The sequence below is a fragment of the Theropithecus gelada genome, chromosome 5, assembly GCF_003255815.1.
Source record: "Theropithecus gelada isolate Dixy chromosome 5, Tgel_1.0, whole genome shotgun sequence".
NCBI classification, from domain to species: Eukaryota; Metazoa; Chordata; class Mammalia; order Primates; family Cercopithecidae; genus Theropithecus; species Theropithecus gelada.
The window spans coordinates 13,380,530-13,452,618 of record NC_037672.1 but is presented as its reverse complement, the minus strand read 5'-3'; positions in this window follow the sequence as shown (position 1 = coordinate 13,452,618).

Sequence of the window (72,089 nt, the reverse complement as noted above, 5' to 3'; positions counted from 1 at the left end):
ACTATCAAGAGCAAGGAAGGATAAAGGCACCCTCAGACATTGTTGATAGGGTTATACATTTGTATAAATTTTCTGTATACAACTTTATAATGTATATAAAAATATAAAATAGGCATACCCTCTGACCTAACAATTACACTTCAAAAAATTCATTTAATCAACAAGTATGTCTTCAGATGGTATTATGTGCCAGATACTATAGTTATACACTGGGTATAAAAAGATGAACAATATCTTTAAGACTCCCGCTTTTTCATGTGGAATTTCCATTTTTATGAAAATGTATCTTAAGTAGATGATTGGACAAATATAAAAATATTGATACAAGTCTATTTTTTCATACACTTGATTCAAAATTGGAACTCAAATCTCATCAATATGAATTAGATAAATTAAATATTGTACATCTCAGAAAAGCACACAATGAAATTATTTAAAAGGTGGTTTGTAGGCCTATGTGAATTAAAATAGAAACTGTTCATAGTATATTGCAAATGGAGAGTACAGATTATATGACTGCACAGCATAGTCTATCATTTTAAATGAATAATCCCTAAATATTATAGGGTAATCTCTGGAAGGTAGAATTGTGGACAATTCATTTTTTTTTCTTTTTACTTATGTGCATTTTCTGTAATAAAAATAATCACGTGTTAAATATCAAAGTGAAAATGTAATTCCCCTAAAATTACTGTCATATAATAAGTCACCCATGTTTTTCTTGTAATATAATGTCATCCTTTTAGAAATATGCCAGATAGTCAGCTGACAGTCTGTGATGGATGTGGTTGTAAAAGAGAAAAGAAGTATAGTACTCCCCTACCAGATCTGAGATCCACTAGATGAGAGGTAGGGAGCCCCAGGAACAACTGATGGCTGAGTTAGATATGGTGCTAGCATCAGTAGGCTCGGATCGGAATAAGGCAATATCTCAAGGCAGATAAGAAAACCTATACCCCAAAGTGGTAGAGACTTCTGGTTCTTCTGGTTCTTTGAAAGGCAATGTCAAATATCAGCATCCCAGATGCCTGGAATGTTCTATATTTTCCAGGCTGAAATGGACTTTGGAAAGAGATTAGCTCAATATTTTGCTTTTATCAAGGAGCCTGAGGCTTTGTGGAGAGGGGTAAGGTGAAAGAGGATGGGAATAAGAACTACAGTGAATTGATATAACAGACTTCATGTGAATTACTATACTTCATGTTCCCCTGGAAATGGTGATGTCATTATTATTTTCAAGCTACACATGAAAGAAAACTCAGAACAGTTAGGAGGGTTGTTTGAGGTCACAAGTTAGCAAGGAACAGAGGCAGGGTGTGATCACTAGCTGATCTGTCTCCAAAACTGGTGCTCTGTAATCCACTCCACACCACCTGTGTCATCAGAGGCAGAGCTGGAAGGAGATGACAATTCTGACCCCAATAAGGGCTTCTCTGAAAACTGAGTGACTTTACCATGGGAACTCCAGACCTATGCAGCTGGCTCGGCTTTCTCTCAGACTTTCTCTATTGATTAAAATTTCCCATCAGGCCAGCCATGGTGGCTTACACCTGTAATCCCAGCACTTTGGGAGGCCCCAAGGTGGGTGGATTACTTGGGCTCAAGAGTTTGAGACCAGCCTGGGGAATATAGCAAAACCCTGTCTCTACAAAACATTAAAAAATTAGCTAGCAATGGTGGCATGCGCCTGTGTTTGCAGCTATTTGGGAGGCTGAGGTGGAAGAATCACTTGGGCCAGGGAGCTGGAGGTTGCAATGAGCCGAGATCATGCCACTGCACTCTGGCCTGGGTGACAGAGCCAGACCCTGTCTCAAACAAAAACAAAAATAAATGAATAAACTTAAATTACCCCTCATCTCAGGTGCCAGGAGAATGTGTTCTCAGTACTAAATTGGAGGGTCCTACTCTTCTTGAAACAATGGATTCCTTAGGGGTGCATATCCTCAAGGATACTACAGATGGTTTGCTGGGGAAAGATGCTTGTCCTCAACACCATCCCCTCCTCTTCTCTCTGAAAGGCCTGACTTAGACAGGCTGGCCTGAGCTCAGCCAGAGTCAGAGTGCCAATAGTGTCAGGATCAGGTTCTTATGAACAGAGATATGTGCTATTTTTTATAGAAGCAGTGCCACCTCCCAATAGGAAGTGAATTGATCTTCTGGAATCTAAGATTATGAAAAGAGTAGGTTGAAAAACTCAAGAGAAGGGCTAAAAAAGAAAACTGGATAAAAAAAGAAAAAACCATGAGATATGTTTAGGATATATTCATTCATATTCTCAATAAGATTTGAGGAAATTTCAAATCATTAAAGAAACAAGATGTTTATGAAATAAAGATTTAAGGCCAGAAAATTTTAGACAATTGAAAGAATTTAGAATTAAGGAAAAAAAGTGATGGAGACAGTGGATAGAACTGGATTCTGCAAGAAAAGTAAATACATCAGTATTTGAGAAGTTGGTTCAAATATACTTCCATTGTTCAAGAAAAAATAACAGAAAAATAACAAAGAGAACATAATTGATACATAGAATAAGATGAGAAATGACAGAAATAATAAAATAAGGTTGAATAATTAATATTTAAATCAGAGAGGCTCACCAATCAAGTGAATGCCATGAGGTTCATGACTATCATTCTTAGATGTAGCTTTGTGACATTCACAATAACAAGGAATAATAAAAAAAGAATCTGTAATTCAGGCAGGCAAATAAAAAGGGGCCAGACCTATAGTGACAAAATCTATTATGCTGTTGCTCGACTTGTCCTTCAGAGTACCATGCCACGTGGCAAAAGGCCATCATGTTCTCACAATGGTTTGAGCATTACACCATCTTTATAAACTACTCTAGTGCTTTCCAGTAAAGTTAGAATAAATTACAAACTTGTCGCATCTTTTCAACGCGACAAATTCAAAGGCAAAATTTCCAAGCATTTTCGTAGTTGATTCCAACTTCTAAGAAATAGATAGGTTATATGGTATGTAAATTATTCCAAAATCAGAGCTTTTTATGAGGCAAACATAGCCCTGATAACTTATAAAAGAGGACAGAGAGAAAAAAACAAAAAATCCAGTCTAATCTTAATTTGAACATAGAGGTTCAATTAAACAAATTACAAAAATTTCCATTAGAGTATTTTCAGGAATAATGCCTATTATTTACTTGAGGAATATGTTCAATCAAAAAAATTGACAATTTTGTATAACTCTTGGTACATAATAATAATAGCTAATACTGAGCATTTGCTGTGTGCCAGGTAGTATTCTAAATATTATTAAACCCTCATAACACTCTTTTGAGATAGGTAGTATTACCTCTATTATATGAAAAATTGAGACACAGAAAGGTGAATAAAGTTGGTCAAGGTCATGCAGCTAGTTGGGTTAGAGCCAGGATTTGAACACAGGAAGCCTGAACCTAAAATCTGAGTTTTTTACCCCTATGCTGCAGAGCAGGTACATGGTATTTGTCTACCTACATTTTAGTATTTCTGCTCAGGTTGTCTTACTTGCCAAACTACCCTGAAGTGTTTTTTTATTTAATAAAATACATTACTATGACTCACAGATTTCTGTGGTTTGATTGGACAGGGTCTTGTTGGGGGTCTCTCGTGATGAGGTTGCAGTGAGATTGTTGCTGAGGCTGGTGATATCTGGAGGAGTGACAGAACAGAATGCCTGGTGGTTTCTTTATATGGTCAGTCATATGCATGACTGACTAGTGCTTTGATATTTTTGGCCCATGCAAAACTGGGGGCTCCCAGAGGATGATGGTACACAGGTAGTCACACTTCTTGTATGGTAACTAGCTTCCCAGAAAGCATCTAGACTGATCTATGACATCCAGAACTGACACAGCAACATTCCCACCACATTCTCTTGGACAAGCAGTCTGAGATGCCACCTAGATTCAAGAGGACTCTAGCTGAGGGAGTACAAAGGCATAGTACAGGAAAGCATGTGTGACCTGCAACACTATGATTTTTGTTTACAAGGAACTGTGTTCATCTGATGCAAAATCAAAGTACAGTGTTCTGAGTACATTTAAGGTAGGATAAGATAAGCTATGATGTTTGGAAGGTTAGGTGTATTAAATGCATTTTTCTACTTAGCTATGTTTTCAACTCATGATGGGTTTCTCAGGATGTAACCCCAGTGTAAGTCAAGGAGCATCTGTACTATAGAATGATACTTGGTGAAAAGAAAGAATTCTTCTTCTACTTTTGCCCTAATCCATCTAGTTTGCCCCAGCTCACTCCAATCAGCAACCACTTTTATTTCTTTATTATGTGTCTTTCTAGAACCTTGATAGAAATACAAGCAAAATCAAATTTATATATTCTTATTATCCCTGGATTTTACACAAAAGGTGGCATTCTGCAAACACTATTTAGAATCTTATATTTTGAATAACTTCCTATATTAATATGGACAAAGAATGAAAAGGTGATGGAAGGCAGGAAAAGAAGAAGGAACAGCAGAAAAAGAAGAGAAAAATGAAGGAGGGTGTACTTGTCCGTTTTCATATTGCTTTGAAGAAATACCTGAGATTGGATAATTTGTAAAGAAAAGGAAGTTTAATGGACTTACAGTTCCATATGGCTGGGGAGGCCTCGAAATCATGGTGGAAGGAGGAGGAACAAAAGCACATCTTACATGGCAGCAGACAAGAGAGCATGTAAGGAGGAACTGCCCTGTATAAAACCATGGACGCTTGTGAGACGTATTTACTATCATGAGAACAGCAAGGGAAAACCCACCCCCATGATTCAATTACCTCCCACCAGGTCCCTCCCAGACACTGGGGATTATAGGAGCTACAATTCAAGATTAGATTTGGGTGGGGATACAGCCAAACCATATCAGAGGGATAGGGAGCAAGAATAGAATAGATATTTTAGATACCATATGGAAACAAAAATATGAAAAGTATATGCTAAATAATTGATAGTGGCTTTTTCTCTGTGGTGGAATTAATGCCATCTTTTTTTTTTCTCTCTCTTTGCTTGTTAGTGGTTTCTAAATTTTCTATAATGGGCATGTATTACATCTGCGATAAAAATGTTATTAGTACAAAAACCATATAGCTCAATTTTTATGCTGGCTGGTATTTTTTTTTTTTTCACTATTGTTGTTCACTTTTCTTTTTCTAAGAAATTGAGCTCCAGCCATGTGTAGATGGGAAAGGAAGACCCGGAGGCTTGCTATAGGGATTTTCCAACACAATTGTATTTAGCTAAACCAATGTCCCTTACCAATCCCCTTTTCTTTCTCTCCCTTGTGCTTTTGTCAGGCTGCTGCCCTGCAACTTAAGCTCTATGAAATCCACCATCTTACATTTTACCATGAATGTGATCATTGAGTCATGTACCTTCCATAAGCAAAGCAAGGCCCTGTGCTACATGTAGAGGATGAGGGAGTCACGGATGATGATGGGCACATATACACCTACCTGGGCTGTATTGTGATAAGTGTCCTATTAGCACCATGAAGAGCTGGTTCAGGATCACAGCAAGACCCATAAATTTTGCCTGAAGGATTCAGGGCACGGTTTACATAGTGTGTGCTATTAAGTGGGATCATAGAACAATCCATTTTTGAGAACGGTGGGATGAGGTAGTCTTGATAGGGAGAACAGCACTGAAGACGGTGTGGGAGCTGCCCAGAAGCCTGGACAAATGGTGGCAAGTGATGCTAGAAATACAGACCAGGATTCAAGAACACAGAAGGTCTGGTATCCAAACCAAGCAGTTGGAAGTTTTCCCTGCGGGCACTAGAGTGACTTCCAAGGGAGAGGGGCATGCCTATGTGACAGGCACCAGCTCTGTCTGTTTCCCAAATTGCACAATCCCTTAATATGTGCCCTTTAAACAGATTATTTTATAATTCAAAGTAATAAATACGTATTGAAAAAATTTTTATGAAATTTGCACTGTCAGCAAACTTAAAGGGAGACATGTTTCCTGTGAGGTTTAGATGGGAGTGAAAGCCCAGGAGTTTTGCCTGGATTTGCAGCCCTTATGGTCCACAGGAGAGAGCTCTTGTGCATTATAGACTCCTCTAGGAGCAACTGAGGAATCTAACACACATCCTTCAATAAATAAATACATACATAAGGAAAATCACACCAAACTCTAATACTTGGTGTTTCCGCTCCCCGACAGTTAATTTTCAGCTATTTTTTCCTGGAGGCCAGCAGGGAAGGTGAGGAGGTTTGCAACAGGGTGGGGGCCCCAGCCAATCTGGACCCATCCTGAAGGGCTTTCCTGTCAGAGATATGTGTTTAATGACTAAAAGTACCATGATGCTGGGCAAGTACTATTGTGTTATTTACTGAGTGTACCAGTCCAGTGCTTGGACCATATTGCATGCTCAAAGCAAGTTAACTGACATATATTAGGGGGAAGAAAGACTAAGATGTGCATCCCTGAAGGACTAATCCAGGAGAGATGACACAAGCCACCATGGGTCCTGACACAGCTTCTTTCCCCTGGGGTACCCATGGGTGTCTCGGGCATAGAGGATGCCAGCTGATGGGAGAGCTGAGCACTGCACTGTGAGAACTGGGTTAGCCTTTAGGTAGAGAAGCCCAAACTGTCAGGTTCCTTCTTTCCTCTTCTTGTCAGGAGCTAATTTTGTTTGAAAGCCAAGAGGGAAAGAGAGGAAGCTGTCAACAGTGTGGGGGTCTCAGCTAACCTGGGTCCATCCTCAAGGGCATGCCTGTCAGAGACATGTGTTTAATCCCTACTCCAGGACCCCCTGAGGAGCTCATTGAATGGGGAGAGAGGGATAGTGGGAACTGTTAGAGCTCCCATAGTTAAAATCTCCCCTAATCTGATTGCCCAGGTTCAGTCAATGCCTCAGCAACAAGTTGCTGCCCCAACAAGAAGGCTTCCACAATTCTTCAGCTGGACTTGCGCCCTCCTTGTTCTGAATCAGCAAAATACTTTTTCAGGATCTTGGAGGCAGCATGGCAGTACAGAGAACACTGGCTTGGCACCCAGATGATCCTGGTTTCCATGCTATGCTCTTGCTCCGTGACCTTGGAAAAGTGTTTATTTATTTGAGGCCGTGTTGCTTTTCTTATTAGAGAGAAGATATTATCTAGCATTGGACTGTTTTGAAAGCTAGCAGAAACTAAATGTAAATGACTGCTTTGTTATTGCATTTAAGGTCTTGTAAATATTATTAGAAGTCAGCCAGGTTTAAATTCAAACCCTATCTCTACCAATTAATCTATGGGTGAGACATCAGGCAAGCTTGGGATACGTGGGTGCCCTCTTTCTGGAAAATGACACTTATCTGGTAAATTGCTTGTAGGGGAATTAATGAACACGCAGACGACATACCTAGTGCAGTTCCAGGCGGCTTTGGCAGATGCTTATGTGTGGCTGCTTTTCTTCTTATCTCGCTGTGGTATTGTTGTCTTGGCTTCCTCCCACTCCTTAGACTGTGAGGTTCTTGAAAGCTGGAAGCATGCCTACTTCTTAACACCTTCAATGTGTTTATTTATTGAATAAATAACATATGAAGATTTGCTGAATAATTAGGAGTATTGAGGACTGAGAGGAATAAATCCATTAGTGACTTCTTATAATATGCATAAAATCCATTAGTGACTTCTTATAATGCAGTTGACATGTTGGAACGCTTGCTTACCCCTTCCCCGCCACCTTACCCTTTTCTTCCTATCCTACCACAATGCAGTCACCTGATCTCATGCTGCCCAGAAGCAACCAACCTCCTCTGAGACTCAGGCATTTGTACTATTTTCCATGTCTGAAATACTATTCCCATGGATGGCCTTATGGCTGTTTCCTTATTGTCCTTTGAAAGATCCTGTTTTGTGGAATGATCACTTCTTCAGGGCGAGTTTCCCAGGCCATGCTCTCTCAGACATTTTCTCTGATTTTCTCATTATTCTTTTCTCTCATATCATTTGCCAACATTTAAGTTATATTAAAGCAAATTTTGGGGTTTTGCTGCCCATATCCCCTCTTACTTTTTGGGGAAAGAGAAGCGCAATTTAGTTTTTGAGAGCCCATAAGCTTTAAGTGAAGCTGACTTCAGCCCAGGGCTCCAGGGCAGGATCATATGACTGAGACTAAAACCAACATTGCATCCTCCCCTCTGCTCATGGTAACTGCTTCCAGGATGGGCCTCTGACTTCAAATCAGGACAGTGTAGCATAATGAAACTCAATTCTGGGCCATAAAAAAAAGTTGCTGGAGATGTAGCTTTCTCTTTCCTGTCGACATAAATCAGGAAAAATGTGGGGACTGAAGCTGAAGTAGCCATCATGTAGTGAAGAAAGAGAAAGGAAAATGTGTGTGTGTGTGTGTGTGTGTGTGTGTGTGTGTGTCCTTTCTTTATGATTATCATTTGAGAACCTTGATCAATCTCTGTCTGAATTGGACTGACCGACAGTCTCTTCAGTTATAGCCAATACATTTCTTTTCCCTATCCATGTTGAGTTGGGCTTTCTGTTATAATACAAACATTATTAAGATAGATACCATTGTTTAGTCTTCCAACTAGACTTAAAGCTTTATGAATGAAAGAATTATGTCTAATTTTTAATCATACCACTAGTGTCTAGCATAGTATTAGTCATAGAACAAGCCCTTAATAAATATGTGTCGAATGCACAAATGTGGTATAATGTCAAACTCTAAGGAGAGGTTTGGTCTTCTACAGATGTAGTCCCAGTTATCAGACATTTTGGAGTATTGGAAAGACCTGGACCAGGCTTGGTCACGTTTCAGAATGGTGAGAAATGCAGAACATTCAGAATGCCAGCATTAGCGTGCAGGTGTTTTTTTATTATAAATATGTAGAGGCTGGGCCTGGTGGCTCACACCTGTAATCCCAGCACTTTGGGAGGCCAAGGCGGGTGGATCACAATGTCAGGAGATGGAGACCATCCTAGCTAACATGGTGAAACCCTGTCTCTACTAAAAATACAAAAAATTAGCCGGACGTGGTGGTGGGCACCTGTAGTCCCAGCTACTCGGGAGGCTGAGGCAGGAGAATCACCTGAACCCGGGAGGCGGAGGTTGCAGTGAGCCAAGATCATGCCACTGCACTCCAGCCTGGGTGACAGAGCAAGACTCCGTCTCAAAAAAAAAAAAAAAAAAAAAAAGGAAAGGGAAAAAGAGAGAAAGATTTTTTGTGCCAGGGTAGAGCTAAATGAAGACTGTGTGGTGAGGCAGCTCCTGAGCTCCAACAGTGAGACAGGCATGTCCAACTTCACCAGAAGTCCAGCCTTTTTCTGCTGCTAAAATTACCTTGAGGATGCCGATAATGAGTTAGAGAATCAGAATTTTCAAGTTAAAATGAATCCTAGGAATTATTTTTATCTAATTTTCAAGATGCAAAACTTATGCTCAAATAGTATAAGCATTTATTAGGACTCTCAACATGGTGATGAGAGAAGAATTAAGAGTAGAATGGACATCCAGCCCACCCACTGCACCTTAGTCTTTAACATGATTTTTTATTTCCTTTCTTTTGCCTGCCTTCCTTCCTTCCTTCCTTCCTTCCTTCCTTCCTTCCTTCCTTCCTNGCCTGCCTTCCTTCCTTCCTTCCTTCCTTCCTTCCTTCCTTCCTTCCTTCCTTCCTTTTTCCCTCCCTCCCTCCCTTCTTTTCTCTTCGCCTCCCTCCCTTCTTTCCTTTCTTTCTTCCTCTCTTTTATTTCAAATACCTTCATAGATGACATTTGTTTCCCTGTCAACTACATATGTAACACTGGGACTACATTTATGCTGTCAAATATGATATGATATTTCCTTTTTCTGCCTTGTTACATGCATCTTACAAACTATTGGAGGGTGGAAAAAAGACAAAGGACAATTATAACAACATGCAATCACTATCAAAGATTGTTGAAACCAATTTGCAGGCCACCATGTTCAGTCTCATGATTGAGGTGGATGAAAAATGGTGATTGGTAGTCGGAGAGAAGGTTATGGAAGACTTAGAAGAGGTAAAACATAAACTGAGTCATGAATTTTGCCTCAGGCAGAGATTACTAAAATAATAAGCCTAGAGTTAAAGTGACTTTACATAATTACACATGGCAGGAGCGTGGTTTATCAGATAGATGATAGTGAGAGAGGATGCTGACAAGGTATGTGGGGGTTGAGTGGAAAGCACCTTGCTGGCCTTTTAGGGAGCCCTGACATCACGGGCATGGAAGGCCTTCGGGAGATTATGAGTCAGAAAGAAACGTGGCCAGATAGGCATTATGGAGTGACTGTTCTGGCTGCTCAGATTTGTGAGCAGACAGGGCTGCTGACAGTGCAGGGGATGAGATAGCTGGCTGTATAAGTAATCCAAGGGGGCCTGGAGCTGGTGAGACTAGGGAGGAGGGAACAGCACAGGCTACTATGATAAGACAGCTTGACACTCTGATGCTTCACTGCCCTCACTCATCTCTCCTTCCCTCACCTTTAAAGATTTCTGATGTTCTGAAGTGAAATCTGGCAGATGGCATTTTAAGAAAAGATGACTTTAAGCCCCAGGTTCCAATGTGATTTGTATGTATACATATTATACACACACACACACACACACACACACACATATATATATATATATATTTTTTTTTTACCAGAAGGAGATAAGGATTCAGTACCTTCTTAGGTAATTAATGATTCAACATGTTGCCTTTGCAAAATGAAATTGACATGGCTGGAAGCCTCATTTGCAGCCATAAGAATTCAAAGGACACAAGAAGGCTGATTTGTGATTGTTGCTTTTCCTCAATAAAAATTAAACCGATTACAAAGAGCTGACAATGAGACACTGGCTTGTGGAAGTAATGTTTCTGACATTTTTGCTGAGTGTTTACCACAAATATTCAAATTTATCATTTTTGACACTCTGGAAAAATGATAAAGTATTATTTTTCTACTGCAATGTTTGTTTATATGCACATTTATATTATACATAATTGATGGAAAATTAAAAGAATTCTGAGTTCCCTGTCATATTCATTTTTAAATTAAGGTCTCTGATGGGAGATCTTGGAATGAAACCCAAAGAGCTTTTACTTTGAATGTAGAAAATATTTATTGTGTGGTAATGTCTTTTTTCTGAAGAGAAATTGTACCCATTATTTAAATCCTGGAAACCTTTGGTACATTCAATCTTTAGAGAAGAATTATTGCCAAAACAATACTAGATAATATTTATATGGCCCTTAGAGGTTTGTAGATATGATCTTATTTTAATATTTCAATAATCATATTGATAGCACTACTGTCTCATTACACAGATAGAAAGAGAAATCTATTTGTTGTTTGATCTCAGACAAATTATTGACATCTGTGAGGTTCAGTTTCCTCATCTGTAGTTGGAGCTGATTGTTCTTGTTTCGTAGGACTATGGTAAAGATTACCAAAGAAAGCACTTAGTACAGCCAGGTGTTGCTAGTGCTGGTTGATTTAATTATCACTACCACTCTGTTTTTACCAGCTTTTAATTCTGACTTTCTTATGTCTGTTTTAATAACCCTAGAGTCATCCTAAATCTCATGACTCCCTTGATATATAAGTTCTTATTTCACAACATGTTCTTCCTGTATCCTATTTTTTTTCTACCACTGGCCTTGTATACATTTTTATGAAGTTTCTGTAAGCATGCTTGTTCAGTTTCCACTCTACCGTCCTTTCCATTTAGTCCAGCTACCACAGCGAAACTACGTGGATCTTCCAAAAAACTAGCTTTGGTTATATTACTTTTCTGATGACTTTTCAATTTCTACAGTTAGGAAAATATCTTTCCTGTCACTCAAAAAGTCTTATATCTAGTTAATCCAGTTATCCTCTAATTTCTCCCTACATGTTTCTTATGAGTGATAATACAAGAAAATAATTCATGTATATAATATTTTATAAATTACAGAATTCTGTAATACCCATTTGACATTTGTTGCAAAAACATTAACTCGCTCTGCCATAGCTATTGAAGGAAAGTTTCACTGTATTACGCTGGTTCCGTTGTGACTCTGTCCAATGGAGAAATGCATTTTATCTCAGATTCTTGGGAAAAAATAACTTTTTAAATAGGGTACATTCCTGATAAAATAGTTAAAATTAAAAATGTGTATGCTGACCATACCAAGTGCTATTAAAGATGTAGAGACATTGGATCTTTCAGACTTTGCTGATGAGAATGCAAAGTGGTATCGCTATCCTGGAACAAAGTTTGGCAGTGTTTTATAAAGTTAAAAAATGCATTTTATATGATCTACCAACTCAACTCCTGGGATTAACCATACAGAAATGAAAACATTTTGCATATAAACATTGTTACAAACGTCCAGCTTCATTCATAAAAATTAAAAACCGCAGCTTCGTTTGTGCTAGCCCCGAACTTGGAAAAACCTAAATGCCCTTCAAGGGATGAATGGCTGAACAAACACATACATTCATACAATGGAATACTACTAAGCAGTGAAAAGGGAAACAATCATTGATATATGAAACAGCTTGGGTTATTCTCAAGGGCAGTAAACTCAGAAGTAGAATACCAGTCTCAAAAGGTTGCTTGTTATATGACTTAACATTCTCAAAATGACAAAATTATAGAGATGGAGAACAGATGGGAGGTTTTCAAATGTTGGAGGAATATGTAACTATCAAGAGGTGATATTCATTGTGCTGGCAGTTACATGAATCTATACGGGGAGTAAAATGTCAGAACCATACACACACAAATGAGTTTACATGAAAACTGGTGAATTCTGAATATGATCTGTAGTTTTGTTATTAGTATAGTGCCAATGGTTTCCATGGTAAAGATGCTTTCATTGGAGAAAACCAAATGAAGTGGACATAGGAACTCTCTGCACTATTCTTGCAACTTCTGTGTTCATCTAAAATTATTTCAGAATAAAAACAGTTTCTAAAACTTGAGGAGCTAGCTAAAATACTTCCGATGCCATAACAAAGACCAAACAATTAATTATGTCAAGAATTCAGGCACAACTCTCTGAGCAGCACAGCAGTGAGCAGTAGCACTGTCTTCATTTTCATTAACAGATAGGTCAACAACCAGCGTGTTAGAAGGAAGCAAAGCTTTTTTAAAGAAGAAATTAACTGATAGAGGCTTAGTATTTAAAACATATATTTTGAGCAAACACATATGTTTAGCCTAATAGCTTTCTAAAACAGGAAGTAGTTGTTTTCACACCTATAGTGTGGGACAAAGTCAACATGATCTAGGATAGAAACAAAGCTGAACAAAGCCGGAAACATGGCAAGCCTAAGTTCTAATACAAATGTAACTTTTGAGCTGACTTAGAGGTCATTTTCTGTAAACTGCTTCCAAACTTGTAAAATATTAGAAAGGGACACACACGTGTGCATGCACACACACACACACACACACACACACTAGAATCTTACACAAAACAAGTTGGTTCAATAGACTAAGTAAACCCTAGCCTGTACTGGGGTGATAAATACCATAGCTAGATGATTTCCAAAGCTTTTTTATAGAGGAGAACTCAGAGGCCACCAGGATACACTGAACAGTCTCTAGAATTTGTATATAGGTTGGTACCAAAACCTACGTAGTAGAGATTTCTAATTTCAAAGTGTGAGTTTAACCTTACTCAGTAGATCCTTTGACATTCACTCATTAATTTATTCATCCATTTGCTGAACAAATATTAATTGCTTCTTTTTATGTGCCGTGGCCTATGCCAGCAGCTGGGGATACAGCAGTGAACAAGACAGCGAGATCTTAGGAAGCCACTAAAGTAGAGGGAAGCATTTCTCCATAATTACAACAATAATTAAAATTGTGACAACTGCCTTACAAGGAATGTGCATGATAATATGAAAATATATAACAGGAAAGGCGGTCAATTCTAGAGTTAATTATAGCTTCCTATGACCAGGCTTTTCCACCCTAAAATTCAGTTTTCCCCTATAACTGGTTGTTGTAAAAAGACAGCAGTGCTTCCATGGAATAGACATGGTGTACCAGAAGTGTCTCAATGCCAGTTACGATCCAAAAAAGCAGAGGTTCATAAGTGGGTGGAAGTGTCAGAGGCTATATGCTAGTGATAGGGAATGAGGGTATGAAATTTCCTTCAGAAATAAAGAAAGATAAGTTTCTGGTTCCTGTAAGGTCTTTTGCGGGTAGCAAGCCTAATGCTTTAGCTGGTCAGAGGCAACACTGTATTCTCTGATGAGGAGAGACAATTGAGAAACCAGCAGAGCTGGTACTTGAAAGCACAGCACACATCAGTGAACAGAGCAGAGAGGAAAGACATTTATTCTCAGGAGTATGATATTTGAGCAGGGAACCAGTGACTAGTAGGAGAAATTATCTACCTAAAGCTGAACTTGAAGCCTATGGGTTAATACCAGCTAGTAAATATGATTTTTCCATCCCTGAGGACTCCTCCAGCCTCCCACCTAGCTTTTTCTACTTCTACCCAGTGGGACACATATAGGTAGTTCTTAATCCAGATTTGAGGCAGGAAAGGCTTAAGCTGTGTGGGCTCTTTTGGTCAGCTTTTGAGGGTCTGGTTGATAAGTAGCTGCTTCATTATAGAACACAAAGATAAGCTGGTCCTTCCAGTGTGATATCCTGTCTGCCAAGGATTAAGAACAAGTTCCTCAAGGGACAGCATTGGCCACATGCTATGTGCCACTTAAAAATGCCCTTCCCAATCAATCCTGAACACCATACATGGAGGGACATATGTTTTGCCTTTACTCAGCATGCCTACTCAGGACCCCAAGAGCAATATTCGTTAGGATGGCACCAAAAACATTTCAATGATCTCTTTGTCAAAGTTCTCATTACATTTTCTCTGCAAAGGCCATGGGTGTCCAGATGTCGCCGTGAGTTTTGAAATTTGAGAATAGCCAATATAAGCATGCAGGTTAGAGTGCCCCACCCCCATCATGAACTTTCTCATACACAATTAAACTAAAATTTAATATGATACATGAAAAGGCAGAACACAAGATGAAAGTGCCAAAAGTTTTAGAGAAAGAGTTTATTGCCAGATGGGGTGAACAGGGAGCGCTTCAAAGAGGGGCTGGCACATGAATGAAGCATTAAAGAATGCAGCATAGAGGCCATGGAGTTGCGTCACTCAGAGCTCCCTGCAAGAGGACCTGCTACCGAAAGCACAATGGATTGACAGCCTCCAGCTGCCAAACCTTATCCTCAGATCCACTGCAGCAGTCACCTGAGGCCATGTTTACTTACCTACGCTGTTCCCAGTCACTATTCAAGCATAGTGGGGCTACTATCTTTGGGACTCCTCTAATGAGCCACTCCTGCTCATGGACTCCCCACAGACCTGGCTGAGACTTTCTCAGAGTTGCTCTGTGGTCCAAGCCTCTTCATACCCCATTTTCTTTCTTCCTTGTTTCTTTTCAAAGGTGAAGACCCTACATCATAGTCTGAATCCTCTTCTAACTTATTCCTGCTCACCTTCCCCTTTCTCCTTTACAGGTGATCCTGTGAAGAGATTTATTTCCCCAATAAATATTTTGTACATCTAGTCCTGTCTTCTTGTCTGCTTCATGGAGGGCTTGATACAGAAGGGTTTCTCAGTGACTGATAGGTGGATGAATTAATCAACATGATCACAGCTCTGCTTAATTTGATGAAAATATTCGCACTCAAGGTATTAGTCATGTGAGTGGACTCCATTTGTTCCTTAATAATTGATGCTGAAGGCCAGGTGTGGTGGCTCACGCCTGTAATCCTAGCACTTTGGGAAGCCGAGGCAGGTGGATCACGAGGTCAGGGGTTCGAGACCAGCCTGGCCAACATGGTGAAACCCTGTCTTTACTAAAAATACAAAAATTAGCCAGGCGTGGTGGCGGGCACCTGTAATCCCAGCTACTCAGGAGGCTGAGGCAGGAGAATTGCTTGAACCTGGGAGGCGGAGGTTTCAGTGAGCTGAGATAGCACCACTGCACTCCAGCCTGGGTGAGAGAGTGAGACTCCATCTCAAAAAAAGCAATATATATATATATGCTGAAAAACATCTAGAAATTGCAAAGGAACAAGAAAAGCAGTGCAGTGAAATCACCCTATGATCTGTCTGAGCTATGGTCCTTGAGACTTTTGTCTGGTTTAGGTTTAGATTTACCTCAGACTCCAAAGGCCAAGTCCTACCTAAGGAGTAGAGTCACCTTCCTTTCTCTATGGAGAGTTACTGTGATTAGAATTCTTCAGAGTTTTCCTCCCAGGTTGGGTTCTGTCATAGCCACTGAACCTCACAAGACATTATTTTGGCCCATCATGAAGACATCAATTCATTCCTTCATCTCTCCATTTAATACATTTTACTTGAGGATTTGTAGAAAGGACAGTCTACTTAAGTAAAATTAAAAGAGTAGGCATTGGGGCCCAAATGCCTGTATTCAGATTTTGGCTATACTACTTATATCAATAGGATTTAAAAATTTCATGACTTAGCTTCCCCAACTGTAAAGAGAAATCATAAAATACCTCTTCTATAGAACTATTGTGGGGATTTCAAACATAATGTATATAAATGTTTAGAACAGAGTATGCTACAGTAAAAAAGTATTCACAACTATTATTACTAGTAATTCTATTTGCCTGTGCTAGAATTTGGATAATTGATGTTTAAAAAAATAGATATAGCATGTTTTCTAGAAGCTTGAATTTTATTGGAAGAGACAACAAAAACAATGACTACATATAAATTACTTTTCCATGGTATTGAGTGCTAAGAAGGGGAAAGGGCCTGCTGAACTAGTATTTTGGATGGTCAGGGAAAGATCCTCTGGTGAAAGCATTCCAGGAGGAGATGGCAGAATGTGCACAGGTCCTGTGGTTGGAAGGAAATGACAGTGTTGAACAAACAAAAATGAATAAGATATTCTTGACAAAAAGATGCATCCTAGGACTCTGTGCTCATATGCACACGCTAGGCATGCTCTAAGTGGCTTCTTGGGGTCACTCACAGTTTGGCCCAGTTGCCTCCTGGGTTTCACATTTTCGGAGCCCACCTGGCCTTTTCCATGCTGCAGCCCCATGTTCTACCCCTCATTACACCTGGGTATTTCTCTGGTAATTGCCCTGACTGTTCCCTGTTTATGAGCCAACTGCTATTTCACACTAATCATTGTGCTTATCCAGACCATTACTCTGAGAAGCATCCAACTAGGAAGATAAGGGTATAAACCCTGGAGCCAACTCCCAGAGCCAGTCCCCACCATCACTTGACCTTGGGCTAGTTATTGCCTTGATCTTTCGATTACTCATCTGTAAACAGGGGATTAAAAATGTTTCCTGGGCTGGTCTCAGTGGCTCATGCCTGTAATCCCAGCACTTTGGGAGGCTGAGGTGGTGGATCACCTGAGGTCAGGAGTTCGAGACTAGCCTGACCAACATGGTAAAACCCTGCCTCTACTAAAAATACAAAATTAACTGGGTGTGGTGGCTCACGAATGTAGTCCCAGTTACTTAGGAGGCTGAGGCAGGAGAATCGCTTGAACCCAGGAGGTAGAGGTTGCAATGAGCCGAGATCATGCCACTGCACTCTGGCCTGGGCAACAAGAGCGAAACTCCTTCTCAAAAAAAAAAAAAAAAAAAACAAGTTTTCTAACTTATGAGGCTATAGTAAGGATTCAATGGATTCACATAAATAAAATTAGAACTACACTCAACAGTATGTAAATGCTAGCTATTGTTATTACCATCAACATCATCATCACCGTTATACACTGGCTCCTGGTATCTCTTTGGGACCGTGTCATTTGGTGTTTCACTGTGTCTTGCTGAATCTCTCCTTCCTCTCTACCCATGGAAAGTCCCCCCCTGTTTTCTCCAGCCTGTGTGGTGGGCTGAAGGCCAGCTCTCCTAATAAGGAGAGGGGAATTCAGAGCAGCATTGGAAATGCGTACATGTTCACATCCGAGCACACAACCGCCACCATTGTGAGCCCTCAGCACCATCTGAAATAGTGCATTTTTCATCACTCTGTGACATGTAGAAAAGGCTCAATCTCTGGTTATGTTGATATTCTTCACTGTGTTCCATCATAAATGATAGTTTTAGGGAAAACAACTGACATTTTAAATAATCATGATCTTCAGCAAAATGGCATCTAATTTTAATGCTTTCAACTGCTGCTCCTTTTCAAGGCGCAAAGCAGCCAGACTTCCTTTTCATTTTTCCCTTCATTCAAGAGATTGCTAATGTGATGACACCCAAACCATCCGCTGCCTCCCACATATGCTTTGACAGCTGGGGTGCTCTCAGCTTTCTCCATAGTCATTGTCCTCTCTCCATTTGCCTCTCTCGCAGATGAGATTGAAATGGTAGCATTTCACTGGAGTTGAGACTGGGCTTGGGGGTGGGCACGGGGTTCTGCAGATTGACGGATAATAATTATCACATTTGCTTCCCAGCATGTGGTATCTAAGTAATAGTCTCCATATTTATCCAGTGTTAATCAGGAAAGAGTTCAGTCAGTTGAAGAGGGGTATTTGTCTTTTTCAAACAAGGCTCTGCCTAGAGAACTCATCCTCTGACAAGGGTCTTCAGTTGTAATATAAGGTTAGACTCTTGCTTCAGCTTGGTATGCAAGCGACAGTTATCAACCAAAGACCCTGGGTCTTCATGTATTCAATGGGCAGAGTGATGGGCTGCAGCGAGGCATCCTTGAGAGGAGGGGACAACGGAGGGACTCTTTCATGAAGGTAATAATCAGAGAATGATGGATTTGGAAAAAAAAAAAACAGAGTATGATTAACCACAGTTTGAGAGTTCAGTTAGAGGACTAAAAAAATACACAAGCACATTGTCTTGTTTTTTTGTTTGTTTGCAGCAAGGGAAGAAGGACCATGGTTTCTTGGTGCTCTAATGAACTTTAGAGCTGATGTAATCTGCCTTCACATGTCTCTTCTATGACAGAAAGACACCAAGCTCTTCCCAACCATCCTAGAGTCATTTGGTTAGTTAGGCGTAGTTCAAAATTTGCAAGGAGGAAGAAATCAAGACATGAAGTAGATTTTTAAACAGCTGATGTATTCATCACCAGTGTTCAGATTTTTGATGTCTTTGAGTTGCAAAGGTGGAAGAGACCTTCAAATATACGTACATGATTCACTCTCTATTCTTCCACCTCCCCAAGAAGGGCAGCCCAGTCTCTCCCTGGATGTCTTCCATGAAGTATGGTCATCCAAGTTTCAGGAAGAGTCAGAAACTGGAATGCTAAGTGACAAGACTGGAGAGAAGAGAGAGCCCTCCTGGATGATGCTTCTAGTAGTGGTAAACATCATAGTCAGACACATCCTAATGATATGGGGGCAGAGGAAAGCAATCAAATATTGAACCATTGCTTATTCCAGACCAGGCGAGCTTCAAGGGCTTTACATGAGTCATCTAATTTAAGCCTTTTCACAACTCTATGGGATGGGTGACAATATTTTCCTTAGTTTCAAAATGAGGTTTAACACATTAGGAAAATCTCTCTGGATTGTGCAGTGTTCAAATGATAGAACTAGAATGGTCTGATAACAGCTTTGTGCTTAGCCATAATGCCGCACGGCCTTACACACACCTTTTCATATGCTGGGATCACAAGTTCTATGAGAAAATGCAGGAGAGAGAGAGAAGACTAGGACACATGTTTCTTCAGGGAAAAATTCATAATAAAAAGGGTGGCATGTGCTCAGGCAGAAATTAAAGCTCAACCCAGATAGAAGTTAAAAGTGAACAAACACAGCCAGTTAATTTTGATTCTCCAGTTTCTGTGAGTCTTCTGAGAAGGTTTATCAAATGGCCCACTGCCTCCCTTGTTTGTTTATTTTATTTTGTTGGTAAGCTCACTGGGCAGAAACTAGTGTCTTCTCTATGATACACCCATAAAGTGTTCCTATTTCTCCACATCTCCACATCTCCACATCTCCAGCATCTGTTATTTCCTGACTTTTTAATGATCACCATTCTAACTGGCATGAGATGGTATCTCATTGTGGTTTTGCTTTGCATTTCTCTAATGACCAGTGATGATGAGCTTTTTCTTTTCTTTTTTTTTTTTTTTGGTGGGGGGTTGTGGGTTTCTTTTTTTCTTTTACTTTAAGTTCTGGGGTACATGTGTAGAATGTGAAGGTTTGTTACGTAGGTATACATGTGCCATGGTGGTTTGCTGCACCCATCAACCCATCATCTACATTAGTATTTCTCTGAATGCTATCCCTCCCCTAGCCCTCTCACCCCCACGACAGGCCCTGGTGTGTGATGTTCTCCTCCCTGCGTCCATGTGTTCTCATTATTCAACTCCCACTTATGAGTAAGCATATGTGGTGTTTGGTTTTCTGTTCTTGTGTTAGTTTGCTGAGAATGATGGTTTCCAGCTTCATCCATGTCCCTACAAAGGACATGAACTCATCTTTTTTATGGTTTCATAGTTTTCTGTGGTGTATGTGTGCCACATTTTCTTTATCCAGTCTATCATTGATGGGCATTTGTGTTGGTTCCAAGTTTTTGCTATTGTGAACAGTGCTGCAGTAAACATACATGTGCATGTGTCTTTATAGTAGAATGATTTATAATCCTTTGGGTATATACCCAGTAATGGGATAGCTGGGTCAAATGGTATTTCTAGTTCTAGATCATTGAGGAATTGCCACACTGTCTTCCACAATGGTTTAACTGATTTACACTCTCACCAACAGTGTAAAAGCATTCCTGTTTTCCACATCCTCTCTAGCACATGTTGTTTCCTGACTTTTTAATGATCACCATTCTAACTGGTGTAAGATGGTATCTCATTGTGGTTTTGATTTGCATTTCTCTAATGACTAGTGAGGATGAGCATTTTTTCATATGTTTGTTAGCTGCATAATGTCTTCTTTTGAGAAGTGCCTGTTCATATCCTTCGCCCACTTTTTGATGGAGTTGATTTTTTCTTGTAAATTTGTTTAAGTTCTTTGTAGATTCTGGATATTAGCCCTTTGTCAGATGGATAGATTGCAGAAATTTTCTCCCATTCTGTAGGTTGCCTGTTCACTCTGTTGATAGTTTGTTTTGCTGTGCAGAAGCTCTTTAGTTTTATTACTGTTTTCATATGTTTTGGGCCGTATAGGAGCAGGTCTTGTCTGCAGCTCCTAGCAAGATCAATGCAGAAGGCGGATGATTTCTGCATTCTCAACTGAGGTGTCTGGCTCATCTCATTGAGACAAAACAGAAAGGAACATTCTAAGCAAAAAGAATGAGTACAAATACTCCAAGTGGGGAAGAAAAAAAATAAACTTTCAAGGAACAACAAAGATACTATGACGGTCAGAGGAGGATGTCTGAATAAGCAGTAGAGCTGACATCCCAATCCGTGCAGTGTGGTTTCCTGCTCCCACATAAACCACTTTGTTATATTGACCCAGTCCTGATGAGTGCTGCAGAGACTCCCACATAAGGCTAGGACACAGAACTGCTCATTGATTTTGCATTCTGCAGATTTAACAGAGTAATATCCTTGGCATGTGGTTGGCAGAAACCAGATAGGAAAGACTGGAAAAATAAATTGGAGACTGGGAAGCACAGGCAGCAGGTGTTAACAACTTTTGCAAATTTTTTTCCCTTTCTTTTTTTTCACCTCTTAGAAACCTGGAGGAGAATATGAGGTCAAAGGAGGGTTAGTGAAAGGAGACAAAAACCATGTGTGAATGCTGATAGGATTGATCCAGGAGAAAGTAAGAGTCATGGTACATGAGAAAGAAATTGATTATGTCCAGCAACATTAGTGTAATATTTGATTCTTAGCCTTAGGCTAAATGGGATTTATGGACATCTAGGAACTGTGGATGGGTGTTCCATCCCATTTATCTTGTTTTCATACTGTGCCCATTTCTCACTTAGATGAAGCCAAACATCATCAATACATAACATACACATTGCTTTTATTTGCAGTGGTTTTGTTTTTTCCCCAAAGCTTAGTGATTGGTTCTATTTTATGATAATTAAATGATATAATTAGCCAATTAACTTATTATCTCAATCTCTCCACGAATATATTTGACCATCTTCAATATGCCAGTTTTAATACTAAATCAAATGATAATATAAGCACATAGCACATGTTCCTATGAAGTTCTCATTCTTGTGAAATGAGATTCAATCTTCTTTATATAGCAAACTTCACAGTATTTTGCCTAGTGGTGTTTCTAAATGCATGTAAGTCATTTTAAATTTCTTTATGGTAAGCTTTGAAAGAGGCTAATATGTCAACCCTGATCAATGACTCAGAGTTTTAAACATTTTTAGACTATTTTTATATCTACTTTCTCTATTTTGACCTCATCTTTTCTTAAATGCTTATGTATATACAGTTGATAATATATAATATATCATTAATATATAGTAGATATGTTATATCTGGAAGGACTTCATCCAGAATATGTAATGAACGTTTATAAACCAGTAACAAGACTAATTCCTCAATTTTAAAATGGACAAATTTTTTACTTACACTTCAATAAGAAGATATATAAATGACCAGTAAAAATTTGAAAAAAAAATGCTTAAGATCATTAGTCATCAGAGACATACAAATTATAAACTTAAATAGAGTGTACATTCTCCAGAAGAGCTCAAATTAGCAACACTGACAAAAAAAACACTGGTGACGATGTATAGCAGGTGGGATTTTTATATGGTCCTGAAGGTTTGGGGGAGGTTTGTAGATTACTATAACCAATTTGGAACACTTTTTGGCATTCGAACATCCATCTACTTAAAGATCCAGAAATTTCTAAACCTAGTTATTTACCTAAATAAAATAAAAGTTCTTTTCACACAAAGATTTTTAAAGAATGTTTATAGCAGCTTTACTTATGCCAGGCGCAATTAAAATGCCTGTCAGTAATTCAATAACTAAACAAACTGTTGTATGTATATACAAAGGAAAACTATTCCTTAACAAAATGGAGCAAACTTACTGATGCCTACATTATGGATGAATCTCAAAAATATTATGCTGAGAAAGAAGCCAGACATGGAAGAGTACAAACTGTGTAATTATATTATATGAAGGCAAAATTAGTTTGTGGTGACAGAAATTTGAATAGTAACTAAAGGGCATGGGGACTAACTCGAACAGCAACAAAATTTCTTTTTTCTTTTTAGAGACAAAGTCTCACTCTGTCACACAGGCTGCAGTGCAGTGGTGCTATTATAGCTCACTGCAATGGCAAACTTCTGGGCTCAAGCAATCCTTCCACCTCAGTCGTGAGGAATACAGGAAAGCCTCATTTCCCGAGATAGAAATAACCACTACTAATACCTCAGCATGTTTGTGTGTGTGTGTGTGTGTGTGTGTGTTTGTAAAGAGAATATTTTATTACCAACATTCTCTCATGTCATTAAAATTTTGAAAATTATTGCATAATATTGTATCTTAAGGCAATTTTGATGAATTTCAGGAACTTCCTCATTTTTATCATTGGGATTGGTAATGCCCACTCTTCTGATCAGTTGTGAGAATGCAGGAAGACATTGTTTACTCAATAAACATTTATGAGATGTTTTCTATGTTTCAGGAATTCTAGTAGGTGCTATGTGTAAGAGATGAATAAAATAGGATTTCTGCATTCCAGATGAATAAACTATGAATGGTAGATGATGTGTGGGCAGAGAATAGATGTGAAGTTGGTACCAGCTTCCAAGAAGGCTCCTGAGAAACACCTACTTTGGTGGTGACCCTAGCAAATGAGACCATTTGTGGTATCCTCCTTCTAATCCTCTAATTTTTTCACTTCCACTGACCTCACTTTCCAGCAAATACTAGGGTGTGTGGGCCTCTAAATCTCTGTGCTGAAAACTTTCCTAATGAGTAATGTATTAATCTTCTCAGTCTGCTCTAATAAAGTACTCCAGACTTGCCTTAAACAACACACACATACACACACTCTCTCACACACACACACACACACACACTTGTAGTTGTTGCTCCTTTTTAAAATTTTATTTTACTTTAAGTTCTGGGATACATGTGCAGAATGTGCAGGTTTATTATATAGGTATACGTGTGCCATGGTGGTTTGCTGCAGTTACTGACCAGTTCTCTAAGTTACCTCCTCTCACCCCACACCCCCAAATAGCCCCTGGTGTGTGTTGTTCCCCTCCCTGTGTCCATGTAGTCTCATTATTTAACTCCCACTTATGAATGAGAATGATTTATATCCCTTTGGGTATATACCCAGTAATGGGATTGCTGGGTCAAATGATATTTCTGGCTCTAGATCCTTGAGGAATTGCCATACTGTCTTCCACAATGGTTGAACTAATTTACATTCCCACCAACAGTGTAAAAGCGTTCCTATTTCTCCCCAGCCTCACCAGCATCTAATGTTTCTTGACTTTTTAATAATCACCATTCTGACTGGCATGAGATGGTATCTCATTGTGGTTTTGATTTGCATTTCTCTAATGATCAGTGATGTTGAGCTTTTTATCATATGTTTGTTGGCCGCATAAATGTCTTCTTTTGAGAAGTGTCTGTTTATATCTTTTGTTCACTTTTTGATGGGGTTGTTTTTTCCTTGTAAATTTGTTTAAATTTCTTGTAAATTCTGAATATTAGACCTTTTTCAAATGGGTAGATTGCAAAAAGTTTCTCCAATTCTGTAGGTTGCCTGTTCACTCTGATGATAGTTTCTTTTTCTGTGCAGAAGCTCTTTAGTTTAATTAGATCCTGTCATTTTGGCTTTGTTACAATTGCTTTTGGCATTTTTGTCATGAATTCTTTGCCCATGCCTATGTTCTGAATGGTATTTTCTAGGTTTTCTTCTAGGGTTTTTATGGTTTGGGGTTTTACATTTATGTTTTTAAGACATCTTTAGTTATTTTTTGTATAAGGTGTAAGGAGGGATCTAGTTTCAGTTTTCTGCATATGGCTAGACAGTTTTCCCAGCACCACTTATTGAATAGGAGATCCTTTCCTTATTGCTTGTTTTTGTCAAGTTTGTCAAAGATCAGACGGTTGTAGATGTGTCATGTCATTTCTGAGGTCTCTCTTCAGTTCAATTGGTCTACATATCTGTTTTGGTACCAGTACCATGCCCTTTTGGTTACTGTAGCCTTGTAGTATAGTTTGAAGTCAGATAGTGTGATCCCTCCAGCTTTGTTCTTTTTGCTTACAATTGTCTTGGCTATATGGGGTCTTCTTTGATTCCACATGAAGTTTAAAGCAGTATTTTCTAATTCTGTGAAAAATATCAATGATAGTTTGATGGGAATAGCATTGAATCTATAAATTACTTTGGGCAGTATGACTATTTTTAGGATATTGATTTTTCCTATTCGTGAGGATGTAATGTTTTTCCATTTGTGTCTTCTCTTGTTTCCTTGAGCAGTAGTTTGTAGTTCTCCTTAAAGAGGTCCTTCACATCCCTTGTTAGCTGTATTCCTAGGTATTTTATTCTCTTTGTAGCAATTGTGAATGGGAGTTCATTCATGATTTGACTCTCTCCTTGTCTATTGTTGGTGTAAAGGAGTGCTTGTGATTTCTGCACATTGACTTTGTATCCTGAGACTTTGCTAAAGTTGCTTAGCAGCTTAAGGAGTTTTGGGGCAAAGATGATGTGGGTTTCTAAATATAAAATCACATCGTCTGCAAACAGAGACAATTTGACTTCCTCTCTTCCAATATGAATACTCTTTATTTCTTTCTCTTGCCTGATCGCCCTGGTCAGAACTTCTAGGACTATGTTGAGTAAGAGGTAAGAGTGGGCATCCTTGCCTTGTGCTGGTTTTCAGAGAGAATGCTTCCAGCTTTTGCCCATTCAATATGATATTGGCTGTGAGTTTGTCATAAATAACTTTTATTATTTTGAGATATGTTCCACCAATATCCAGTTTATTGAGAGTTTTTAACATGAAGGGATGTTGACTTTTATCAAAGACCTTTTCTGCATCTATTGAGATAATCATGTGGTTTTTGTCTTTGGCTCTGTTTATATGATGGATTACATATATTGATTTGTGTATGTTGATAGCCTTGCATCCCAAGGTTGAAGCTGACTTGATCATGGTGGATAAGCTTTTTGATGCTGGAATTGGTTTGACAGTATTTTATTGAGGATTTTTGCATCAATGTTCATCAGGGATATTAGCCTGACGTTTTCTTCTGTATGTGTTTCTCTGCCAGGTTTTGGTAACAGGATAATGCTGGCTTCATAAAATGAGTTAAGGAGGAGTCTTTCTTTTTCAATTGTTTGGAATAGTTTCAGAAGGAATGGTACCAGTTCCTCTTTGTACCTCTGGTAGAATTCGACTGTGAATTCATCTAATCCTGAGCTTTTTTCGGTCAGTAGGCTATTAATTACTACCTCAATTTCAGAACTGCTTTTGGTCTATTCAGATATTTGACTTCTTCCTAGTTTAGTCTTGGGTGTATGTGTCCAGGAATGTATCCATTTCTTTTAGATTGTCTAGTTTATTTGCATAGAGGTGTTTATAGTATTCTCTGATGGTAATTTGTATTTCTGTGGGGTCAGTGGTGATATCACTTTTATCATTTTTTATTGTGTCTATTTGATTCTTCTCTCTCTTTTTCGTTATTAGTCTAGCTATTGGTCTATCTATTTTGTTAATTTTTTCAAAAAAACAGCTGTTTGATTCATTGCTTTTTTTTTTTTTTTTTTGAGGGTCTTTTGTGTCTCTATCTCCTTCAATTCTACTCTGATCTTAGTTATTTCTTGTCTTCTGCTAGCTTTTGAATTAATTTGCTCTTGACTCTGTAGCCCTTTTAATTGTGATGTTATGGTGTCAATTTGAGATCTTTCTAGCTTTCTGATGTAGGCACTTAATGCTACAAGTTTCCCTCTTAACCCTGCTTTAGTTGTGTCCCAGAGATTCTGGAATGGTATCTCTTGGTTCTCACCGATTTTAAAGAACTTCTTGATTTCTGTCTTAATTTCATTATTTACCCATGAGTCATTCAGCAGCAGGTTGCTCAATTTCCATGTAATTGTATGGTTTTGAGTGAGCTCTAATTTGATTGCAGTGTGGTCTGAGAGACTGTTAGATTTTAGTTCTTTTGCATTTGCTAAGAAGTCTTTAACTTCCAATTATATGATCAATTTTAGAATAAGTACTATGTGGTGCTAACAAGAATGTATGTTCTGTTGATTTGAGGTGGAGAGTTCTGAAGATATCTATTAGGTCCACTTGATCCAGAGCTGAGTTCGAGTCCTGAATATCCTTGTTAATTTTCTGTCTCATTGATCTAATATTGACAGTGGGGTTTTAGTTAAAGTCTCTCACTATTATTGTGCAGGAGTCTAAGTCTCTTTGTAGGTCTCTAAGAACTTGCTTTATGAATCTAGCTGCTCCTGTATTGGGTACATATATATTTAGTATAGTTAGCTCTTCTTGTTGAATTGTTCCCTTTACCATTATTTAATGCCCTTCTTTGTCTTTTTTATCTTTATTGGTTTAAAGTCTGTTTTGTGAGAGACTAGAATTGCCACCCCTGCTTTTTTTGGCTTTCTATTTGCTTGGTAAATTTTCCTCCATCCCTTTATTTTGATCCTGTGTGTGCCTTTGCACGTGAGATGAGTCTCCTGAAAACAGGACACCAATGGGACTTGACCCTTTATCCAATGTTCCAGTCTGTGTCTTTTAGTTGGGGCATTTCGCCCATTTATATTTAAGGTTAGTGTTGTTATGTTTGAATTTGATCCTTTCATCATTATGTTATCTGGTTATTTTGCACACCAGTTGATGCAGTTTCTTCATAGTGTCATTGGTCTTTATATTTTAGTGTATTTTTGCAGTGACTAGTACTGTTTTTTTCTTTCCATAATTAGTGCTTCTTTCGGAAGTTCTTACAAGGCAGGCCTGGTGGTAACAAAATCCCTCAGCATTTGCTTGTCTGGTTAGGATTTTATTTCCTCTTCATTTATGAAACTTAGTTTATCTGGATATGAAATTCTGGGTTGAAAATTCTTTTCTCTAAGAATGTTGAATATTGGCTCCCAATCTCTTCTGGCTTGTAGAGTTTCTGCTGAAAGCTCCACTGTTAGTTTGATGGGCTTCCCTTTGTAGGTGACCTGGCCTTTCCCTCTGGTGGCCATTAACATTTTTTCCTGCATTTTGACCTTGGAGAATCTGATGATTATGTGTCTTGGGGCTGATCTTCTTATGCAGTATCTTAGTGATGTTCTCTGTATTTTCTGAATTTGCATGTTGGCCTGTCTTTCTAGGTTGAGGTAATACTCCTGGATAATATCCTGAAGTGTGTTTTCCAACTCATTTCCATACTCCTCGTCTCTCTCAGGTACTCCGATCAATCGAAAGTTCAGTCTTTTTACGAAGTTCTATTATTTCTTGGAGGTTTTGTTTGTTCCTTTTTATTCTTTTTCACCTAATCCTGTCTGCATGCCTTATTTCAGCAAGGTGGTCTTCAAACTCTGATATACTTTCTTTCACTTGGTCGATTCAGCTATTGATACTTATGTGTGTTTGTGAAGTTCTTGTGCTGTGTTTTTCAGCTCCATCAGGTCATTTATGTTTCTCTCTAAATTGGTTATTCTAGTTAGCAGCTCCTCTCACCTTTTATCAAATTTCTTAGCTTCTTTGCATTGGGCTAGAACATGCTCCTTTAGCTCAGTGTAGTTTTTTGTTACCCATCTTCTGAAGCCTACTTCTATCAATTTGTCCATCTCTTCCTTTGTCCAGTTCTACACTTTTGCTGGAGAGACATTGCAATCATGTGGAGGAGAAGAGGCACTCTGGCCCTTTGGGTTTTCAGTTTTTTTTTGTTGTTGTTGTTGTTGTTGATTCTTTCTAATCTTTGTGAGTTTGTCTAGTTTCGATCTTTGAGGCTGGGGACCCTTGGATCAGGTTCTTGTGGGGACTGTTTTTGTTGTTGGTAATGCTGTTGTTGCTGCTTTCTCTTTGTTTTTCTTTCAACTGTCAGGTTGTTGTTGCTTTCTCTTTGTTTGTTTTTCTTTCAACTGTCAGGTTTCTTTTTTTGTAGGGCTGCTGTTGTTTGCTGGGGGCGTTCACTTCAGCCCCTATTCATCTGGTTTGCTCCCATGCCTGAAGATGTCACTCAAGGAGGCTCCTGTATAGGGTGTCTGACGATCCCTGTTGGAGGGTCTCACCCAGTTGGGTGGCACAGGAACAAGACTCATTTAATGAAGCACTTTGACTGTTCCTTGGCGGAGGTGGTGTGCTTCACTAAGGGGAAACCCACACATCTGGGATGCCCTGATTCCTCAGAACCACCAATGGGAAAGGCTAAGTCTGCTGGTCCACAGAGTCTGAGGCCATTCTCCTCCCTAAGGGCCTCAGGCCCAGGGAGATCCGGGATCTGTCCTTGAGCGTCTGGCTGGAGTTCCTGCAGGGAAGCCCCACCCAGTGAGGAAGGATGAGTCAGGGTCAGGCCTGAGGAGGCACTCTGGCCACAGTCTGCCACAACCAGGAGCCAACACTAATTCTATCAGGAGGCTCCCACCTTTATAACCTTATCTAACCTTAATTGCTGCCTAAAGACCCCACCTGCAAATACCATCACACCAGGGGTTTGGGCTTCAAAATATGAATTTGTGGGGGATATCATTTAGTTGATATCAGGTCATCTAGAGTGGCTTCTGTTTTCCTGGCTAAACATCGATGATACAATTCCTTTTTTGACCACAAAAGAAATGTAAATGTTTATTTTTATTATATGTAAACATGGATTCATGCAAAGTGAAGATAATCTACTAACAATTTAGTGTATATTTTTCTTTCCCCTCTCTTTGGTATGAGATATGGTTATATATATATTATGTATAATATATTACATATTAACATTAATTCATGTGTTTATTCCACAAACATGTACAAGCTCCTATTCTATTCTGGCCACTGTGGTTAGTGGAGAGAATGTGTTAAAAGGTAAAAGGCACATGGTATGCTCAGAGTCAAAAGCAAATTGGAGTTCCTTTCCAAGTTAAATTATTATACAAAGTCTTCAGTTAATATTATTTACAACTAAGTCTGCATCTAACTGGCATTTATGTTTCTTTTTAACTACGTAGGCGTATCTCCAAGGTAGCATGCACTTTCTAGGTTATTTTATGCAATGGCAGTGTGTTAGCATGTTCTTTAAGACAGTCACTTCCATGAGAATTGATACATGCTACACGTGCCTTTAAACACCCTATACCTATCATAGAGTCCCATGCATAGTAGACATAAATAATGTTGGATGTATGGTGCCCTCTTTAATCATCATAATACATATCTAAAAAGGCATTAGCATTCCTGTATTTTCCAACTTTAAGTTTCTGTAAGAAAATACCGTAGGCTGTGTGGCTTAAACGACAGAAATTTATTTTCACACAGTTCTGGGGGCTGGAAGTTCAAGATCAAGGTGACAACAAGATTGAGTTCTGATGAGGACCCTCTTTCTGGCTTGGTGATAGCTGCCTTCTCTCACTGTCTCATCACATAGCAGAGAGAGTGAGCTCTCTGATATCTCACAAAACACTATTCCTATTAGATCAGGGCCCAATTCTCATTTAACCTTAACTACTGCCATATAGGTCCTGTCTCCAAATAGTCACATTGGAAGTTATTGCTTCTACATGTGAATTTTTTTTGGGGGGTGGACACAATTCAGTTTACAGATATTCTTATTATACAGACAGAAAATGGGAGTGTAACAGGATGTCAGCTGCACTTTATCCCAAATGGAGATTTCCTCTTATAGTAGTGGTTGCCTACTGCCCAGTATGGGAAGAATTTCTGGAGCCACATATAGGGCGGGAAGCAAATCTGGCATTAGTTGATTGACAATGGGTGTGGGAGTGAAAACCAGCAGTGTGTGCACATTTTTTGCCTATATGCTTGACACTATACAGTATTAACTTCAATCATAATCTGCAAGATGAGCACTTTCTTCCACATCTTACAATTAGTAACTTAAAGCTAGAAAATTCAAATAATTTACCCAAAGGCAGCTGAGGGTAGAGCTTCTATTTGAGCTTACTTCTGTGCTATTTTATGATACAACTGACTTAATTTGATTTCCTCTAATATTGAGTATTTTGTCAGTTCCTCATTTTATCCTACACTTGAAAAAATGTACATATGTTTGTCAACTTATCATGCTAGAGAAAGTAGAAGCATGATTGGCCCTTAGGTGTCATCAGAATTTAGTGGTTTAAACAAAAATTAATGAAACATCAAGTAATGAGACATTACTAGAATTCCAAATATATACATTAAGTAAAAAATTGAGTCATATGGGAAAAAGACTGCCTTTCATCACCTCTGGAAATACCCACAGTCCTGGAAATATCTCCAAGAAACCCCAGGATTCCACAAAACATGGTTTACAAACCATGGATTCAACTTGCTCTCCTTATTCAATTGAAAAAATAAAACTCAGAAAGGAAAACAAAAGTCCTTCTTGAAGGTCACACAGCTAATTAATGGCAGGGCTGGAGTGTGGCACTGGCCTTCTAATGCCTAATCCAATGCTCCTTCTCATACACAGGAGTTGAAATATTTTTAAGCATCTGTCAGTGACTCTGGGGCACTAGACTCTTGGAATCACAACTGCATTATGTAGGGCACATGAGGTTTTCTGAAAATCCCAAAGAAAACAAAAGGAAATTGAAAAAGCACTGTGGGATTGACTGCAAACAATTGAAATTCTTCTCACTTAAATGCCGAGATGAAAAGGCCAAGACAAGCACAGCTCTGCGAAGAGGAGAAATGAAAAGTCGACTCTGAAAGCTTTATAGATGTGGATATTCTGCTGAGAAGACTTACTTCCAGAAGAAAAGCAAAGCTATGGTTACTGAGCGCTTTCCAGACTTTGGTTCCAGTGTAAATGCTCAGTCTGACTCTGGCTTACCTTGGTGTGAATTTAATTACTATTTCAGCTGTTTCTATGGTATTGAAGAACGTTGGAAGTCAATACGGCCCACTTGCCGCTTCATGAAAATTCCTCCCACGGCAACTAACTTTCAGGCCACCACATTTCACACCTCTTTGGACAGCTTCAAATACTAGAAAGATCATACTTACAATGAGCTAGAAAAAGAAAAGAGAAAGTAAAACTATGCAAGACTTTCTGTGAAATTAAATTCACCACAATTAATTTTTCCACAAGCCATGGAGGAACACATAATAGTCACATTTTGGAGATGAGAAAAATGAGTCAGAAAGGTTAGACAACTGGCCCCATGATGTACAGCTACAGATGTGATGGCATATGATGGCACAACTGGAATTTGAACATAATTCTGCCTAAGGTCTTTCCATTGTGTGGCAGAGACCACGCTGAGTGCAAATATTAGTGTTTTATTTTTGTTTTTGTTTTTTTTTTTTTTTTTTAGATGGAGTCTTGCTCTTGCCAGGCTGGAGTGCAGTGTTGCGATCTGGCCTTACTGCAACCTCCACCTCCCAGGTTCAAGTGATTCCCCTGCCTCAGCCTCCCAAGTAGCTGGGACTACAGGCGTGCACCACCATACCCAGCTAATTTTTTCTTTTTTTTTTTTTTTCAATAGAGATGGGGTTTCACCATGTTGTCCAGGATGGTCTCGATCTCCTGACTGTGTGATCCACCTGCCTCGCTCTCCCAAAGTGCTGGGATTACAGGCATGAACCATCGCACCCGGCCAATATTAATGTTCTTTACTTCCTGAGCAAACAGCTGGAGTACATTTTACAGACTTCCTTATTTAGTTCAGTAAGCCCAGGAGACTTACTTATGCTCAGTAAAATATGAGCAGAAGTGATAAAAGCCATGTGCAGTCCTGTTCATTAAGATGACCTATTTCTTTCCACTAGTGGACAAAAGAAAACTAATGATCTTGAACAGGATGGAGTCACAAGATGGAAGGCGTTTAGACCCTTGAATGACTTTATGGAGCTAAGACTCTTCCCCAAGCTGTACCTTATCCTGCCCCCTCACTGAACTCTGTGTCATGTTTTCGTGACTACATGGAAACAGGCCTCCTTTAGCCCTTTCAGTCAAGCATCAGGAGAAGGTGATCATAACCACAACTCCAAGGCTGTTTTAGCCAACACTGTCGCATTGCTCTCCAGGTTGGAACTTCTACCAGATCATTTGATGCATAATTATGAACTGAACCACACGTTTGCATTCCATTCATATCTTGCTATGATTGACAAAGAACTGCAATAGGGAGTGGAGGATGAGTTGCTATACTATCAGCTTTCCCACTCCTACTCAAGACTGAAAAGCTCCTTCACCCAAGCACCAGGGATTACTGATGGCTTGTCGCTCATCCCTCCTGATCTACCTCTTGGCTGAAGTAATAGACTTAACATGCAATCAGAACTCTTTGCAAGGCACATAGCATACTTAATGACTGATCCAATGCTGGGTTATAAAGGCCCTGCCTCCATATCAAAGTTCAGGATAATTTTGTAGGCCTATTTTAGTTCCAGAGCCACCCACCCCCACCATGACTGGCTAAAACATGTGTTGTTACTGTATAACTTCCCAATTTCTCCCTTTCCTCAATTCTAATGCAAGCATCCAAAACATCAAAACTTGTATTTTTTAAAACATTAAATAACTATATATTTTAAAACCATACTCTTATGATAATTAAAGAAGAATTTGCTTTGTGAGGAGAGGAAGATGATGGTCTGATCAATGGGCCATGAATGGTAGGTTGGAGATAAAATTACAGGGGATTGACAGGGAGCTGTGAGTTTATCAAAACTTGTAAAGTTTCCTACGTGAAGATTATTTACTATATATAATATATATTTACCTATAAGCTTATGTGAGACAGATATATTCCAAGTGAGCTGGTTTCCCACCATCCTATCTAAGCTATAAAGAAAGACATCCTAAATGCTGATCAATTTTGTATGTCAATTTTATTAGGGCAAAAGATGTCCAGATATTTGGTCATATTTGATTCCGGGTATATCCATGAGGGCATTTTTGGAGGAGATTAATATTTGAATCAGTAGAATGAATAAAACAAATTGTCCTTCATAATGTGGGTGGACTTCATCTAATCAGTTGAAGGTCTGAATACAATAAAAAAGCAACTGTCTCCTCAGAAGGAGTTCTCCCTGCTTGATGGTCTTTGAACTAGAACATTAACTTTGCTCCTGCCTTTGAACTTGAACTGAAACATCAAATCTTCCTGGGTCTCCAGTCCGCTGGCCGTCAGACTGGAACTACATCATTGGCTGTCCCGGTTCTCAGGCCTTCAGATTCAAACTGGAAATACACTGTCAAATAATCTAGTTCTCAGACTTTGAAATTTAACTGGAACTAAATCATTGACTCTGCAGGGTCTCCAGCTTGTCTACTCCTCCTGCAAATTTTGGGACTTTCCAGCCTCCATAATCATATGAGTCAATTTCTTATAATAAATATTGCTTTCTATTTTGATTGATAGATAATCTGACAAATATAGATTTTTTGATACTGAGAGTGAAAAACTTATTCTTAAAAACAAAATGTTAAGAATGAGTTCTTAGAATTGGTTTTGCATTTCTGAAATTGACTGTCTAATGTGATTATATTTAAAGACATAAATGACTATTTTTATAGTAAGTAGAAAACTAATAGTCTGTGGTGTCATCTGACAATAGAAATATGCAACATATCACCATTGGACGTTCCTAATCAACCACTTATGAGAGGCAAGGATGTGAATGATGGTATTTATGATATTTTTAAACTTTTTAAAATCAAACTAACAACCGTAATGAGGCTAGATGATTGCTCCTATGGTCACTGGACAAAGTGAGGGAAAAGAAGGATGAGCTCAGAAATTCAAATTCCCAACTCAAGTGGCCCCTACATGATATGAAATCTTCTATGTGTACCCTGAAGGAGATCCTTTTCTCCTACAGCCACAGGGCTGAGATTCCTGAAAACCAAACCCAGAATCTCATTTAGTGACTGGCTGAGTTACAGTGCAAGTTGAATTCCCATCTTACAGGGTGTCTAACGTTAAAGTGAGGACACTGATTGCGAAAGAATACGATACTCACAATTTGAAGAGGGATGTGTGAGAAGACCTCAATAAAGTTGCGAATAATGAGCCTCTAAATTCTGATGAGTCTCCTTTGCCAGTGGGAGCAACCGTCCCAGCTTTAGGAGAAGGCATCTCTTCATTCCTGTTTGAAGGAGGGAATCTTGCCTTACTTGAGGAAATTTTAATGGCCTCTCTAGAGATTGTTGCTTTGTAATACAATACATATTGTCCTCAGGACCCACCCCCACACCACCACTCTTTCTTTCTAGACTTACAAATAGACTCAAGTCCCAGGAAGTCCCTCATGTTGAACAACGTGCTGGCACCATGGAGTCTGGGGAATGCTTCTCCCTTTCCAGTTCTTTCTGTCTTGCCAGTGATTGCTGCTGGAGATCCAGTTAAACAGGATAGCTCTCAAAGACATGTCCAAAGCAATATGCTTCGAGTATTTCAAAACTGTTTTATTTTCCCTTGTGTATTCAGCTGCTCATCCAAGCTCTGCCTGGTAATGATGTGTTTAGTTTTTGTTTGAAAAAAACTGCTCTGTCTCAAATATCAGGTGACTTGTGACCTTCTTAATCCTCTTATAACCTATCATCAGAATCATCCAATTCCTCTCTGAGATCTTTTCTGCATTTGGTGCATGCTTTTGATCTTGTCCACATCATATCCATGCAATTATCTATTTGCATGTCCTTCTCCACTGATAAAAGGGATTTCTTGAGGGCAAATAAGGAGAGTGGCTTATTTATTTCTGAATTTCCCAGGCCCTAACAATAGATCTTTTTCAAGAATGATTTCTTCTATGTTGATGGAATGAATTCACACTAAACCACTAAACACATAAAGGTCAATTGAAATGGCCTTAATTGCTGCTTTTCATTTATTACTTTGTACAAAAAGAAATGTAAAATGAAGAACTTTATAAAGCCAAACCTGGTTATAAAGGGGAACAAGAAGATAAGAGTCTAAAAACACACTCTGTTCATCTCAACAAATGAGAGAAGCTTTCTGAAAGAATAGAAGTTAGCTTGGAGGAGCTTAAAGACTTTTCCCTCCAATTTTGTCTAGGATAAGTCTATTTCTTTCAATCTCCATCACCCCATCCAAGTAGAAGTGATCATTGTCTTACCTTTGGCTTGCTGTCATATCCTTCTAACTGATCCGCTCACATCTGTTAATGCCCCTCTTCAACCTGCTCTTCACTCTGTAACTGCAAGAGTATTTTCAATACACCAGGCTAGCCATTGCAAACATACCTCTTCTCCTCTTTAGAATGTTATAGGTCCTTCCTTCTCTGATCCTGACTTGCCTTTTAGGACTTATCTCTCACCATAACCCCTCAGTCTCAGCACCCCAGCGGCAACTGCTGTCCTATTCTTTCCACAGCACCTCTACTCTAGCAAATCCCTCTCCCAGGAGGCCTCCTCTATTGTTCCACATCTACTGCACTCATTTGTACTTAGTCAGCGGAGCTCAACATTCACGAGCAAACTTACCTGATTTTTGGATGGATGTGAACCCCAGGACAGAAGTATTAACATCTCGGTCTTAAGTTTATAGAATCCATGATAGAGAATATGTAGTTTTACTCCAGATGCAGACAGAGGGCCTGCTCCATAGCAGGCACACAGTAAATATATGTTTAAGGAAAGGAAGAAGAAGAGAAGTAAAGAAAGGAAAAAAGGGAGGGAGGAAGGAAGGAAAATGACAAGTACATTTCAGGTTAGCTCATAACTGTCTACTTTTGTCCTAACAAAGCTAATAGAATTTCTGCTACATCATACCATAACTCTGATGAATTAAATCTCTTTTGGAGATATCATGCCTATAAAGGAGCTAAATGCAATTGAGCTTGGTATCCAAAGGATATCCTAGAATCATGTTTGGTGCTTCAGTTTTCATAGAACCTGTGGCTTTCGCTTGATTCATGCTGTAATCTTGACTCTTGAGCAGTTGGCTCTGTGATGAAACTGGACAAAAATATGGATATTCCTTAAAAAAATAGTAGAAAAAGAACAAAAGGCCCATAGAATGAATGTGTACACCAAACCAAACCTTATTTTACTTGAATTCAAGTAAAATAGAACAGTATCTGCTATAGCTGAGAGAAAAAGCATATTGGTTAATCCTGAGGGCAGGAACCCACTCAAGTGTGGAATCTGGTGTCTCCTAAAAAAATCTTCAAAGATCAAAGTCAGACAAACAGGAGACTGTATAGAGAATGGAAAATCTCATGACTTGATACTTTCGTTATTAATTGTTGAATTCCAATTGCTGAACTCCCAGTTACCCTAGCAAAACATTATATAACTTTTGCTCTAGGCATGGATAAGAAACTGGCTTAAAATAAACAAGACAGTCAATCAGAATAATTCTGCTAAAAATTATTCTGCCAAGACAAGCTGTAGAAAGTGGAAACAAAAATAAAATGTTGAAGAATAAGGGATACATTTCTGGGCCCAACTGTTATCTCTAGTAATTTATGAGGTCCAGGTGATGACATATCCATTCCTATATCCATGTATCCATCTGAATTCCCCTGTTCCTGGAGGATTGGTCAAATAGCACAGGGCACTGACCCCTGGATTGGGAATTCAAACTTCTGAATGAGGAATGCAAATGTCCCCAGATGGTCTAAGCAAGGGAAACCAAATTTAAAAGCCAGTGGCTTACTAAAACATCAGTTTAAAGGAGAAAATACAGCATGATAATGAAGTCCCCCAGGAAGTGTATCCAAATACCAGTAGGTGTCAAGAAATGTATCCAAATGCCCATAGGTGTCTGGCTTCTGTCTTTTTTTTTTTTTGGACAGAGTTTTGCTCTTGTTGCCCAGGTTGGAGAGCAACAGTGCAATCTCGGCTCACTGCAACCTCCGCCTCCTGGGTTCAAACAATTCTCCTGCCTCAGCCTCCCAAATCACTGGAATTATAGGCACCCGCCACCATGTCCAGCGAATTTTTGTTGTTTTTCGTAGAGATGGGGTTTTGCCATGTTGGCCAGGCTGGTCTCAAACTCCTGACCTCAGGTGATCCACACACCTTGGCCTCCCAAAGTGCTGGGATTACAGGCCTGAGCCACTGTGCCCAGCCTGGCTTCTCTTTGAGAGCTATCATATATATGTTATATGAGATCAACTGGCTTCACCTGTTTTAAAAATCCCATGCTGAGATGGATCTATCTTTTACCCACTAGCTAACCACCCATCCATGCTTTCATATATTCAACCACTCATTTAATTTAGCAATTTGGGTTGCAGGAATGAATCAGAGTCAAAGCAAACTGACTTTTGGCACAGCTCTGTTCACCTGCATTCATGCAGAATACACCCCTAAACTTAAGGAAAGATCAGTCAGTTTGTACTGTGTTATTAGCTCCATCTTATTGTTTGCTGTCTAAGGTTGCATTATAAAGGCATGGCATATTTGTATGATACTTAGGTAAGCTACTTGGTATAATTCAATAACAACAATACTTTGGTTTCTTCATCTGTAAAATGGAGCTAATACTGGAACCTACCACACAGAGCTATTGTGAGGATTAAATGGATTAACAAATGTAAAGGATAATACCTGGCACTATTTTTGGTTTTAATAATACCTATAACTAAATAATTTAAAGAGTACTATCATAAGCAGTATTCACTAGATTTTTCCAATATATTTGCCAATAAAGTGTATGTCTTCTCATTTTATAATAGAAAACACCTGACTTTTTTCATTTCCCCTAAAATAATTTAGTTCCTCAGGAGCAGGGCTGGGGACTATTTCTCCCTATCCTACCTAGTAAATAGTAAACAACCGATAATAGTCAGTTGAGCAATTGAAGTTGCAAAATCCTCCTGGTTGCTTCTCTAATACGCCTTATCCCCTACCTCTCTTCTGCCACTTCCTTGATTAGGTCTCCTTTTTCCCCTCTGTGTTGTTGCCACAGCCACCTACCTGGACTTCCTGCTGCCAGACGCATTTGTCTCTAGTGCACTCAGAGTCATCTATTCAAAAGTAAATTTGACCATGCCATTTTTAAAGCCCTCGATGACTCACCATCACAGGCAAGATAAAACCCTTAATCTTGCATGTTTTTCACAAGGTTCTTTGCAAGGGGCACTGTCTGCTTGTCAGCATGCTTTCCCACTGCTAAATCTACAGATTCCTTTGCACTGAAAGATGTATGTTTCTCAAATTATAGGCCCTATTCATTTTTATTTTTAAAGTTTGCTTTCATCTTTTAAACAGGATGTAGAGGTAGATACAAATTTCTCCACTCCCTGAGTTTTAAACCTAGAGTGGGAAAAAGGCTTGTGAAAAATGACTATAATACAATGTAAGAAGTGTTAGAAAGTGAACATAACCTACCAGGGAGCTGACTATAATCCTGAAAGACCCAATCACGCCATCATCCCAAATGTTGAAATGCTGGAAGATCAAAACCTGAAAATATAATTCTAAAGCTAGAATTAAAATGATTTGAAACATATTTATTTATTTGTTGTTTTGGGTTTGCAGAAGTACATTCTGCATGCCTATATTTATAGACCACAAATTTGGCAGAAACAAGATTAGAGATCAAACAGCCATATCGTGTGTATTTTTATCCTACCATGCACATAATTATGTTTGAACCAGTCAGCAGCTTTGCTGGCTTCTTCAGAAAAATGTGGCTTTAATTCCTTAAAAACTCCTGGAATGTCATCAGCTGGAAGGAATGCCAATGCGGGCAAATGACACATTTTTGAACTACAGTTTTTGTCATCGCCCTATCAATTGACCAATGTGCTCATCTGAATTTTCCACTAAATGCACTGAGCCTAATGGATAAAACAAACATTATTGGTAGGTAATATCTTGAAACTCACTTTTAGAAGCTTTGGTCATACCTAATTTCAAATCTGTCATTATGGATTGAGGATTCAATCGAAATTCATTTTCTTCTGCAAAGTCCACCAAATCTTCAAATAAGTGTTTACAAAGTGCTTCACTTTTTCCATTCATTAATATATAAATGAGAAGATAGAATTCCAGAATTCTAATTCTAGAGTTCTAGAATTTTCACATCCAACAGGGTCATGAATTGTATATAAACAATACAAACAGTTTTGAAAGTGCCGTCTATTAGCCAAAATGAAGCATGTGCTAGTTTTTCTATGTTAGATTTAGTGGTAAATATAGGAAGTCTATCTTCTCCAATAGTCAAATCCCTAATCAAGTTATTCCACCACGTAATGTGTTTTCTAACACTGGAGGAAGTTAGCAAGTATCTTTGGTTCAACAGGTCACTGAGCTTGTTGAATTCTTTTTATTCTCTGACAAAGAGCATTTTATGAAGGCAGAATCGTGTAAATCCTGGAGTCTAAAGACCACAGAGTCTGGTGTTCTGAGGCCACTAGAAGAAAAGTCTGTCCTAGCCCTCAGATAGAGTGCCATTCCCTTTCTGTATTTGTTCTCTCTGAGCCCCTGGCCAGTTGGATGGTGAACACCAATATTGAGGGCAGATGTTTGCCACCTAATCTACTCAGTCTCATGCACTAACCTATGGAAACACCCTCATAGACACATCCAGATAATGCTTTACCAGGTTTCTAGGTGTTCCTTAATCCATTCAAGTTGAAACCTAAACTTAAGTCCACTAGTCCACTCCTTGTCGACTTGGCACCCATAAACATCTCCTTAACCATATTTAATTCTCCATTCATGTCCTTAAAGCGTACTTGAATTCCAAATAAAGACAACAATAATAATAACAAAAACAAGGTAATAGTTCTGCCTAACATGATGCAACTATTCTATGATTGTGATTTTCAGAGTTTTGTACATTAGGGATTTTTATCTTTTGAGATTTCAACACTCAGGATTGTGGTGTTCAGGATCACGATCCAAACCTAATCGATCACATCATAGGCTAGCCTTCGTTATTTTTTCTACATCCCAAACCAACTACGTTGCTTGGCATGCCAGCCAAATCATCCTGGGATTATATTGAGCTGACACTATAGTGAGCATTTATGCCGCATTGAATATTTCAGTCCCTGCCATAACATGTGAAGATGAAAATTCCAAAAGAGTTGAACCACTGTCTCCCTGGGCAGTGCCCCACCCGTCTGCCATAATACAACATGCAAGGTCATCTGGGATCTGGCTACTGCCTCTCTGTGCATCCTTATTTCACATTACCCCCATGGTGTCTACTACTTCTTTTTACTATAATCGTTATTTTTAAAAAATTTTTATTTGATTTGATTTTACGTTACAGGATACATGTGCAGGATGTCAGGATTGTTCACAGGGAAAAACACGTGTGATGGTGGTTTGCCGCACCTATCAACCCATCACTTAGGTATTAAGCCCAGCAGGCATTAGCTCTTTTCCCTAATGCTCTCCCTGGCACTGTCCCCTAACAGGCCACAGTGAGTGTTGTTCCCCTCCCTGTGTCCATATGTTCTTATTGTTCAGCTGCCACTTATAAGTGAAAACATGCAGTGTTTGGTTTTCTATTCCTGCGTTAGTTTGCTAGGATAATGACTTCTAGCTTCATCCATGTCCCTGCAAAGGATATGATCTCCTTCCTTTTTACAGCTGCATAGTATACCTTGGTGTATATGTACCACATTTTCTTTATCCAGTCTATCACTGATGGACATTTGGGTTCATTCCATGTCTTTGCTATTGTGAGTAGTGCTACAATGAACATATGCATGCATGTATCTTTATAATACAGTAATTTATATTCCTTTGGGTATATACCCAGCAATGGGATTGCTGGGCCAAATTGTATTTCTGGTTCTAGGTCTTTGAGGAATTGCCACACTGTCTTCTACAATGGTTGAATTGATTTCTATTCCCACCAACACTGTAAAAGTGTTCCTATTTCTCCACAGCCTTGCCAGCATCTGTTTCCTGTCTTTTTAATAATCGTTATTCTGACTGGCATAAGATGAAATCTCAAATGGTTTTGTTTTGCATTTATCTAATAATAAGTGATGTTGAGCTTTTTTCATGTTTGTTTGGCCACATAAATGTCTTCTTTAGAGAAGTTTCTGTGCATATCCTTTGCCTATTTTTTGATTTTTTTTTCTTGTAAATTTAAGTTCCTTGTAGATTTTGGATATTAGACTTTTGTCAGACGGATAGATTGAAAAAAAAAAACCTCTCTCATTCTGTAGGTTGTCTGTTCACTCTGATGATAGTTTCTTTTGCTGTGCAGAAGCTCTTTAGTTTAACTAGATCCCAGTTATCAATTTTTGCTTTTGTTGCAATTGTGTTTCATGTTTCCTTCATGAAATCTTTGTCTTTGTCTATGTCGTGAATAATATTGCCTAGGCTTTCTTTTAGGGTTTTTATAGTGTTGGGTTTTACATTTAAGTCCTTAACCCATCTTGAAGTGTAAGTAATGGGTCCAGTTTCAATTTTCCGTATATGGCTAACCAGTTCTCCCAGCACCACTTATTAGACAGAGAATCTTTTCCCCATTGCTTGTTTTTGTCAGATGTGGCAAAGATCAGACAGTTGATGTGAGGGATTATTTCTGAGTTCTTATTGTGTTCCATTGATTTCTGTGTCTGTTTTGTGCTAGTACCATGCTGTTTTGGTTACTGTAGCCTTGAATTATAGTTTGAAGTTAGGTAGCATGATGCCTTCAGCTTTGTTTATTTTGGTTTAGTATTGTCTTGGTTATATGGGCTCTTTTTTTGTTTCATATAAATTTTAAAGTAGTTTTTTTCTAATTCTGTGAAGAATGCCAAGGGTAATTTAATGGGAATATCATTGAATCTGTAAATTACTCTGGGCTGTATGAACATTTTCATGATGTTGATTCAATGTCTCCTACTTCTTGTTAGGTCTCAGATTAAATCAAGCTCTGAGCCAGCTTTCATTCTGTCCTCCTTTTTCATACTCTCAGATAGCATTTTATTTTTTAATAGCACTTACATAATTGTAAATTAAAAACACTTATCTAGCAATTTGTTGCTCTTTATCCACCTCTTGAACTAAATTTAAATTCCTATTATGTTAAGAGATTATCTGGTTAGTCCCAAGTATACTCAGTGCTTATCACTGTGCCAAAAACAGTATACACACACACACACACACACACACACACACACATACATATATACACACCTACTGTTTTTATATATATATATATACACACACACACAGACATAAAGTATACCCAAAAAAGTGATTAAAAATGGACATTGCTGAGTTGACAGCATTAGATATCCCTAGATATAGTCTAGCATAGCTTATAGCCTCAAGGAAAAAAAAGGCACAGAAATTCTAATTCAGAAGCTTTCATGGCCAAAGTGGTAGATGCAAATAATACAGTTGTTTGTTAATAATGATGATTGTACATGTGCATATTATGTTTTACAATTTACACAGCACCTTCTCAATAATCAATTCTCTTGATCCTAAGACTGTTGAGATATGATGTGTTCCACTGATATTTCTCTACGGCTAAAATTATGGCAAATGGGACTGACAGACTCATTTAACCAGTGCATGCTCATAAAAGGTCTTAATTTTAGATTTTTAAAAATGTTATTTCCAAATAAAGATTATTGTGTGTGTTTTTCTAAAGTGAAAGATTAAGGGAAAATGTATATTTTTCACAACTGAATCTTAGTATTTCTTCATCATTTAATATCCTGGGAGACTCAAAAATTGAGCAAAGCCTGGGTCACTGAGAGGCCCTATATCCACAGTTTCATTGTGAATTAAATAGAAAGGATGTGTTTAACAGACTCTGGGACCAGCAAGACTCAAGCTTCTTTCTCTAGGCCTATATTCTCTAAGAACATCGAGCATCGCTTTGATGTCCACATGATGATTCCATGCTCCTCAGCTCTGCAAATATTGGTGAGTCATTTTACTTCTCTTGAGTCTCAGTTTCTTTATCTATACCATGACTATACAAATTCATGTTCACAATTTCTTTTACACAATTCTGAAATTCTAAAGCCCTGAATCTAAAAAAAATTAATTAATTTAGAGTGAAAGATCCTTTGGCAGTAAAATCTGTTCTGAATTGACATACAACTATGTAAGTCTTCCCTTATCACACTTAATATTCACAATTTTTGCATGTAGAAGTATTAATGTGATTATACTGAGGAAGTTATATAGTATGAAGCATATATACAGTATTATGCTTTCTAGAGTTATATACTTCTGAATGTTGAAAGCCAGCAGGCCTCAGGAACTTTAGGTGGAGTCCCATGGCCTTGTTCTTGCACTGAGAACTGCTGGGGCTTGAAGAAGACAGCATGCAACGTCTCTGGCTTATAGAAAGTACTCAAGAGGTGGTAGCCCTAAAAATTCACAAGGCATTCTTTTGGCTCTAACCCACTAAAGGCTAGCACCCCTGCATCTTCTTGGCTGGCTGGTTGTTAGACACTTGGCTTTGGATCAAGTCTCTTTTCTCCTTTAGCAAATGCTATCTTGGCTGGAGGTTATCTGAAACCCAGAATTACTTTTTGTCTGTTTGTTGTTGTTGTTGCTTTTCCTCAGCTCCAGTTACCTCTGTTAGAGTAGGGAAATTCCTGAGCCTAAGACTACTCTACAAAACTCTCACCATTGTGGTTTAGTAAGACTTCCGCATTTACTCCTTAACATTTTGCTATGGACAGCTCAAGTGGAAAAAAGCAAAATGGGAAAATACAAAAGAAATATGTCTTTTCAAAAATTAGTTTATCATCTTTGGCCTACACAAAGTTGTTCTTACTAGGTAGGTAGTTGATTCATTATTTACTCATGTATTCATTCACGTCTCTTTTGCTGGTTCATTCTATTATTCATTCTTTCTTTTTTTCATAAAATAATTTAACAAATGTGACCACTTCTTACATGTGTTTATTGACTCTATGTATAAGTCCAAGGATTAAACAGAAAAATACAAAACTAAGTTTAACTAGTTTATAGGCCCCTTTTATTTTATAGGCCCCTTTTATTTTATAAAATGAGTTTGTAGGCTCATTTTTGGTAAAGGTGCATGGTTAAAAAAACTAAATGTTTACCTTTTGGAGATCATTGTAAAAGTACTTTACATTAGGTAGAAGTCATCATTTTCTCAATTAGACCATATTATTAGGTAACGGCAGGACTTACAATCAGTGCTTTTATACATTGCCTTTTTGAATTATATACAATTTCTGAAAAGTTAAGATTTTCAGCAGCAAGGTTGATGAATGTAGCCTGGTACCAGCCAATTTCAAACACAGGTTGGACTGACTTCACAGTCCCCATGAATTTCTAGGTATACTTCTTTCACTTCTGGGAAAAAGTCAGATCAGAAGGGCCAGTCACAAGAGAGATGAATTGTGCCTACTGAATAATTCAGAGGGTCAGTCTAAGAAATTTTCAAGATAACAGTTTGTCTCAGAGTCTTAGGAAGATGGTAAGCTCTGGGAGAAAATAAACATGCTTCTAATTTAGAACTGGGCCCTAAGCACCTGACTTAGTACCTGTTACGAGTAAATGTTATTGGAGTAAACAAAATTTGTGATTCACTATATCAGCAATTGAGTGTTAAAGAGAAAGAAGAAAAAAGAGGATCAGGATCAGAAGAAGAAGAAAAATAAAAGGAAGGGAAGTGAAAATGAAAAAAAACAAAAGACAAGAAAGGAAGGAACAAAAGAAGCAAAAAATTAGGAATAATTGAAATTTGCCTGTTGTCTTAGCAGTTGGGTTTTCACTCATAGCTCCAGGAAAATTGCTCTCCCTCAAATCTCTGTTGATATCCATATTGCCAATCCCAGTGAAAAAATTCTTAAGAAAAGTCCCTAAACTGTGTCACTCGATAGCTGGGTGACTAGTATGCAGACTCTCAAGCCACCCCCAATGATTCTTGCCTTCTGATATTCATGCCCGTCTGTAATCTTCTTTTGAGTGTGAGTAGAACCTGTGATTTATTTCCAACCAATATAATATGTCAAAGATTATGAGTTGTCATGTCCATGATGACATTACATTGTAAAAGACTGACTTGCTAGCAGACTCCCTCCAGAGATTATTCTAGTGGGTTTGATGAAGTAAATGACAATTTTGAGAATGTCCATATGGCAAGGAACTGTGGATAGACTCTAGGAACTGCAGGCAACCTATAGCCAATAACCGTCAAGGAACTGAGTCAGCTGGGAAGCTGTTTTCCTCACTCGAACCTCCAGATGAGAATACAGCCCTGCCTAAACTGTGGAGATAGGCTGGTGAAGCTGTAAGCAAAGGACCCAGTTAGCCTGTGGCTAAACTTCTAACCCATAAAAATGGTAAGATCATGTTTTATTTGAGCTGCCAAGTTTGTAGTAATATTGTTACACAGCATAGAAAACTGATATAATGACTTTGTGTGCCAATCTTTCTAATATTTAAATCCCTATTCTGTAAAATGGGAATAACAATAATATCTGTTTTGTACATTGTTGTGAGCAATGTAATGATTTTAAATACATGTGTTATATATATTATAGTAATATATATTATATATAAATGATATATATTCTATATAATGCTATATATAATTTATGTATAATATATATTATTTATATATTATGTGTGTATATATTGTGTGAGTATGTGTGTGTGTGTATATATATATAAAAAAACCCAGTAGGGCTGGCACATAAAAGAGTCATAAAAGCTTAACTATTATTATTATCTATGACATACTGCTTTTAAATGATTTGAGGTCTTTTTCAAAATATTTTCCTCCTTGTTTTTGTAATATTTTATCTCCTGTTTTTCCTCCTAGTTTGGTCCACATTTTTCAGTCTGATTTACAAACTTTTCTTCTCCTTAGTTCTTCCTTCAGAATCCTGCTTCCTTGTTTTTACCACTTTCAGCATCTTTTTGAGGGCTCTGGGAAACAACAATGCCTTTCTCTTTCCCCACAGTATCCTAAGCGCTTCTAGAGGATAATCTCCCTGCAGACTTTCATAGATTGATTTCAATTGAAAAAAAAAGGTAAACTTTAAAAACAATGGGATAAATTAAAGTGAAGATAGTATTTGGGCCCTAATGTACCTAAGGCTCCTAAGGTTTTGTACTAGGTACATTTGCATTTTGTAATTAATTCACACAACCATCCTATGATATTAGTATTATTTGCCCCAAGGAAAGGAAAAGAGAGGTGAAAAGAGCTAAGTGGCAGTGTAATAATGGAAAAGGCACTAGCTTTGGAGACAAACCTGGCTTCAAAACTTGCCTGTGCTTCTTGAAAGCTGTGTGATCTTGGACAGGTTGCTTAACCTTTCTGAGTTCCTGTTTTCTCATAGCAAAATGAGGATAGTAATATCCATCTCAGAATGTTGTGAGAATCAACCGACCTATGTACATGGCAGGAGCTCAAAACCTTGTGGCACTATGAGTCTCAGGCTGCAATATTAGTGCTGGTATTCATTTTTGGGTTTCCCAACACAGAGTATAGATGATTAATAGATGATAGGTAGATAAATATATAGATGTATAATAAATTAAAATGGAAAATTCAACAAAAGAAAGATAAGGAGCATGTCTTCATAGAACAAATAAGTGATGCTTAGTTTATTTAATGGTTTCTAGGGGAAATGTTGTGACAGGATTAAGGGAGCTTTTAAAGGCCACCCTGGTTTGTGGAGAGATAGACAGTTTATGTCCCAGAAAGCCTCAAGGTATTTTGTGGCTGCTTACTCTGTGAATAAAAATTTGGCAATTTTAAGACTTTAAGTGAATTTTGAAAACAAAATTTAGTCCTTCAAGCCTTTCCAAACCTTAAAAAATGTTCATATTTGTATGTCTATTATGATACTTGAGAACACCAGTGATTCTATATGCCATAGGTTCTATGATGCTCTTTCATAAAACTCCATTTATTCTGGAATTGAGGCATCTCTTGGCCTGCCACTGACAATGTTTGCTGTGAAGTCTATATGTAGGAGATCTGAAATTTGCACAGATATAACTTTACTAAGGGAGGAGGAAATTGTATTTGCAAAAGCAGAGTCTAACATAGGAAGCCAGTGAACAAAGAGTAGGAGATTTTCATGATTCTCATCCACCCCCAACCACCCTTTACTTTTTACCATATTCACATTCTGGAAACCTCTGATCTGGGAAGAAAATGTGATGAAAACCATAGATCATTCCCACTAAAATCTATGTAAGTCTTTAGCAAGAAAAATTCCTGTTTAACTTCAGTGTTATAGATGAGGGGCCCAGGAGCTTGACCTAAGGGAAAGCATTGAATGTCTCCTGTAATGACTGAACACAGAACTGAGATGAAAAAATGTCTCAAGCACTTCTTGAAATCATGCTGATGCAGTTGTGAGGAATGTGAAGATATCTGTGTTACCAGCCATTCTTCAGGTAGGAGCAAAGATGGGAAAATCACATTGTGTTTCTGTATTTTTTAAAAAGTCACTGAGCTAGGGACATTGACAAAATACACTGGCATGTGAATTGCTGGACCATTTGCAGATACGAGTCCAATTATATCAGTTGATGAGGAAGCAACTCTGTAGTGGCGTATGCTCACTTTGCAAAATGGCTAGTTAAGACTAGCGGGGGAGCTGAGTTGTCAGTCAGGGAAACACCCTCTTGATGGGAAGGTAGTAACTCTGAAAGTGAGCCCTGTAACAGATCTAGTGTGAGCCAGAGACCGCACATTTGGAGATAATCTGATGCTTATCCAAGCATCTGGGTGCCTGGACCTTTAAATAAATTCCTTGTCAATTGGAACTTTTTTCCTAAATTAATTTAGGCCAAAGTTTACTTCTTCCTTCCTAACCAAGACTGGCCGACTGTTGCAGGCCTGATTCTTACTTTATCTTTCTTTATATTATCAGATTTGAACCTTGACTTTCATCCATGACTCTAACTCTGATGTCTTCTCTACAAAGTTCTTTGTGGCTTATGTCCTGACACCTAGAAACTGAGTTGCCTTCGATTCCTGCCCCCGACCCTGATTCCTAGACTTTCTGTGACATTTGCCCACAGCTCAATAGGAATGGCAATCCTTAGATGCCCCTTTAGTCTCTCTGTTCTCCATTTGGAAGCTCATGGCTTGTATAACCACATTTATTTCCAGGGTCTTCAGTGGAATACAGGGAACGGATTGACTCTCCCCACACTAGCGTTGTCTTTACGATACACCTGTGACTAATTTCTTCTTTGAGGCTAATAATAAACAGTCTGTTAACCTAATTTTACAACACAAAATGAGAGAAGTGGGGACAGTGTAATTTTCTTTTGGAATAAAATCCTGAACGGTAATTTTATTAATGAAATCTCATACTCTTCAAAAAGTGGGAGGTCTGATCAGGTTTCAAGGCAGAGGAAACCCCGTCAGTGGAGAAGAAATTAAAAGGAATATGGGAGAACTTGTTGTCATGGCCTGGAGCAAAATGCTCTAAGTCTACCTGGGTATCTGTGATAACCAGCGCATTTTGCTCCAGCAGATGGTTCACCAATACACGCGAGTAGCCACAGTGCATTATGTAACACGTGTCCTTTTTGATGAACAAGTATTATTGCTAGCCAGTGAAGAACCATGTTTCCCCATGTGAACAACAGTTAACAGGTGTTTATAAACACATCTAAAAGCCCTAAAGCCAACCCAAGTAGTATTGTTAGTAGTTGTTGTAAGGAGTGGGATTTCCGGTGAACCATAGAACACTTTAAAGAAGACTAAAGACCTGAGGGCAGTTTCAAGGAACTCATATTTCACTTCCAAGTCTCCTAGGACCAAAAGTAATTCTCAGTCTATTTCAAGTTATTTCCTCCACTATTACTTCTCTGAAGTCTATAAAAACACTCTTTCCTCTCTCATCTAATATCCTCATTGGAAATGAATTATGTTTCAACAAATTAGATGAGGTTGGCATCTGGCTCATATGGCCTCACTCTTTTCTTAGGAAAGTCAGTGTCACGTGAAACATCTGGCAGACGCCTTTGTAAGGGGGACTTTTCATATGTGGTCATAGCAGCCATGAAGAGCTTTGTAAAGGAGATTATAAAATTTTGTCTCTCTTGATCATCGCCCCACAAGCTGCAAAGATTTTTCCATGCTGAACAAACTCTTTTTTTAAGCAAAATTAACCGATATAGCATTTCTTTTCATGTCAAGGGTGCTGTAGAGATTGGGTTAAGCTTTCCAAAGGAAATGGACTATAATTTTTTTTTTTTTCCAGAGAAAAGGGGAGATGCTATAGCGACCGTTAAATCTAGGATGAACTAAAGAGACCCTTTTATTCGATAGATTTATTTTACTAAGGAATAAAATAAGGCTCACAGACCCTGTAGGATGGATACATCACCTATGTTGAAAGGTTTGAAAAGTGATGTTTCAGATGTCATAATAAAAATAACAAAATCCTTTTTTATTGTTTGTATTTACCCTTAGAGTGTTTCATGATGCTGTTTTTCTCCCTAGTGTCCTGGCACACTCTATACATACATACACACATGCATATTACTTATCAAGTAAAAGTTTTATTTCTTATGCATTTGCTCAAAACAAATCCTTAAGACTTGAATGTTTATTTCTAGAGAAAACATCGTCGCACTACAACAGTCCCGTAGCTATGTTGCTTGTTTGCTTTACTGCCAAGTTGAAACGGCATCTCTAAAGCCTTCTCTTTCCCAAAGGCTCTTTCCTGGCTCTGTTCTCTTTGGTGAATGCCTTCTCTTGTGGCTTTCAACATTCTCTGTTCACCCTAGCAGGGAGACAGGCACTTTAAAACCATTTTAGTACAAAAATGTATTTCTAGCATGAATTCTGAGCTAAAAGTAGATAAATATGTCTTCTTTCCTAAATTAAAAAATAAATTAAACAGCATTACAATGGCATTTCCAGTATTCATATCATAAACAGCCCTCTCTCCTTCCTCACTGACCCACTTAGCCACATCCTGCCTTCTATCACTTAAGTTAGGCTAATCAGTTGAACTAATACCATTATTCCAATTGTGCATGTTAGGAAAAATAATGACCATAACTAGCATCTATCGAGATTTCTTTATATGTCACATGAGTGTGGGTGGGTGGGTGTTGTTCCCTACATATGGATGCATATTCAGTTATTCCAACACCAGGCATTGAGAAAAGTCTCATTCTTATTTGGTTTTTCTACTTGATATTTTTGTCAAAAACAAATTGACAATATACATTTCATTTATTTCTGAAATTTTTAAATCTTTTTGCGGGGGCGGGGGTGTGGTCTTCTCAGCAATGTGTGTGTGTGCCGGGGTGTGGGTGTGGGTCTTTTCAGCACACGAACTGAACGCAGAATTCTAACTTGAAAATATTTCATACCCCAATTTAAAGCTATCTTTTTATTTTTTCTGGCTTTCGTAGTTTCTTATGACCACTTATTTGTATTTTATGCAAATATAGATTATGTATCTGGCTTCTCATAAAATTTTATTTCTGTGAACAGTTTCATGCAATTTGATCATTATGAATTGGTATGATTTTCTTTGTATTTATCCCAGTTGAGGTTCATTGAGTTTCTCATAGAAGCATAGGTTTATAAATTCCATTAAATTAGGAAAATAGTTGGCTATTTATTTTTAAATAATTCTATTTCACAACCTCTTCTTTGGAACTCCAGTTTTATTGTATATAAGGGTATTTGATATTATTCTATCGCTAACAGATGCCCTGTTGATATTTTAAAACCTTTTACTCTCCCTGTGGTCTTTTTAACATAATTTGTATTGCTATTTTTTCAAGTTTACTAATACTTACTTCTGCCATGCCTGATCTCGTATTAGTCCGTTCTTACTTTTTTAAATCCCACTATTTATTTCATACATTATATATTTATTTCATACATTATATATTTTCATTTCTAGCAGTTGTATTTGCTTATTTTTTGCATTTTCTCTTTCCTTCCTCTTCCCTTCCTCTTCTTTAATTAATATAGTAACAAAACTTCATAGCTATTTAAAAATCTTTATCTCTGAATTCATGTTCTTCCTCATTTCCCTGTCTGCTTCTATTGTTTTTTTCTCCTGGTTGTAATTTACTTAATTTTGCTTCTTTACATGTCTAGTAATTTTGATTGGATTCTGGATATTGTGATATTTTGTTGTGAATTGTCTGAAATTTATTGTTTTTATTGTATGAGGATTGGGCTTTGTTCTGGCAAACTCTTAATTAGTTCCAGTTCAGTGGGATTTTTTTTTTTTTTTTGAGACGGAGTCTCGCTCTGTCACCCAGGCTGGAGTGCAGTGGCCGAGTAGCTGGGACTACAGGCGCCCGCCACCATGCCCGGCTAATTTTTTTGTATTTTTTTTTTTAGTAGAGATGGGGTTTCACCGTGTTAGCCAGGATGGTCTCGATTTCCGGACCTCGGGATCCACCCGCCTCAGCCTCCCAAGTGCTGGGATTACAGGCGTGAGCCACCGCGCCCGGCCCAGTGTGATCTTTTTAGGCTTACCTTTAATCGTTGTCAGAGCAGATCTACACTCCTCTTTATTCCATAAATTGTTTACTTTCGCTGAAAAGACCTGGTTCTTCTGGGGTCGCGCATGAATATCCTGAGTAATCAGTGAATACTTCTTACTCAGGCTGGTTGACACCCAAACATTTTCTAGCACTGAATTGAGTTTGGAAATCACTTTGCTCACAGTTCCTCAATGCTGTTTGCCCTACTTCATGCAGTCTTGCCCTTGGTGTTTAACAAGTAAGTATTTCGCTATAGATTTCTGGAGCTCTTTTTCTGTTTAACACTTTGCTTTCTAAAACTGCAGCACTCAGCAACTTTGGTCTCCTTAAACTTTAAATTCTGTAACTTAAATTCAGTGAGGCCCAAATGCTGTGCTTGCCTTATTTCCTGTTGCTCTGTCGTCCAATATGTGCCTCCAGTCAGAATGCCAAGTGATCTAAAGGACTACCTTGTTGTTTTCCTTCTCTGAGCAATCACAGAACCTTGCTCCCTATTGTAAAATGTCTGAAAATGATTGTTTTATATACTATCTAGCAGAACATGCGAAATGAAAACATTTGGACCATGTTATTCTATTGTGGCAAGGAAAGAAAAGAGGCACTATATGTTTCAACATATCCTAATTGTGCTTAAAAACAATTTCATGATAATATTATTAGTGATCAATAAATTATAGGTGCTCACCAATAAAACAGCAAGGATTTGATTAATATTCTAACAGAATAGTTAATTGATATTATAATATCAGTTTTACTAAATAATTCAGCAGTCTTCTGAAAATAATTCAGTAGATTGACAGATAACTTCCAGTTTCTAAATATTCAGATGGACTCAAATTAGCGAGATTCGTCATGAGTAAGAGACAGAGAGCAGAACATTTGGACACATTTAATGAGTTTAAAGAAACCAACCTTTTCATTCATCCAAACCTGATTTTTCATCAGAGCACCGTCAGGAACAATCCCTTGGAAACATTTTTCAAAAGACATATGCTTCTTGAAGATAAAATATAAAAGCCTTTTTGCAGATATATGCCAAAACTCAAAAATATTTTTCAAATTGCACAACATCTTTGTATTTGATAGAAATAAGTCATATATTGGGAAGAAAGAATTGAAGTGCTTAAAAAAATCATCTTAGCTTTTCCTTTGTCTCATTCTACTAGAAAAATAAAAATTAACAGGGGTTGTACTTTAGGAATTAAGATTTTGTTTTCAATACACTCTTGTTAATTAGATCTAAACTATGTTACTATAATATCTAGATTTGATGAAGGAACATTATATATAGTATATGGTAGTGGCAATGTCACAAATTACAAACTGAGTAATATTTTTCTACCTTTACTTTCATAGAGCTTAGTGGTGTGATTGAGTCCCATTTGCAGCATTAACCAGCTCAGTAATATTGAGACAATTATTTTACCTTTTCTGTACTTTAGTTTTCTCTTCTTTAAAGTTGTATAAAAATGGTACATACCTCATAAACATGTTAATGCATTTACAACAGATTCTCACACATAGTAAATACTGAATACACACCGACGAACTATTATTAGCATTAAGGGTAATCCCTTCACCTCTGCTCCTTACCTCTCTTATTGTCTAGTCTCTTCTCCTAATCGTTATTTTTCTTCAGTACCTTCTGTTTCCTCCTTGCTTTAAGCTTCAGCATAAAGACATATGTAAATGAAATAAAGCAAAATATCTCTGTTGACCATATACCTCTCCGGCCATCAACCCAGTCTCTCTCCTTTTCCACGGGATGTGATCATCACTCTATGATTTTGTATTTCTGCATTCTTAACCTCACCTCCAGTTATTTAATCTGAAGTATTCAGATCTATCTTCTTAGAATCTAGTGTTCTTTTTTTGTTATTGTCACTGTTGCTCAAAAGTTTTCTAATTTGTGCAATAGCCATGGTAATATGTCAAGCTGGTCTCCTTCTTATAAGTGGAGAAAATTAAATGAGATAACAGGAAAGCATGAAAAGTTGTCCATTATCCATCCCTTTTACTTCTTGCAAGCCCCAGCACTTGTCCACACTTAACTTCCAGAAACCAATGCTGTGTCCCATCTCCATCTTTCTGTCTCTGCTGTTCTACCAGGAATCTTTTTGCCACGTTGGAGGAATGTCATATCCTCCAGGAAGGTTTAATGTGTTAGGTGTTTCTCCTCTTAACGATTATCTATATTTTACTTGACAGAACGTAATATAATTTTCTAATTATGGATGTGTTTTACCCATTAATCAATTATTTTTAAGAGTATGAATTTCAACTTATTTATATTTTGAGTACTTTGCCTAGTTTCTATAGGTCATAAGTGTTCAACAAATATTTATCAAATAAATGCATGTGTAAAAACTTTAATAATTTATGATAAAGCCTTAAATATGTGTGTGTAGCATTTTCACAACCAAAATTATCTAAGCTCAAAATAGCTTCAAAAGATGAATTCTATCTTTCCTATAAAGAAACTGAATATGAAAGAATCTTGATAATTTTTTCAAAATGTAACTGGAGAGCAGGAAGTGGGAACAATGTTTAATTCTCACATTTTGCTTGTTCAGAGTTATACAGGGACTATGAAGGAGGCTCATTTTCTAAGCAGGCCCCTGTGTTGTTTTCTATTCTTGCATTGGTCATTTCCTCCATTGTGATCCACCCAGGGTTAATGATATGTTTATTTTTGTGTTTGCTTAATCATCTCTTATCTCCAGCACTGGCTTTTAAGTTTGTTTCATCTATAGCTCGATTAAAAGAGCACAATCTTTGTCCATTTTGTTCACTGATGGACCACCAGCATCTAGAAGAGCACTCAGCATGTAGCAGGTTCTCAAGATCAAGGCAAATCCTATTTGCCCATCTCCCTGAACTTTTTAAAATCATAATGTTATTTGTAGAAATAATAGGAACATAATGCAAAGGGCATAGACCTTTAAGCTACATTGAGCCCAGGTAGCTTTTCCACCAATTTCATCAATTACTCTAAGCAAAACACTGAATCCCACGTTTTTCTATAAAATGGTGCTAACAAAGCCTGTTGGCATGGCTAGCTTGAGAAACCCATTCAAATAATAAATGTAGGGGCAAGTCGTGCTCATTCATGCTTGTGGTCCTAGCTACACAGGAGGCAGAGGTGAACTGATGGCTTGAGTCCAAGAGTTCGAGACTGCGGTGAGCTTGCATCACACCTTTGCATTCCAGTGTGGGTGACAGAGCAAGAGGCTGTCAAAAACAAAAACAAATTAAAAAAACAAAAACAAATTAAAAAATCACACCTAAAACTAAGTAAATACTTCTTAAAAAAAGTAATATCAGGTTGGTGCAAAAGTAATTGTGGTTTCACACCATGAATTTTAAATCATTATAACTAAGCTCAAACACATCTTTATTAATCAAAATAGGAACTAGTACAATCAACATACTTTTGCCAATGAGAAATAAGTTTGTTTAATTCTTTAGGGTAAAAATCCATGCTTTGGGATTTGAAAAACTCTTGCAAAGAATTTCCTGCACCCTGTTGGTTGTGGGAGCATTTTCCCTAATAAAAAGTTGTTGAGATTCTTGAATAGTGGTAGTCAGTTGGTGAGAGGTCAGGTGAATATGACAGAGGAAGCAAAACTTCATAGCCCAATTCATTCAACTTTTGAAGAAGCATTGGTTGTGCGATGTGCAGTCAGGTGTTGTCATGGAAAACTTCATAGCCCAATTCATTCAACTTTTGAAGAAGCATTGGTTGTGCGATGTGCAGTCAGGTGTTGTCATGGAGAAGAATTGGGCCCTTTCTGTGAACCAATGCTGGCTGCAGGTGTTGCCGTTTCCGGCACATCTCCTCAATTTGCTGAGCATACTTCTCAGATGTAATGGTTTTGCCAGGATTCAGAAAGCTGTAGTGGATCAGACTGGCAGAAGACCACCCAACAGTGACCATCACTTTTTTTGTGGTGTAAGTTTAGCTTTAGGAAGGGCTTCTTCCCGGCCCAATCACTGAGCTGGTAGTCACCAGTTGTTGTATAAAGTCCACTTTTTGTTGCACGTCACAGTTGGATGGAGGCATGGCTCCTTGTTGTGTAGAATAAGAAAAGATGACACTTCAAAGTGATTATTATTATTTTTTGATCAGTTCATGAGGCACCCACTTATGGAGCTTTTTAATCTTTCCAATTTGCTTCAAATGCTGAACGACTGTAGAATGGTCAATGTTGAGTTCTTCGGCAACTTCTCGTGTAGTTGTAAGAGGATCAGCTTCCATGACTGCTCTGAATTGGTTGTAGTCAACTTCCAATGGCCGGCCACTCACTCCTCGTCTTCGAAGCTCTTGTCTCCTTTGCAAAACTTCTTGAACCATCACTGCACTGTACATTCGTTAGCAGTTCCTGGGCCACATGCGTTGTTGATGTGAGTTGTCTCTGCTGCTTTACTACCCATTTTGAACCAGAATAAGAAAATTGCTTGAATTTCCTTTTTGTCTAACATCATTTCCATAGTCTAAAATAAACATAACATAAACAAGTACTAAGTTATTCACAAGAAACATAAAGCAAGAAATGCCCATTAAAATGATGTGTAACATAACCACATTTGTTTAAGAATGTACTCCAATATCAAAGGGCAAATTCTAACAATGCAAAAATTGCAATTACTTTTGCACTCACCTAACTTTAAAGTGATCAACCTGTTTTCCAGAAAATGTTATTTCCATTTCTTCTCAGATGTCTCATTCATATATTACACTCAATGTGGAGAGAAATTTTATTTACGTTGTGAAAATAAAATTGTGATTTTAAAGAATAAACATAGTATTGATTAAAATTATCTGAAAGAAATTCTAGCCTTTAAGGTGAATTCATAAAGTGAACATTTCCACAGCCCTCTCCCTGTCCTCTTGCGAGAATTAGTAAAGAGAGGGAAAGTAGAAAAAAAAATCCACTTGACCCAAATTTATAAATTGAAAGAAGTGCATTTCAAGGACATATGGTAATTCATTTAGCAAATATTAATGGGGCATCTATTATGTGCATACTGCAGTAATAAATATTAGCTGAGTGCTTTCTATGTTCTATATTAGGTAAGTAATAAATATTAGGTAAGTGCCTTCCGTGTTCTAGGTATTGGAAATATAAGCATTGACAAAGCATACAAGTCCCTGTCTTCCTTGAACATATATGCTTTAGGGGCTTAAAAGTACTTGACAAATCTTGATTTGTATCAAGTGCTTAAAAGTACTTGATAAACGCTTCAACAAAAATTCAAGATGCTGGAATAATTTTCCATAGCCATAGCAAAAGAGTAACATTACAGCAAAAATAGTAACATAAAGTAGTAACATTAATAGTCATTCATTTGCATGATATTTTTGAGAGGCCACTATGTAACAACATTGACTGGAATAGCATTTTTAATGAAACACAATTCCCCAACTAAGTAGCATTAGCTTCTCAATTTAGGTGTTCAATCTGCACAGTCCAAGTTCTTATGAGTTGATTTAATCTCTGGGATGGCTAGAATTAGATTTCCCAGACTCAAAGTATAATTCAGAATTATTTCAAACTAATAAGACTGTTAGTACTTATTTGAGACTTTTAATTTTTTTTAAGAGATGAGGGTTTGCTCTGTCACCTGGGCTGGAATGCATCATAGCTCGCTGCAGCCTTTAACTCCTGGGCTCAAGCAATCTTCTTACCTCAGCCTCCAGAATAGCTGGGACTATAGGAGTGCACCACCACACACAGTTTACTGAGTTTATTTTAACAGAAAAAGTAAATTTTTGATATTGACCAAAGTCATGAAGTATAGTTCTCAAGACCTAAGTACTATCAATTATTGTCTAATGTGCTACTGGTTTGGTGTTTAGGACTAAACCCAGATTGGGATTATTTATCAATGAACTATAGACAGATGTCCTCAGTTTAAACTTTAGGTAATTCTGCCATTGTAACAGACAGTTTTATGAATCAACAGTACAGTCATTTAACAATGGCTATACTAATTTGCTCACTCACGTATCTCCACATTTGATCAATGAGCAAAATTTGGTCTCTACCATGGACAATGTAAGTCTTCTGAAAATAGGCCTTTTATTGAATTAATCCTGCATCCTATATTCTATACTCACACACCAATTTTTGCATAACTTTATCATAAATCTTATCCCATGTTATTATAATAATCTCTTGTCAATGTTTGTCATTCAAAACCTATCTCCACTACTTAGCATCTGTGCAATCCTTCTCTCCTGTAACACGGTGATAATATGTCTTTTACAGATTTGCAACCATGAAATGATGCATAAAGTGCCCAGCAGAATTATCACATAGCCATCTTTTTATTTTATTATCGTTGTTTCACATAAAACTGACTGTAGCTAAATTTTGTCATGACTGTCTCCAAATTGTAGATCTGCTCCCCTCCATTTGACCATCATCTGTATTTAGCTAGGGCTGCATATGTGGTCACTTTTAAAATTCAATTATTCTTAACATAAACAGATGGAGCCAGCAATTTGGAACCACCCTCACCTAAATTGTGAGAGCTTTCAGTGCTGGGCTATGTTTGCTTACCTTCAAATCTGAGTTCTAGATAATCCTGGCATATAGTTGATACTCAATATGTACTTATTAAGAGGATAAGACAAATATTGGCATATTATTACATGATAACACAGATAAAATGCAACTCTAATAGTCATTTTGACTAATTTAAGGGTGATACATTTGAGAAACCAAGTTATTCTGATAAACTGCTTATTACATGTTAATTTACAGCTGTTTATTCTGCTGTACATTTTACTGTATAGAACCAAATTCAAGAGTTTTATTGTTTGTTTAGTGTCACTGGAAGTCAATCCATGCTCATTATCATTAAAAAGTAATAACAGCCAAGTTAGTTTTATTAGTTTATCGGAAAGAACCCCAGGCTGAGTGATGGAGCTGTTTGAAATCTACTGGTTTGCCGAGTGTTTCTTAACAAGTTATTTGGAAATAGAGAAATGCAGAGGGGAGATATAGATTTTGGACTTCGAAAAACCAAGAAACAAATTTCCCTAAGCGTGGGTTTTCTCATTTGTAAATGGCATTAGTGATTCCTTCCTTGTCAGGTTATTAAAAGGATTAAATAAAATAATGCGTTGTAAAATGCAGTAGGTACTAAATAATGTATTCCTCTTTCTAAGAGTAATCATCTACATTTATACAATAGAGTTAATATTTCTGTTGTAGCATTATTGGGTTTGAAGTAATGTATCTGATGTGTCTTTTAAATTATAAATTGATATTGAAATGTCATTATTACATTTGAAATTGTTAATAGAGCTGAAAATATAAAAAATTAAAATTAGACTCTGCCCTATTTTTAGAACCTACAAACTACATATTCTCGTAGTAAAGATGTGTGCCTATTTTCCACCAGATTGAATCACCACTTTTTGCTTTTAAGTCATACGCTGGCACAGATTTTATTGATGAGCAAATGACACCTGAATTGCCCATAAGACATTCTTGAAAGTGCAGAGATATATTTTTCTTTCTCTTTTCTACTACAAGGATATTACTTAACCAATTATCCCTCTAGTGCCCAATTTAGTAGAAGCCTGAACAAATTACCACTTTCTTCAAAGCTTAGAATAGCAGTTTAGGTGCGGATGACCTCTAGCATATTATATTACAGTTGCATCTCATTTGTCCAACAACACTGGAAAATGTGCTATTTCCTAAGAGACAATTTTTCAAATAACTAAAAGCTGTCCTTTTAATAAAGCAACTATACTTGGTTAGTTATTGAAATGAAAACTTTATAAATAAACTTCATATTCCTTGACTTTTTAAACTAAAATAATATCCATTTTTGTGCTGTGCTATAATTTTAGATATCCTCATGGGTGTGAAGCATGAAAGCTTATTTTTTCTTGCACTGAATGACCCAATTGCAATGCTTGAAATTATCATGTCCTTAACTTTGTTTTGTTGACTCTTTCTGGAAGATCAGTTTTTGGCTTGTGCTGTTGTAGCATCTTTCTCTGTCCACAGCTATCAACTGCTCTTAGTCTTGAAGATGGTTTGAAATAGGGTGGGTGCCTTCTGCTTGCCCCAGGTTTTCCTAGTTTTAGTTCTATAGTCCCCAGCTCCTGTGAAACTCTTCAGTTAGGGACATTAGGGACAATTGGTCCCTCTACTTGCAAGCTTCATCCTGCAACACTGCCAGTCTAGCATGTTATAAATCATAGTAAAGAATGAGTTAATAGAATTTGAATAGGAACCTGATAACCTCGTTGCAAAATGTGATTAATAAATGTCACATGGATTCTCACTATGATTTTAAGGTCAGTGTTTGTTCTCTTAGACATACTGAGCTTGGTTCTGGCTAGCTGAGATTTTAGAATATAGCATGCCTCTCCCTCTGGGTGGGGAGCTGTGAACCGGACTACCTTAACTAACTCTAGTTTAGTTTGATTCTACCCATTAATAAGGAATTGCTTGAAGGTGGCCAGATAGTGTTTCCACAGTGAAAACTGTGTTTAGGAGTTAAGAATAAAAATTAGTCTGCTGAAGCACTGGGAGCCATGGCTCACATCTGTAATCTCATCACCTGGGGAGCCTAGGGCAGGAAGACTGCTTGAGGCCAGGAATTTGAGACCAGCCTGGGTGACAGAGTGAGACCTTGCCTCTACAAAAAAAAAAAGAAAGAAAGAAAGAAAAAAAGTGGCTGTCAAGCCCCCACTGCTGCCTTGCCCTCCCTAATGTGCACACATCCTGCTGCACTGCCATCACTGAGGACACATGTATATGAGAGCAAATCCCGCTACCGCTGTCCAGAGGAAGTACTCTGACCAGCACCCCCCCCATCAGATTGTTGTTGCAAATGGACTGGGAACACCTTGGCCCCTGCAACACAGCAGGTGCCGAACCTTGAGGGGCCAGAGAATAAAGCCATGGACCTGATACCAGCTCCCCAGGGTGAGAGCATGCAGACCAGAAGTGATAAGCTAAGCCTTGTCCCCCTGAAGTTATCCAGAAAAGAAGCCAGTTTACTAAACCCACCTTATGCCACAGTCAAGCCTCCAAGTGTATCAAAGTGTGTGTGTGTGTGTGTGTGTGTGTGTATTATATATACCTTATCTAAACGAAAGCAACTTCAAAGATTAAAGGAACACCAGCTTTCACAGTTGAGAAAGAACCAGTGTAAGAACTCTGACAATTCAAAGTCATAGTATTTTCCTACCTCCAAATTACCACACTGAGTTTTCCAGAAATGGTTCTTAATTCGGCTGAAATAGCTGAAGTGACAGACATAGGATTCAGAATCTAGATAAGAATCAGGATCATTGAGATTCAGGAAAAAGTCAAAATCCAACCCAAGAAATCTAAGGAGTCTAATAAAATAATACAAAGCTGAAAGATTAAGCCATTTTTAAAGAGAGAACAAAACTGTTCAGATAGAGCCAAATAACTCATTAAAATAATTTTATAATACAATTGGAAGTATCAACAGAAGAATAGACCAAGTTGAGGAAAGAATCTCACAGCTTGAAGACCAGTTCTTCAAATCAACTCAGTCAGAAAATTAAAAAAAAAAAAAAAGAATTCAAGAATAAAAAATAATAAACAAAACCTCCAAGAAATATAGGATTATGTAAAAAGACCAAACATATGACTCATTGGCATCCCTGAAAGAGAGGGAGAGAGAATAAGCAACTTGGAAAACATATTTGAAGGTATTATCTCTGATAATTTTCTCCACCTCACTAGGGAGGTCAACATTCATATTCAGGAAACGCAGAAAACTCCTGTGAGATACTATACAAGATGATTATCTCAAAGAAACATAGTCATCAGATTATCCAAGGGCAAAGTGAAAGACAATATTAAATGTAGCTAGAGAGAAGGGGGAGGTCGCTTACAAAGAGAACATCTTTAGGTTAACAGTAGACCTTTCAGCAGAAACCATACAAGCCAGAAGAGATTGAGAGCCTATATTCAACATTCTTTAAAAAAAGGAATTTCCAACTAAGAATTTCATATCCAGCCAAACTAAGCTTCATAAGCAAAAGAGGAAATGAGATCCTTTTCAGATAAGCAAATGCTAAGGGAATTCATTACCACCAGACCTGCCTTATAAAATGTCTTTAAAGGAGTGCTAAACATGGAAATAAAAAACTGTTACTGGCCAGCACAAAAACAAACACACTTAAGTAAATAGATCATTGACACTATGAAGCAACTACACAATAAGGTCTGCATAGCAACCAGCTAACAACATGATGACAGGATCAAATCCGCACATATCAATATTAACCTTAAACATAACTGGACTAAATGCCCCACTTAAAAGGCACACATAGTGGCCAAATGGAGAAAGCAGCAAGACCCAGCTGTATTCTGTCTTTAAGAGATTATCTCACATGCAATGACACTGATAGGCTTAAAGTAAATGGATGGAGAAAAATCTACCAAGCAAATGGAAAACAGAAAAAAAAAAAGAACAAGGGTTGCTATACTAATTTCAGACAAAACAGACTTTAAATCAACAGTGTAAGAAGACAAGGAAGAGCATTACATAATGATAAAAAGTACCATATGTATGCACCCAACACTGGATTACCCAAATTGATTAAACAAGGTCTTAAAGACTACAAAGAGACTCAAATAAACACACAATAATATTGGGAGACTTCAAGACCTCATTGACAGTATTAGACAGATTATTGAGTCAGAAAACTAACAATGATATTAAAGACCTGAACTTGGCACTTGACCAAATGGATCTAACAGGCATCTACAGAACACCCCACTCAACAACAACGAAATATACATTCTTTTCATCTGCATATGGCACATACTCTAAAATTAACCACACAATCTGTCATAAAACAATTCTTAACAAATTCATGAAAACCAAAATCATACCAACCACACTGTCAGATCACAGCATAATAAAACTAGAAATCAATACTAAGAAAATCTCTCTAAACCATGTAATAACATGAAAATTAAACAACCTGATTCTAAATGACCTTTGAGTAAACAACTTGAGAGAAATTAACAAATTCTTTGAAACTAATGAAAACAATGATACAACATACCAGAATTTCAGGGACACAGCTAAAGCAGTGTTAAGAAGAAATTTTATAGCACCAAATGCCCACATCAAAAAGTTAGAAAGATTTCAAATTAAGAATCTAACATTAAACCTACAGAAAATACGAAAAAAAGAGCAAACAAATCCTAAAGCTAGCAAAAGAAAATAAATCACCAAAATCAGAGTGAAATGGAGTTGTGAAAAACCATACAAAAGATCACCAAAACCAAAAGTCAGTATGTTAAAAGAATAAATAAGATTTATAGAGCACTATCTAGGCTAACAAAGGAAAAAAGAGAGAACATCCAAAGAAACACAATCAGAAAAGTCAAAGGGAACATTACCACCAATGCTAAAGAAATACACAAAATCCTCAGAGACTATTATGAACACCTCTATGCGTGCAAACTAGAAAACCTATAACAAATGGATAAAATGTAGAAAACTTACAACCTCTCAAGACTGCACCAGGAAAAATTGAAACCATGAACAGACCAACAATGAGTTCTGAAATGGAATCAAAAATAAAAAGCCTACTAACCAGAAAAAGCCCAGGAACAAATTCACATCTGAATTCTGCCAGATGTCCTAAGAAAAGCTGGTATCAATTCTGCTGCAACTACTAGAAAAAATTGAAGAGGAGAAGCTCCTCCCTAACTCATCATAATTCTGATACCAAAACCTAGCAGAGACAAAACAAAAAAGAAAGAAAGAAAAAAGAAAAAAAAAACTTCAGGTCAATAACCCTGATAAACATAGATGCAAAAATCATCAGCAATATACTAGCAAAATGAATCCAGCAACACATCAAAAAGCTAATCCACCATGATCAAGTAGGCTTTATTATTGGGATGCAAGATTGGTTCAATATACACAAGTCAATAAATGTGATTCATCACATCAACAGAATTAAAAACAAAAATCACATGATCATCTCAATGCATGCAGAAAACACTTTTGATAAAAATCAACATCCCTTCAGGTTGAAAATCCTCAAAAACTAGGGATTGAAGAAACATAGCTCAAAATAATAAGAGCCATCTATATTGATATGTTACGTAGGAATACAGCTAACCAGAAAGGTGAAATATCTCCAGAATGAGAATTAAAATACACTGCTGAAAGAAATCAGAGATGACATAAACAAATGGAAAAACTTTCCATGTTCATGGATAGAAAGAATCAAAACTCACACTCAACTTCATAATAAACAGGCAAAAGCCCAAAGCGTTCCCCTTGAGGACCAGAACAAGACTCTCAATACTCTTATTCACCATTGTACTGGAAGTCCTGGCCAGAGCAATCAGGCAAAATAAAGAAATAAAAGGTATCCAAATAAGAAGATAGGAAGTCAAACTATCTCTCTTTGCTGATGATATGATTTTATACTTAGAAAACCCCATACTCTCTTCCCCAAAGCTCCTAGATCTGATGAACAACTTCAGCAAACTTTCAGGATACAAAACCCATGTACAAGAATCAGTAGCATTTCTATACACCTACAAATATAGCTAACCAGGGAGGTGAAAGATCGGTACAATGAGAATTACAAAACACTGTTGAAAGAAATCAGAGATGACACAAACAAATGAACACCTTTCCATGCTCATGGATAGAATCAGTATTGTTAAAACAGCCATACTGCCCAAAGCAATTTACGGGTTCAGTGCTATTCCTATCAAACTACCAATGACATTTTTCACAGAATTAGAAAAATAAAATTTTAAAATTATGTGGAAACAAAACAGAGCTCAAACAGCCAAAGAAATCCTAAGGAAAAAAAAAAAAAAAAAGCCAGAGGAATCACATTACCTGATATCAAACTGTACTACAAGGCTACAGTAAGCAAAGCAGCATGTTTCTGGCACCAAAACAGACACATAGACTAATAGAACAGAATGGAGAACACAGAAATAAAGCTGCACACCTACAATCATCTGATTTTCAGCAAAGTTGACAAAGATAAACAATGGGGAAAGACTCCATACTCAATAAATGGTGCTGGGATAACAGGCTAGCCATATGTAGAAGGTTGAGACTGGACTGTTTTCTTTCACCGTATTAAAAAAATTCCAAATGGATTAAAGACTTAAACATAAAATTTAAAATTATAAAAACCCTAGAAGAAAACATGGGAAATATCACTCTGCACTTAAGCGCTGGCTAAGATTTCATGATGCAATTGCCAAAAGTAATTGTAGTAAAAACAAAAATTGACAAATGGAATTTAATTAAACTAAAGGACTTCTGCACAGCAAAGGAAACTGCCAACAAAGTAAACAGACAGCACACAGAATGAGAGAAAATATTTTCGAACTATGTTTATGACAAAGGTCTAATATCAAAGTCTATAGGAAACTTAAATTAACAAGCAAAAACCAAACAACCACCTTTTTAAAAATGGGCAAAGGACATGAACAGACAGTTCTTCAAAGAAAACATACACATGGCCAACAAGAATATGAAAAAAATGTTCAACATCACTAATGAATAGAGAAATGCAAATCAAAACCACAGCAGCATACCATCTCACACCAGTCAGAATGGCTATTATTAAAAAGTCAAAAAATAACAGATGATGATGAGGTTGCAGAAAAAAGGGAACACTTTTACACTGCTATTGGGAGTATAAATTAATTTAGCCACTGTGGAAAGCAGTTTGGAGATTTCTCAAAGAACTTAAAGTAGAACTACCATTCAACTCAGCAATCCCATTTTTGGGTATGTTCCCAAAGGAATATAAATTGTTCTACTATAAAGGCACATGCACGTGTATGTTAATCACAGTACCATTCACAATAGCAAAGACACGGTACATATACATCATGACAACAAAGACAACATGGTACATATACACCATGGAATACTACACAGCCATAAAAAGAACAAGATGGTGTCCTTTGCAGCAACATGGTTGCAATTGAAGACCATTTTTCTAAGGGAATTAGTAAAGGAATAAAAAACCAAATATATACATTCTCACTAATAAGTGGGAGCTAAACATTGAGTACACATGAACACAAAGAAGAAAACAGATACCAGGTCCCACTTAAAGGTGGAGGGTGGGAGGAGGGTGAGGTTCAAAAAACTACATATTAAGCTCTATTTTTATTACATAGGTGACAAAACAATCTGTACACCAAACTTCAACAACACTTAATTTACCCATGTAACAAATCTGCACATGTACCTGCGGAACCTAAAATAAAAGTTTCAAAAAAAAGTAAATCCGTTGCTGAAAGTCTCTTTGTGTAGTCCTGTTGAATTGAAAACTTGCAAACAATTCAGGAAGCCAGAAGGTAGAGCTTACAAGCATGGCTAAGGTTTCCATAAACACCTCTCTTGTGTAAAGCCAGCGAGCAGTGAGTGCACATCGGGAGTAGTGGGGAAATATTCTGGGATTTTGGTCTGGCCTGGATATGAATATCGACACTGGGGTTATTTAACTGGAGAAGCCTTAGAACAGTCTCTTAGATTAGTCTTTCAAATCCCACTTCCAACATTAGAAAGAAAATGAGCTTGATTATGGGAAAGCATGCAGGCTCATTTTCCCTTGTGTCTTTTTGCAACCTTCCTTTTCCTCTCCCATTGCCTGTAAAATTAAAGGCTCTATTTCCAGTGGTGCAAACCACACTGGCCTCCTTACTTTCCTTGAACACATTCAGTCCACTCCTCAAGTTGATGTCTTTTTAGCATGGGATGCTATTCCTTCAGAAATCCACGATTCACTCTGTCATACATTCAGAGGTCTGCACAAAATTTACCACATTCAGTGGTTTTCCCCAAGCATCCTCTTCGTACAAGCATACCTTGTTTTATTGTGCTTTGCTTTATTGCACTTTGCAGATAGTGTTGTGTTTTTTCTTTCAAATTGAAGGTTTGTAGCAACCCTGTGTTGAGCAAGCCTATATTTTCAACAGCATATGCTAACTTCATGTCTCTGTGTCACATTATGGTAATTCTCATAATATTTCAAATTCTTTCATCATTATTATGTCATTATGGTGATCTGTGATCAGTGATCTTTGATGTTACTAGTGAAATTGTTTTGAGATGTCACCAACTGTGCCCAGATAAGATAGCAAGCTTAATGGATAAATATTGTATATTTTCTGACTGCTCCATTCACTGACTGGCCATTTTCCATCTCTTTCTTTCAACGTGGGCTGCCCTATTACCTGAGAAAAAGCAATATTAAAATTTGGCCAACCAAATCCTACAATGGACTCTATTCAAGTGAAAGAGTTGCATGTCTCTCACTTTAAATATGCAGGAAGCATGCTGAATGCTGAGACAGGCTGAAAGTTAGGCTTCTTGTGCCAAACAGCCAAGTTATAAGTGAAAAGAAAACATTCTTGAAGGAAATTCAAAACAGCCTATTGCTGATATGATCTAGATAGACGATCAGACCAGCCACAATATTTCCTTAATCGAAGGCCTAATGCAGAGCAAGGCCCTAACTCTCTTCAGTTCTGTAAAGACTGAGAAAGGTGAGAAAGTGCCAAAGAAAAGTCTGAAACTAACAGAGATAGGTTCATGAGGTTTAAGGAAGGACACTATCCATAACATAAAAGTGCAAGGTGAAGCTGAAAGTTCTGATGCACTAGCTGCAGCAAATTATCAAGAAGATCTATCTACGATTACTGGTGAAGGTGACCACACTAAACAACAGATTTTTGATGTAGACATAATGGTGTCCTATTGGACGAAGATGCCATCTAGGGCTTTTATAGCTACAGAGGAGAAGTCAATGTCCTCCTTCAAAGCTTCAGAGGACAGACTGACTCTCTTGTTAGGGGCTAATGGAGCTGGGGACTTTAAGTTGCAGCCAAGGCTCAGTGACCATTTCAAAAATCCTAGGACCCTTAAGAATTATGGTAAGTCAACTCTTAGCAGTCAAAGAGGCAATATGACATTCAGCAATGATTCTGACTGTGTACTCACACAGCTCGCTCAAGACATGTTGACTTTTCTGATTCTCAGCTTCATTTGACTGTAGGGGGACTACTACTGGCTTGGCTTATCTCAGTCTCACAGAGCAGTCATGTGGGTCAAGTATGACATTTAATGCAAAAGGGCCTTGACAATGTAAAGTGGAACATGAAAAAAGTTTGTTCTTATATGAACATAGACAGCATTATGTGTTTAAATCAGAGTCCTCTCACTGATATAGATGTGATTGGGATGTGGGAGGAAAATACTAGAATTTCTCTTTCTACGTAAGTTTTACCTCTTCTGTAGTTCCTGTGTTTATGTTTGTATTACAAAGCATATTGTATATAACTAATCAATTGACAAACGATGCAGGCATTTGTGGCGCATGTTAAGAATTTTTTTCTTATGGGATTCATAAACAAGAAAGCTCAGAAAGCATGATTTCAAACTGTAATTAGCATTAATTGTGTGTTTCTACCTGAACTGCCCACAGAATTTATTTAATGAATAGACACCTAGATAAAACCTAACTTGTACCAGACACTATTCTAAGCACTTTCCAAATATTGACTTGTGCAATATGAATGGAAATATAAGTTTAAAATGAGATTTATTCTGGATCATATATCTCAACTGCATCCAAAGAAGTGAACATTTGTTCTTGGCAGAAGAGGAGGGGATTTTCCTCTTTTCAAGTGTGAAGTACAAATCTACATACACTACATAAACATGGAGTGTTTATCTGTAGTATTGAAATTTCATGGATATCAATTGGAAAAATGATATCTAGAAAGATTCATTAGTTGGTGTTAATTAAAAATAATAAACCTAAAAGATGAGAAACACTGATGTAGACACTACAGTAATATGTTATTTTTGAAAGGTGCCGGTACTCAAGTGAGGTAGAAACTTGTAAAATAGAACCAAATTATGTGCAAATACTTCAAAATGACACATATTTATAGCAGATGAATTCTAATACGCAATTTGCTTGGAAGAAGAAAAAACAAAAATAAGATCTGAAAAATGTTTACTTGTACATTAGCACAAAAAACCACTTGAAAATTGTTAGAGCCATTTATATGAACAAGAAGTTGCATTTATTAGTAATTTTAGGCTTTTGAAATGCATGTGCTTACATAACTTCATTGAATCCTTATTACAACTTTGTGAGGTAGATATTACTTAGCAATGCATTTTACAAATAAGGAAAATGATATTTTAGGAAGTAAAGTAAGAGAATGCAAACCCCATTCTTTTAGTTTAAGACTGTTGTATCTCTCAATAAGAGCAAGCATTTTGAAAATTTTTTTATGTAACTATTGTAACATTCTTATGTTAACAGTTGTACCATCACTAAAACAACAACTGTTTATTATAATTTAGAACATTTGCTTCTTTTAGCCATGTTGTTATAGTATTTCAACACAATTTTATACAGTAATAATATTAAAATATTATTATTGCTAGTTTGAGTACTTTTCCTTGGGGTATGGGTTGAAATGACCTACCCTTTTATTTTAGAAAAATTAGGCCATTCACCATAAATTAGTTTTACTTGTGTTTGAACTTTATGTAAATAAAATCATTGAGTATATGTTCCTTTGCATTGACTTATTTTACTCCAAATTATGTTTGTGATGTTTATCTATGTCAGTGTATGCAATAGGAATTGGTTTATTTATATTGCTGTATAGTATTCCATGGTATGAATATACCCTAACCTGTGTCTTCAATCTGCTTATGAATATGAGGATTGTTACCAGTTTGAAGGAGCTATGAATAATGCTTGTTATGTATGTTATTCTGCATGACCTTTTAAACACATCTATGCACATATATGCCTAGCATATACCTAAGAGGAAGAGTGCTGAATTATGATATTTTTACATTCAGTTTTAATCTATAATTCTAGATTTTCATTTCTGCCAGCAATCTATGAGTTCCAGGAGCTCCTTATCATCAACAGCAGTGACATTGTCAGTGTTTTTAAAAGTGGATGTGTGGTATCTAACTGTGACTTTTATCAAGATATTTCTGACGTTCTGAGAATGAATGGCTTTCCATATGTTTATTGAAATTTCTTTTGCAAAATATCTATCCAAATTGATTGCACATTTTAAATTGAGCCATCGCTTATTTTCTATTTGAAGTACCAACCTTTGGTTAGTGAACACCCCTCCAGGTCCTTGCATGAGGACATAAGTCACTGTTTTGAAGGTTTGTATAGTGTTGTATAGTATAGCCATGTCATAATTTTTCTAATTACTTTCCTTTGAAGGACAATGAGTTTATGTTTATGCTTTTGTAATAATAATGCCTATATATATATATATATAGTGTGTGTGTATGTATATGTGTGTATGTGTGTGTGCATATATATAGAAAAAGATTTGGCACTGTAGACTTACTGGGTCAAAGGGTTTGTATATTTTAAATGTAACATATATTTCTCCATTACATTCCAAAATGTCTGTATCTATTAATATTACTATTTGCATTGTTTAGGAAACCTGGAGTCATCAAATTATGAATTGTCCAAGATGTTTTTCAGTTATCAAAATTTCAGATAATCTGAAAGTGAAATTGATCTCCTTTAGCTTTAGTCTGCTCTATCCAACAGAAGACCGCTAGAAACTGAACACACACACTCACACACACACACACCCCTCCCTTAAGAACAATACAAAGTCAAAAATACCTAAAGTGCCAAGAAAATGGCAACATGATTTCAGTGTAAATCTATAGAGAGATCATTAGAATGTCAAAATAAAAAATTAAAAAGTCAATACATGCCGAATGCACCGACACCCGAGGCTGACTTACATTGTCAAGGAGATGGAACATGAGAGACTGCCAGGAGAGGTTCGTGCAGATCAGCTTGGGGAGGAAGGGTAAATAGGAAGCACAAAAATCTTACTGTATGAGCTACATTATAAAATAATGAGATTAAGATAAAATTAAATATGTATGCCTTCTCTCTTCATTAGGGATTTATTCAGTGTAACATTCTAAATTCTAGATTTTTCATGTCACTCATCTGAAATGAGCTCCATTCTCAAACAGAGTTTTTTTTAAATATAGACTCTGAGGGGATTTTACCTGGCCTTACTAATGTTAGGCATATGAACTTTTTCTCTAATATCCATGTAGCTCTATCCAAAGTAGTTATCTATTTATGATAATGCCAAAAGTATTACTAAACTCAGGACTGTTATTTGTAGAAATGACTGAGTCTGCATTCGATAATGAGAATCCTTTATTTTTTACTGTAAACACACATAAACAAGCATATACTATAAATTTTACAGCGAAAGTTCACATTAACTTGCTCATTTTCATTAAGTAATTCTTGATGGTATTTGCAAATGTGGCTCAGGGAATGGCCTCGCCTCGGTGCTAGACAAGTCTGTATTTTCTTTTTTACAGCTTTTGCTATTCTTGCCTGACAATTTGCCCTGTTAAAATGGCTAGACTGCTTTATTGCCTTTATTTTTATCTTTAAGTATTTCCTTAAATTTTAAATTATTGACTATCCCCATTTTCTAAATGTTTTAAATCTCTTCTTCTCAACTGGATCCTTTATGACTGCATTTAAATTGTCTTAAGTCTCTAATCATGAACAGAATAAAAAACCCCCAAAATTATATCAGAATCATATCTC